The following is a 60,948-nucleotide window of genomic DNA, read 5'->3' as shown; positions in this document are numbered from 1 at the left end:
CCAACGAATATACTAAAACCTTATACTATAACGTTAGTCAGTTTTCTCTCCAAGAATTAACAATCAAGAACGTATGTTGGTGCTCTCTCAAGAAAAGAAAAACTTCAAAAAATATTGCACGAGACCCGATAGAGCTGCTCAAGATACTCTTCGTTATAGCTGTGTCGTAGTTTTAAGTCTTATGTGTAAGATTGTAAAATCTGTTCCTGATGTATAAAGGAATCTTGATTATTTGCTAATATATTATTTTACTGTGACTTCATTGCTAGAATTAGTTTTGAAGTGTGTTTGAAAAGTCTACATCATTGAGAGGCAGTGGTGTAGTGGGAAATAGTGACATTGCTTAGGCTTGAGGCTTGTAATAGTGGTGTTGAAAGCAAACGGGTGAAGAGGGTTATAACTAGGTATAATAGGTTGTAATAGTTTACTTTGCTCTTGCACCTTAGTAAAGTTAGGAAGCTAAATCCTGAGGGTCAAGTCGTGGTTTTTCCTCCCTTGATCAAGGAGGTTTTCAATATAAACATTGTGTGCCATTTTACCTTTTTCACTTAACTTGAACATTCTGTTAACTAACTGTGTCATGGGACATGGTCTCCTGACTCGTGTGGTGGACTCAGATATTCTATCAATTGGTATCAGAGCAAGTGTTCTCTATACGGCTAACACTGAGAGAAGATCTTGTGGACTGAAAGATGGCTGCCCCACCTAATCTTGAAGAGGGACAATCTGCTACTAGGCCGCCTAGATTTAATGGTCAGTTTTATGGATAGTAGAAAAGTCGTATGCACAATTTTCTCATGGCAAATGATAGCGAACTATGGGATGTTGTTTTGGATGGATCCTACGTACTTGTAAAATAGGTCAAAGAAGGAGAAGTTACTCGAGTTATACCAAAAACTCGAAAGAAGTATGACAAAGCTGACAGAAAGAAGATAGAGAAGAACTGCAAAGCGAAAAAACTGTTGGTCTGTGAAATAGGACCTGATGAATACAATTGAATTTCGGCATGTGAATCTGCCAAAGAAATTTGGGACTACTTAAGGATTGCTCACGAGGGAACTACTCAAGTGAAGGAGTCAAAAGTTGACATGTTAGCTACTCAATATGAAAACTTTATTATGAAAGTAGGGGAGACTATTCAGGAGTTGCATACCAGGTTCACCTCTTTCACTAATGAACTTCGGTGTCTAGGTGAACTCATCCATTCCAGTAAACAGGTCAGGAAAATTCTCAGGATTCTTTCCAAGTCTTGCAAAAGCAAAGTGGATGCCATCACAAAAGCAAAGGATCTAAAGATTCTTACCATGGACAAGTTAATTGGAAACCTTCAGACCCATGAATTAAATAAGAAGCAAGATTACTCCAGGAAAGACACAAATAAGGAAAAATCCTTAGATCTAAATGTACCTCAAAGTGAAGACTCTGAAGAAGATCAGGATATGGCATACCTAACTAAAAGGTTTCACAAAGACCTGATTCGGGTCAAGGAAGAGCTAAGTAAATCTCTCAAGTGGACTACATCGTCCACAATACTTGAAAATCTGACTAACCAAGGTTATAATGATGGAAAGGGTCTAGGATGCAAAATGATAGAGCCTCTTTTTAATCCACATAGCAAGTATATGTTTGTATCTAATAACTTGTTATGCATTCATTGTGGTTCAAACGATCATCTAAAAGAGAATTGTGATGCATAAAAAAAATCTAAAAAGGGTGTTTCAGAGTATCTCCTATATAAAGACAGCCAGAAGAAGGCACCTAGTTTATATAAGCCGATGATGAGGGTGATGCTGCCCCACTGGACTAGAAAAGCCTTGATCACACCACTTTCTGCATACTGGAAGCTCAACTTAAATGGGTTTCCAAATCTAATAAATAAATTTTGTGCAGGAAACCTCCGGTGGAATCAGTCAGTTCTGGTTTATGGATAGTGGTTGCTCGAAGCACATGATTGGAAAGACTGCAAATTTCCTCTCTCTCAAGGCTATTCAAGGTGGAAGTGTTTCATTTGGAAATGGAAAAAAAGGTTATATTCTTGGCATTGGAAGAATTGGGAAGTCATTGGAGCATTCAATTGAAGATGTGTACTCAGTAAATGGGTTGAAGTACAGCCTACTCAGTGTATCTCAAATTTGTGATAAAGGAAATGAAGTCAGGTTCTCGTCTGAGAAATACATTGTCACAAACTTATCATCGCAGGAGGTACTCTTAACTGCAAAATAATGTAAGAACATGTATGTAGCTGATTTTAATTCTACTCATGGAGATAATTTAACCTGTCTTAGAGTCCAAGATAAAAGAGCAAAACTGTGACATAGAAGGCTGGGACATGTTAGTTCATCTTTGCTGAACAAACTTGTAGCCAGGGACCTGGTTCGAGGACTTCCAAAGGTGAACTTTACTAAAAACAGAGTTTGTGATGCATGTGTTAAAAGAAATCAAACTAGAACCTCTTTCAAAATAAAGAAAGAGGTAAGCACCACCAGACCACTTGACCCCATTCACATGGATTTGTGTGGATCGGTCAAGATACAAAGTCGAGGAGGAAAGAAGTACATTTTTGTTATTGTTGATGATTTCTCAAGGTTCACCTAGACAATGTTCTTAAAAAGCAAAAATGAGACAGCTGATGTGGTGATAAACTTTTCAAAAATGATCCAAACCAAGCTGAACTATAAGATAGTCGGGATCATCAAATCATGGAATAGAGTTTGAAAATGCTAGGGTGGAAAGCTTTTGTGCAGAACACGGAATACATCATAATTTCTCGGCTTCAAGGACTCCACAACAAAATGAGGTAGTTGAAAGGAAGAACAGAACCCTGGTTGACATTGCAAGAACTATGTTGATTTACTCTGAGCTGCCAAAGAATTTCTGGGTTGAGGCTATGAATACGACATGTTATGTTACTAATCATTGCATGATCAGGCCAATACTTAACAAAAACTCCATATGAATTGCTAAATAACCGAAGTCCCAAGTTGAGTTATCTTAGAGCCTTTGGGTGCAAGTGCTTTGTGTTGAATAATGGAAAGGATGATTTGGGTAAGTTTGATCCCAAGAGCGATGAAGGGATATTTTTTGGGTACTCCTCTTCCTGCAAAGCTTACCGAGTGTACAACAAGAGAATAATGTGTATTGAAGAAAATGTCCATGTTATCTTTGATGAATCTGGCAAAATTGATAATCTCAAGGATAAAGATAATTTTGAGATCGAAAAGCTTTTGCATGTGCAGATAGACAGCGTTGTTGAAAGTGATAAAGCTCAGGCCGATGAGGATAGAAATGATGATGAAACAAATGAAGATGAGGAACCAAAGAAGGGACCTGGTTCAACTCAAGGAGAAGAAGAACCAGTTTAGCCTACAGATAATATGGATAACAATCAAGCTCAATCTGAAAAGACTTTGTCAGATGACGAAAGGAAGAATACTTCCACTAACCAATAGCCATGAGGTGACCCAGGTGGAAGCATCAATCTTCTCATTCTCTGGATAATCTTGTTTCACCGTTGGATTCTGGAATGCATACCAGGTCCAAGTCTAGAAATCTGGTGGTATTTCAGCATTTTTATCCTCTTTTGAGCCTAAAAATGTGAAGGAAGCTCTGAAGGATGCTGATTGGGTAAACTCTATGCAAGAAGAACTTCATCAATTTGAGAGAAGCAAGGTGTGGCACCTGGTTCCTCTTCCCTCTGATAGAACCATCATAGGAACCAGGTGGGTGTACCACAATAAAATGGATGAAAATGGTGTAATAACCAGGAAAAATCAAGGTTGGTAGTTCAAGGATACAATCAAGAAAAAGGAATTGATTACGATGCAACATTTGCTCTGATTACCCAAATGGAAGCAATCAGAATTCTGATTCCATTTGCTACATTTATGGAATTCAAATTGTTTCAAATGGATGTCAAGAGTGTATTTTTGAATGGATACCTGAAAGAAGAAGTTTATTTCAAACAACTTCCTGGTTTTGAAGATGTTGATCAACCAGATCACGTGCTCAAGCTTGACTAAGCACTCTATGGTGTGAAATCGACCCTCAAGGCCTGGTATGAGAGGTTGTCAAAATTTTTACTTGACAACAGATTTAAGAGAGGAAAGATTGATAACACAATTTTCCTGAAGGCAAGAGGAAGAGACTTGTTAATTGTTCAAATTTACATGGATGACATTATTTTCAGAGCCACTTCAAGCCCCTTGTGCAAGGACTTTGCTACCCTTATGTCAAGTGAATTTGAGATGAGCATGATGGGGGAATTTATATTCTTTTTAGGATTGCAAATAAGGCAATCATCACATGGTATCTCTATTTATCAAGAGAAGTACATCAAGGATCTCCTGAAGAAGTTTCACGTGGCAGACTCAAGGCCAATTGATACCCCTATGGGGAAAAATTCAAAACTTGATATTGATGAACCTAGTCCCGCAGTTAATGAAACCATGTATAGAGGAATTATTGGATTTCTATTATATCTGATGGCAAGTAGACCTATATTGTGTTTAGCATGGGGATGTGTGCAAGGTTTCAGGCATGTCCAAAAGAATTCCACTTAAAGGCTGCACAAAGGATTCTAAGGTACTTGAAGGGGACTGAGGACCTAGTCCTATACTATTCGGCTAGACTACTTTAACCTGGTGGGATATGCTGATGTTGATTATGTAGGGTACCTAGTTTATAGGAAAAGTATCTCAGGAATGGCTGACTTTCTAGGATCTTCGCTGATTTCTTGGGGAACCAAGAAACAAAACTCAGTTGCTTTATCCACTGCAGAGGCTGAGTATGTTGCAGCTGCCTCTTGCTGTGCTCAATTATTGTGGATCAAATAGAAGGTTGAGGATTTTAGAGTACTCACTGATACTATTATGTTGATGTGTGACAATATAAGTGCTCTTAACATGGCCAAGAACCCGATCCAACACAAGAGAATGAAGCATATTGATGTAAGATCATTTTCTAAGGGATAATGTTGAGAAAGGAAATATATGTGTGAAGTTTTACAAAACTGAGGATCAGATTGCTGACATCTTCACAAAGGCATTGAGAAGGGATCATTTTGAAAGGAATTGCCTAAAGCTTGGAATAATCAAACCCAACTAACCAACTAGGTGATTTACTCACTCCCTTCTATTGGCTAGATTCAGGACACAAGTATTCTTATTTCTACTATATACATGAGGTCTAAATTCAGTTTCATACCTGTGCAGGAATACACCCATGGTTGATCATATGAGGGAATGAAATGGCAGGATAGATCTAAACAATCGACACTCAAACTTGAGAGGGACCAGGTCCCTACTCACAATTAGCACTCTATATACTGATTTTGAACTATATTCTAGAAAATGCTAAAACTTCCATATGTCAAACACCCCTCTTCTGATTTGCTATCTTTTAAAATGGAACACTCAAGCGACGTCACCATAGGGACCAGACACTTCTCTTCAATCTCATTATAACCCCTGCTAAATTCAAACTTTTGCTCACTCTCTTTCTCTTCCTTCCAGTCCTCTCAAAACAAATAATCCCTCTTGCATATACATATTTCCCCCATCCTCTCCTTCACATGAAAGCACATCCACCTGTTTTCCAACTCTTGTGATCACTCAATCTCAAGAGTCGTCGCCATAGGATTTCATTCATTCTGTGGTCAGGACTAATCTTCACTCCCTTGAGAATGAACCGTCAGTTGATAATACTTCTTCATCTCAACCTGGTATAGTGTCCTCAAATATGTTTGAATGCCTTTTTGATGGAGATTTGCCTGTTGAACGCACCACTGGGTCAAACATATTGGCCATAGAAGAAGAATGGGTTGTCTAAAGTATGGCTGAGATGAGAGAAGATGGAATCAAACCTCTCTTCTCTACTGAGAAAGAAAAATCACCCAATGTTACAGTTGTAGGGTTAGAGCTCATCTTCGATCAAACCCCTATGCAAGAGTTACCTAAGGTACCAATTGACGAAGAAGATAAGGATGAAGATGAGATGTCCCTTCTGACCAGGTTTGCACAAAAAAATCAGCACAAAGAACAATTGGCAGACAAAGGGAGTCTAACTCATCAAAAGACTGTTGTGAGTGATCTATTGGATGAAAAAATTATGGTTCCAGAAAAAGTTATAATCCTCGAGAAATCTGAGAAGACGTCTAAGAAAGAAAATGAAGTCATTTTGTAGTTTCCAAGAAAAGCTACTCGAAGCACTCAAAAGAGGTTACTTAGTAATGCCATCGAGGCAAGCAAATCAAAGACTTTACAACAAAGAGAATTACGACATCAAGTAGGAACTACCAAGGACACTACTCTAGATGATCAAGTAATTAATATGTCTGTAGTTGCTGAGGATAGTGATACCATTTCCGATGATGTGGTTGCTGCTACAAAGAAGAGAAGGGGTGAAGTATCAGTTGTTGTGTCCAAAGGGGAGCAAAAGAAACGCACAAGAACTACCAAGGGAAAGAAGCCTGTCAGTATGGAGGCATTCTTTCCTAAAAAGGAACTGGGTCCGCCCAACACAAGGCAAAAATTGGACAATGTTTTGAGCATGGTTGAAGAGTCAAAATTCTGCGCACTCAAAAGGTGTTGAGTGGTAGAGTTTTTTTTACCCAGAAACCTGTGATTTCCCAAGCATGAGAGACCTGATTGATGAAGTTGAAATTCAAAGGTGGACATTTTTATTTGAGTGGCATATTCCCACTCTTCATGAAAATAAGGTACGCGAGTTTTATTATAATCTGGATTTTTCTGATGATGGTAGTCTCAGCACGATAGTGGGTGGCATCATATTCCACCTTTCTGAAGAAATTTTGGGAAACATTCTTGGTGTTCCAAAGGAGGGAATTGCATCTATGGACAAAGCAGTTCCCGCACTAGATTTTATCCTTGAAGCTGGTAAGCTACCAGGTTTGAGTGATGCAAGCGTTCCTAAAATTTTTTTGAAAGGCCAATATCAACTCTACTTTGAGTTTGTGAACAAGGTTCTTCTGCCCAGATTAGAAAGAAGGACGGTTGCATCTTTAGTTGACTTGTTTCTGATGGAAACACTTAGCAAACTGGAACCTATTAACCTTTCCGCCATTATGCTGGAGCATATTCATAAAACAATGAGGGCGAGAGATGGAAAGCATGGGCTAGGTTATGGGTATTTTCTCAATTTGGTCTTCAAGCATTTTGGAGTGGCTCCAGGCAAGGGTGTTAAGGGTAATATCAAGCAAGCTTTCTCCCACTCCACCCTTCTGGAGTGTGAATATGTTGAAGGTCGAATCGGAATCAAGGCCAAGTCTCCGATGTCTGATCTCCTAGAGCAGCAGGAATAATTGAAAAAAGAATTGGAAGAAATGACAGTGACCCTGGGAAGTCGAGATGCTAAGATTTCAAGTCTCAATGCCCAATTAGTGATAGCTCAGACTGAGGGACCTGGTTCAAGTGAAATTATTGAGTTAAAAGCTTAAAATGCCACTCTTACTACTGAGGTTAAAACTCTCACTCAACATTACTTCAGGTTCATGCTGACAGTACTAGAATGACTCTCCTTCTTTAGTTACTTGCTCCCAAATCCTCCTCCTAATCCCTCAGTTTATCCCCTTGTTATTGTCTCCTCTGTTGGAAGTTTATGTGTTAATCTTATGTAGTTCTTCTTCAATATAATGTAATGCTGGTCTGGTTTAATGTCACGCCCCGGGAGGGTACCCTAGACGTAACCGGCACCCGAAGGCCATCTCTGACCTCCGAGCGAACCACTTAGTAGAATCACTCATTCATTCAAGCACATTCTATTAGCAGAAAACTCAATTTAAGAAAATACTTCTTATATCATAAGGGCCGAAGGCCAAACATTTACAATCAAGACGATAATCAAAATAGGAATCCTCAAGATGACCGCTCGACCTCCTCACATCTCAGTCTATGAAGCCTCTATTCAAGTCTAAAAGGTGCCAATGACAAGCCCATGGCTACCGACAATCCAAAAACAAAAAAAAGGACAATCAAAAACTGTACAGGAAGGACCAATATCCTCCGGGAACTAGGAGGACTCACCGACTGGCTGGAGTGTAAGTGGATCTTCAATGGAGCGCCGGTTGATGATCTCTAGTACCTATCTCTGCATCATGAAATGATGCAGGCCAAATGGCATCAGTACATGGAATGTACGAGTATGTAAAATGGCCGAATACAACGAACATCAAGAAATAATCAATCAACTCGGGATCTCAATCTCAAAAGGGTGACAACTTAATCAAATGTCCTAAGTCTAAACAAGGATATGATTTAGACGGGACTAATCATACACAATCAACTCAATCCGACTCAGAGTACTATCAACACCTATTTGGGAGTTTCTCTTAACCGACAACCATCACTTATGAGCCAGTGAAAGTACAACAAACCGACGTTGTTGCCGCGTCCGCTCATACCTTGCCAGGGCATGAATGAGTCATCAAATCATGGATCCAATCCAACCAAGTCGTATAATGTCAGGACAAATCTCTTGGGGAAGCATCCGACTTTAACGGTTCCATCCCCCCTACGTATGGCGACGCAGTTATTGGGTTCGAGTATGGACTATACTCTTGCCCAATTCGGTGCTCGATACTCCTTCCAAGACTCAATGCTCATAAAACTCCATCCAATCAATTCAATCAAATCACATCGACAAGTTTCATTACAACCTTGTCAACTCATCAACTCTATCACAATCAAGTCTCAATCTCAAATGCTCAATCTCAATCATATCTTCAAGGAAGTGTTAAAATGCATCTATACACATCATCTAGATATAAAATCAATCATTACCTCCATCCATTTGAGAAAAATCTTTATGACTCATCACATCTTCAAGACTTCAAATCAACATTCTTATAATAGGCAACATGCTTAAGAAGATAGTATACTCTATCAAATCTACATAATTAATAAGACCAACAAACATATTTATCAACTCATTCCTTCATCATCTCATACTCATATAAGGGCTCATTTTAGGAACCTCTTAGCTCAACAACATTAACACATCAATAATTAAATGAAATGGGAACAATACTCATTCAAACATGTACCATACCAAGAAACTCCATTTTCATGGATATCTAACCTTATAACAAGAATAGGGCACATGGGTGGACTCAACCCATGTTTTGGTTAGCCTTACATACCTTAGTGAAGACTTGAAGAAAACCTTGAGGTTGGGTCTTTAATGGAGGACTCTAATCTTGAAGCTTCTTGGACTCCTTTGTTGGAAATGGAGAAGAAGAGTAGAGAGAAGGGAGAGGAGCTCTTAGGGCTTTTTAGAAAGAGAGTGAGGGCTGCCAAAATGAGTTCCCAAAAGGCCAAGGGCTACATATATATAATTGGGTAAGTTCCCAAATTGCCCCTCCTCAAAATGTTTTGAAAATAGGCTAAAACGCCCTTGGCGCGATAGTGGCGCGTCGCGCCCTTACAGCGCCAAGGCTAATTTCGCCTAAAACCTGTACAACTTTTAGTGGCGCGCCGCGCCAGGGACCAAACTATTGAGGCATGTTCCTGGCGTGATAGTGGCGCATCGCTCCCTTACAGCGCCAAGCCTATTGTTCCAAATTCTGGGAATTTGGCCCCAAAAACCCTGCACACTTTTAGTGGCGCGTCGCGCCAGGGACCAAACTACTGAGGCATGTTCCTGGCGCGATAGTGGCGCGTCGCTCCCTTACGGCGCCAGGGCCATCTCCCCAGCAGTGGTAACCCAGGACAAAATGAAATCCCTGTCGTGCTAGTTTGTCTTCGGATCGTCATATCTTTTGGCCTCGAACTCTAAAATCTATGTTCTTGGTGGCGTTGGAAAGAAGACTCGACGACCTTTAATTTGATAGGTCGTGGGCCACCCGGATTGAAGTCGTTCAAACGATAGGGTCATTGATAGTCGACCCTTATGTGAACTCGTCCTAAACTTAGCCACGACGGATCTTTTGGACTTAGCTCGGTCCTAGGGGTCCTCAATGACCCCACATCACTTCCAACGCTCTTAAACTCCTCAGGGACTCATCTTAACTCAAGCACGTACTTCGAAATAAATACGATGGGCCCCACACGTGCACAAAGAAGGCCCGAATCTTAGGGAAAATTTGAGGGGTGTTACATTATCTCCCCCTTGGGATCATTCATCCTCGAATGACGAGCAGCCAAGAATAGACTCGGGGTACAAATCACCATCAAAATTCAGTCATTCAATCAATCAAGTTCTCAATCAAATATCAATCAAAACTCAAAAGGTACGAATGAATTCGAGTCAAGGAAGTAGTCATTACCTCCAATGCTCTCCTCGGTAGGCACGAATAGATGTGGGTATTTAGACTTCATGGCTTCCTCCGCTTCGCACGTGGCTTCCTCAACAAATTGATTCCTCCACAGGACTTTGACTGAGGCGACCTCCTTGTTCCTTAATTTGCGGATTTGGCGATCAAGGATTTGGATTGGGACCTCCTCATAGGATAAGCCATCCTTAATTCCAACGCTTTCAATAGGGACTACCAACGAGGGATCGCCCAAGCACTTTTTCAACATTGACACATGGAACACCGGATGAATAGAAGCTAGTTCTGAGGGTAGGCCCAGCTCATAAGCGACACTCCCGATCCGCCTCAAAATTTGGTACGGGGCAATATATCGAGGACTAAGTTTCCCCTTCTTTCCAAACCTCATGACCCCCTTCATGGGTGACACTTTCAAATACACCCGATCATCCACCTCAAACTCTAAGTCTTTTCTCCTCACATCGGTGTACGATTTTTGGCGACTTTGGGCTGTCTTTAGCCTCTCTCGGATAACTCGTACCTTCTCCATAGCTTGATGGACGAGGTCAGGCCCAATCAACTCGGCTTCACCAACTTCAAACCACCCAATGAGCGATCTACACCTCCTCCCATACAAGGCTTCGTAAGGAGCCATTTGAATGCTTGCATGGTAGCTATTGTTATACGCAAACTCTGTGAGAGGCAAGTGATCATCCCAATTCCCTTTGAAGTCAAGCACACACGCCCTCAACATATCCTCTAATGTTTGAATTGTGCGCTCTGCTTGGCCGTCTGTCTGGGGGTGGAAGGCTGTACTCAAGTTCACTCTCGAACCTAATCCCTTCTGAAAGGATTTCCAAAATTGGGAAGTGAATTGGGCTCTTCTATCTGAGATGATAGACAAAGGAACCCCATGCAATCTAACGATCTCCTGTATGTACAACTTCGCATAGTCTTCTGCGGTGTCAGTAGTCTTAACCGCCAAGAAGTGAGCTGATTTCGTCATTCTATCCACAATTACCCAAATGGAATCATGTTGCTTTCGGGACTTCGGCAAGCCTGTAATAAAGTCCATGTTGATCATCTCCCACTTTCATTCTGGAATTTCTATGTTTTGGGCTAGACCACATGGTCTCTGATGCTCAACCTTCACTTGTTGACAATTCGGGCATTTGGAAACGAATTCCGCAATATCTTTCTTCATCTCGCTCCATCAGTAGATCTCCCTCAAGTCATGGTACATTTTCGTGGAACCCGGATAAATAGAGTATCTAGAACTATGCGCTTCGGCCATAATCCTCTCTCGAACCTCATCAACATCCGGCACGCACAATCTATTTTGGTACCGTAACACACCATCTCCCCCTTGGGTAAAAACCATTACCTCTTGTTTGTGAACTCCTCCCTTCAATTGGAGAAGGACGGGATCCTGGTCTTGCTTCTCCTTCACCTCTGCCACAAGTGAGGACGTAGAGCCATCCTGAATGGTAACTCCGCCTTCATTATTCTCTTCCAGATGAACTCCCAATCGGGCTAATCTGTGTACCTCCTTCGCCAATTCCCTCCTTCCTTCCTCCACGTGGCTAGTGCTACCCATGGACAACCTGCTAAGAGCATCAGCAACAATATTAGCTTTACCTGGATGGTAGAGGATGCTCATATCATAGTCCTTGAGTAGCTCAAGCCATCTCCTTTGCCTAAGGTTGAGTTCCTTCTGGCTAAAGACGTATTGCAAGCTCTTGTGATCGGTGAATACATCGATATGCACTCCATACAGGTAGTGGCGCCAGATTTTAAGTGCAAACACCACAGCTGCTAGCTCAAGGTCATGAGTTTGGTAATTCCTCTCATGAAGCTTAAGCTGTCTTGAAGCATAGGCTATCACCTTCCCCCTTTGCATCAACACACAACCCAAACCAATTCTGGAGGCATCACAATAAATCACAAAACCTTCTGTTCCATCGGGCAAAGTTAGAACAGGAGCAGTGGTTAACTTGGTCTTCAATTTCTGGAAACTCTCCTCACAAGCATTAGACCATTGGAACTTAGCCTTCTTTTGGGTCAGCTTAGTCAATGGTGATGATATGGATGAGAATCCCTCTACAAACCTTCGATAGTACCCGGCCAAGCCCAGAAAGCTTCTTATCTCTGTTGGGGATGTGGGTCTAGGCCAATTCTTCACAGCTTCTATTTTCTGAGCATCCACTTGAATACCATCTCCAGATACAATGTGGCCTAAGAAGGCCACCGATGCAAGCCAAAATTCACATTTAGAGAACTTTGCATACAATACCTCGTCCCTCAAAGTTTGTAGAACGACTCTAAGATGATAGGCGTGCTCCTCTTCATTCTTGGAGTAAACCAGTATATCATCTATGAATACAATCACAAACATATCAAGATACGGTTTGAATACTCAGTTCATGAGATCCATAAAAGCAGCAGGAGCATTAGTCAGCCCAAAAGACATGACCAAAAAATCAAAGTGGCCATAACGAGTCCGGAAAGCAGTCTTCGGAACATCGCATTCTCTCACCTTCAACTGGTGGTAGCCGGATTTCAAGTCTATCTTTGAGAAACAAGTGGCACCTTGAAGTTGGTCGAATAAGTCATCTATTCTGGGGAGAGGGTATTTGTTCTTCACAGTGACTTTATTCAACTGCCTGTAGTCGATACACATTCTAAGGGACCCATCCTTCTTCCGCACAAATAGGACCGGAGCACCCCATGGCGAGATACTCGACCTAATGAATCCCTTATCTAACAAGTCCTTCAGCTGCTCCTTCAACTCCTTCAACTCGGCCGGAGCCATTCTATATGGGGGAATTGAGATAGGCTGGGTATCAGGAAGAATATCAACCCCGAAGTCGATCTCCCTATCAGGAGGGACTCCAGGCAGATCTTCAGGAAAGACATCCGGAAACTCGTTGACAATCGGAACTGACTCAAGGGATGGAGGTTCCATGCTGTCATCTTTCACTCAGACAAGGTGATAGATACACCCTTTTGAGATTAGTTTCCTGGCCCTAAGGTATGAAATAAACTTACCCTTAGGCGCAATAGGACTACCCCTCCATACTATGACAGCCTCATTCGGGAATCTGAATGTGACAATTTGAGTTCTACAATCAATAGAGGCATAGCAGACATAAAGCCAGTCCATACCAAGGATCACGTCGAAATCAACCATGTCTAACTCAACCAAGTCAGCTAAGGTGTCCCTGTGATGAATTGACACAGTGCAATCTCTATAAACTCTCTCAGCTAAGACAGAATCACCGACAGGAGTGGCCACACAAAAGGGCTCAAGAAGACGTTCAGGGATTTTATTGAACTTACTAGCCACATAGGGAGTTACAAAAGATAAGGTGGCACCTGGATCCATCAATACATAACAATCAAAGGAAGAGACTCGAATCATACCCGTCACGACGTTTGGAGAGTTCTCCTGATCTTGGCGGCTACCCATGGCATATAGGCGGTTCGTACCTCCACTCGTACCTAGAGTAGTGCCCCTCTAATTACCCCTAGCTGGGGGTGCGGTGGCAGAAGACCGGGCTCTGTTCCCCCATGCTGGGCACTCTTTCTGAAAATGGTCTATCTGGCCGTATTTATAACAGCCCATCCCTCCCACTCTGCACTCTCCCAAGTGAAGCTTACCATACTTGACACATGGTGGTTTCCCCTGCGCACCCTGACCCATGCTAGCTTGGGGTTGAGAACTTCGTGGCCTGAAATTCTAGCGACTTTGTCCCTGCCGATCATACCTGTTCTGCGGCATCGGTGCACTGGCGGTAGATGAGGCATAGGTGGAAGGCCTCTTCTGGAAGAAAGACCTGTTGCCATTGCCCTGCCTCTGCTCATTCTCTTGCCCATATGACCTTGCCTTTTTGCTCAGGTGCTCTTCTCTGTCTTTTCTCTTCTCCTCCTCTACCTGTTGAGAATACACCATTAATCTGGAAAGGTCCATATCCGAGATCAACAATGCTGCCTTGCATTCCTTCTTCACATGCCTCCCTAATCCGGAGACGAACTTCCTCATCTTCGATCTCACATCAGGAATCATTTCTAGAGCATACCTGGACAGCTGGATGAACCTTAGGCCATACTCCTTAACCGACATACCTTCCTGCTTTAGATTAACAAATTCCTCCACCTTCGCTTCCCTCAATTCTCGGGGAAAGAAGTTGTCAAGAAAAGCCCCCTCGAATTCATCCCATCTAGTAGGTTCAGCATCTTCACCCCTACTTTGCTCCCATTGGTTATACCAAATATTTGCCACATCTTTGAGTTGATAAGACACCAACTCGACCCCCTCGATTTCTGTAGCGTGCATAGCTTTTAGAATCTTCCACATTTCATCAATGAAATTCTGGGGATCTTCATCAACCTTAGAACCCGTAAATGCCGGTGGGTTCATCCTCAGAAAGTCTCTAATTCTAGTGGCAGCAGATGGCTCCTGGGAACTAGAGCTGAGAGTCGGCGAATTTTGATTGCCGCTTCGGGCGGCCATTAGTTGAGTGAGCATGGCAATTGCCCCTCGAAATTCAGCTTCTGATGTGGGTGCAGGTGGAGTAGATGGCACTTGAGGTGCCTCCGCATATCTCGCGGGTCGGCCTCTAGCCCTTGCTGGGCGTGCCTCTGACTGTGGCATCCCTGCATTATCCACATTCCTCTGGCTAGCGGTACGTTTAGGAGGCATTATCTGTAACGTATGAACGCACGAATTAGAAAGGAAGTTTCATGGAGTTCAACTCCATCGCACGAATTCAGAGTATGAAAGAAGTGAAACAATTCCTAATGTCCTATAGCCTCCTGCTTATAAGTGTGGTGCACAACACACCCATAAGCCAGACTCTACTAGACACGGCTTCATAGACTCCCTAGGACACTTGAACTCTGTGCTCTGATACCATGTTTATCACGCCCCGGGAGGGTACCCTAGACGTAACCGGCACCCGAAGGCCATCTCTGACCTCCGAGCGAACCACTTGGTAGAATCACTCATTCATTCAAGCACATTCTATTAGCAGAAAACTCAATTTAAGAAAATACTTCTCATATCATAAGGGTCGAAGGCCAAACATTTACAATCAAGACGATAATCAAAATAGGAATCCTCAAGATGACCGCTCGACCTCCTCACATCTCAGTCTATGAAGCCTCTATTCAAGTCTAAAAGGTGCCAATGACAAGCCCATGGCTACCGACAATCCAAAAACAAAAAAAAAAAGACAATCAAAAACTGTACAGGAAGGACCAATATCCTCCGGGAACTAGGAGGACTCACCGACTGGCTGGAGTGTAAGTGGATCTTCAACGGAGCGCCGGTTGATGATCTCTAGTACCTGTCTCTGCATCATGAAACGATGCAGGCCAAATGGCATCAGTACATGGAATGTACGAGTATGTAAAATGGCCGAATACAACGAACATCAAGAAATAATCAATCAACTCGGGATCTCAATCTCAAAAGGGTGACAACTTAATCAAATGTCCTAAGTCTAAACAAGGATATGATTTAGACGGGACCAATCATACACAATCAACTCAATCCGACTCAGAGTACTATCAACACCTATTTGGGAGTTTCTCTTAACCGACAACCATCACTTATGAGCCAGTGAAAGTACAACAAACCGACGTTGTTGCCGCGTCCGCTCATACCTTGCCAGGGCATGAATGAGTCATCAAATCATGGATCCAATCCAACCAAGTCCTATAATGTCAGGACAAATCTCTTGGGGAAGCATCCGACTTTAACGGTTCTATCCCTCCTACGTATGGCGACGCAGTTATTGGGTTCGAGTATGGACTATACTCTTGCCCAATTCGGTGCTCGATACTCCTTCCAAGACTCAATGCTCATAAAACTCCATCCAATCAATTCAATCAAATCACATCGACAAGTTTCATTACAACCTTGTCAACTCATCAACTCTATCACAATCAAGTCTCAATCTCAAATGCTCAATCTCAATCATATCTTCAAGGAAGTGTTAAAATGCATATATACACATCATCTAGATATAAAATCAATCATTACCTCCATCCATTTGAGAAAAATCTTTATGACTCATCACATCTTCAAGACTTCAAATCAACATTCTTATAATAGGCAACATGCTTAAGAAGATAGTATACTCTATCAAATCTACATAATTAATAAGACCAACAAACATATTTATCAACTCATTCCTTCATCATCTCATACTCATATAAGGGCTCATTTTAGGAACCTCTTAGCTCAACAACATTAACACATCAATAATTAAATGAAATGGGAACAATACTCATTCAAACATGTACCATACAAAGAAACTCTATTTTCATGGATATCTAACCTTATAACAAGAATAGGGCACATGGGTGGACTCAACCCATGTTTTGGTTAGCCTTACATACCTTAGTGAAGACTTGAAGAAAACCTTGAGGTTGGGTCTTTAATGGAGGACTCTAATCTTGAAGCTTCTTGGACTCCTTTGTTGGAAATGGAGAAGAAGAGTAGAGAGAAGGGAGAGGAGCTCTTAGGGCTTTTTAGAGAGAGAGTGAGGGCTGCCAAAATGAGTTCCCAAAAGGCCAAGGGCTACATATATATAATTGGGTAAGTTCCCAAATTGCCCCTCCTCAAAATGTTCTGAAAATAGGCTAAAACGCCCTTGGCACGATAGTGGCGCGTCGCGCCCTTACAGCGCCAAGGCCAATTTCGCCTAAAACCTGCACAACTTTTAGTGGCGCGCCGCGCCAGAGACCAAACTACTGAGGCATGTTCCTGGCGCGATAGTGGCGCATCGCGCCCTTACAGCGCCAAGCCTATTGTTCCAAATTTTGGGAATTTGGCCCCAAAAACCCTGCACACTTTTAGTGGCGCGTCGCACCAGGGACCAAACTACTGAGGCATGTTCCTGGTGCGATAGTGGCGCGTCGCTCCCTTACGGCGCCAGGGCCATCTCCCCAGCAGTGGTAACCCAGGACAAAATGAAATCCCTGTCGTGCTAGTTTGTCTTCGGATCGTCATATCTTTTGGCCTCGAACTCTAAAATCTACGTTCTTGGTGGTGTTGGAAAGAAGACTCGACGACCTTTAATTTGATAGGTCGTGGGCCACCCGGATTGAAGTCGTTCAAACGATAGGGTCATTGATAGTCGACCCTTATGTGAACTCGTCCTAAACTTAGCCACGACGGATCTTTTGGACTTAGCTCGGTCCTAGGGGTCCTCAATGACCCACATCACTTCCAACGCTCTTAAACTCCTCAGGGACTCATTTTAACTCAAGCACGTACTTCGAAATAAATACAATGGGCCCCACACGTGCACAAAGAAGGCCCGAATCTTAGGGAAAATTTGAGGGGTGTTACATTTAATATGAACTTGTTGATGGTTTGTTCTACTGCCTGATTCTTGTCTTTCTACTGATCCTACTCATGTTCAGTGTTGCCCTAGTGGCCATGGATTTACATGCTTGTAGACTGTACTAGTTTGGTTTACTATGTTCCTTTTTTATGATTCCAAAAGAGGGAAGGTGTGTGACTGACTTAGGATGGGAAGTTTCTGTGTTTTTCTGCTAGACCAATCTAAGTAGAATAGAGGGAAACAAACGCAAGGGAAGATATTGTTGATAGGGGGAACATTTGTTGGCTTGCATAGTTTGTCATCATCAAAAAGAGGGAAAATATTATTTAATTTTGATGATCAACAAACTATATGACATGATACACGGACTTGGTCGACTTGGTCCCATGAGCAAGTCAAGTTGCATACTAGCCAGTTGTAAAGCTGCCATTTTCTACTGTGGTTGGTAGAACCAGCTAAGATAGCATACTTAAAGCAAACAAATGCATCTTAGGTAGTGGATCTCCAACGAATATACTAAAACCTTGTACTATAAAGTTAGTCAGTTTTCTCTCCAAGAATTAACAATCAAGAACGTATGTTGGTGCTCTCTCAAGAAAAGAAAAACTTCAAAAAAAGTTTCACGGGACCTAATAGAGCTGCTCAAGATACTCTTCGTTTTAGCTTTATCGTAGTTTTGAGTCTTATGTGTAATATTATAAAATCAGTTGATGTATAAAGGAATCTTGATTATTTGCTGATGTATTATTTTACTGTGACTTTATTACTAGAGTTAGTTTTGAAGTGTGTTTGAAAAGTCTACATCATTGAGAGGCAATGGTGTAGTGGACAATAGTGACATTGCTTGGGCTTGAGGCTTGTAATAGTGATGTTGCAAGCAAAGGGGTGAAGAGGGTTAGTAACTAGGTACAATAGGTTGTAATAGTTTACTTTGTTCTTGCACCTTGGTAAAGTTTGGTAGCTAAATCCTAAGGGTCAGGTCTTGGTTTTTCCTTCCTCGCAAGGAGATTTTCACGTAAACATTGTGTGTCATTTTACCTTTTGCACTTAATTTGAGCATTCTGTTAACTGATTGTGTCACGGGACCTGGTTCCCCTAACTCATGTGGTGGACTCAAATATTCTATCAGTGAGTATGACTTAAATGATAGTTCCAAAATCAATTATTTGTGCACTTTGCTTCTTCTTGAATGTCCATGAAAGAGAGTAGTGCCACAAGACATCACTAAATATTACAACAATAATTTTGATGACTTATTTAGAAAAAAAATAAAGTAAGAAGCTGCTATTGAAAACGTAAAACGTTACAACCCTACAAAGACAAATATGATTTTTTTTGACCTATCAGTATTTCTTATAGCTAGATAGCTTGTTGAAGCAATAACTTATAGCTATAACTTCATTTAAAACAGGAGAATGTACACCAGTAATGTCCATATACCCAGAGTGAAAACACACATCTAGTACCATATGTGATACAAATTAAAAAATCAATATGTCAGCCTTAGACTATTGGTTAGTATATTCTTTCGATTATCTCATTCGATGTTTGTTTTATCGTTCCGATTAATATTCGTGTCACTTACTCATTAAAAAGGAAATTACTTTCTCAAGAATTTTACCATTTTCAGAGCTCGTATTCGAGATCTATATATATAATTAAGGGGGGAGAAATCATATTCATCCCCCACAACCTTTGGTGAGGGATTATTGGTTCATTCTCTTTTTTTGTGCATCGATGTAATGGATAATTTTTCATAACAAAAGGGATAATAAAAAAGATAGAATTGGGGTGAAGGTCTATGATGTGATACTAAAGTATGACTGGAGACGTTCGTGTAGTTTGTGATTGGACGTACTTAAAACCAGCATCAGAATGCATATGCACATTTATATTTTGTAGGCTGCCTATTTTGTATACATTGATCGAACATATATATGATTCATTGAAATAAATATTACCCCCTCTTTTTCATTTTATGTGTCATTCTTTTTTTTCCAGTTTGTCCCAAAAAGAATATCATCTTTCTATAATGAAAAATAATTTAACTTTAAAATTCCCCTTTTACTCTTAATAAAATGAATCTCAGCAACATAAATATCTACAGATTATTTTAGACAACAAATTTTAAAAATCTTTCTTTTTTTCCGTAAACACCGGACCAAGTAAAAAAATGCCACATAAAATAAGATGGAGGGAGTACTCACTTATTCCTATAAACAATTAACTGATTCATATTAATTACATGATGAGTAAGTTATGGACTGAGATTTTAACAGGACATGCATTTACAATTGTACTTAATTAAGTTGTAAATATGACTATGAAATTTCCACAAAGTGTAGCCATATTCCCAAACCTGGATGAAGAAGAAAGTTGCAATAAGTGTAAAAATAATTCTAACTATATTGATTTCTCTAAATAAAAGACTTTATATCAAATGACCCCAGTTACAATATAAAGAGTTTTTTGGTTTTCACCTGATGTCTGGAGTCTGCATTGAAGTTCCGACTAAATTCGGATTGCGCATTGCAGGGCGCTAAGGCCCATCCGAGGTGGTATCCCCAACAAGATTTTCTTCATACCCAAAGCTCAAACCCGAGGCCTCTTGTTAAAAATGGAGCAATTCCACCACTAAATCACAACCGATATTGGTTATTGTTGGTTTTTCAATAAAGAACGTAAGAAAATAACAGACAAAGACTTTGAGAGAAAAATACTGCAATGAGGCCAAAGAGAATTATTTTATTTTACTTTCTTGAACTCTACATTTATAAAAACAAAAACAGTAAAAAGATAATGGCAAACTAGCCTAGAATATCTTTGCAAAATATCTTAATAAACTAATTATTATTAAATAGAAAAAACTAGCTAACCAACTATTAACTTGGATTTATTCAAAAACTAAGCAGTAAAATAAAATTATTGCAGTTTAAAAGCATAAGTCTAACAGTCCTCCTTACTTGAGAAGTTACAGATTCTAGACTTGGCTTGAATTGACCTCATGAACAAATCTGTCAATTCATCTTTTGTCTTGCAAGACTTGTGTGTATCTTCTGTTGGATTAAATGAGAAGCTTTTATCTCTCATTTCAACTTGTAAAATCTCTTGCTTAGTAGAATTAAAGATCCGACATTATTTGTCCCCAAATAATAATTTAATTTTTTTTCCATTAACTGACCAACACTCAATAAACTTTTATCAATATTAGGCACATAAAGAACATTTTCAATTATTTTTGTAACTGAACTTGAATTGATTGCAACACACCCTTTCCCTTTTGCATGAATATGGTCACCATTTCCAATTCTGACTTTCTTATTTTTCATAGACACAAACTCTTTAAAAAGATTTCTGTCATATGTCATTTGGTTTGTACAACCACTATCAATCATCCAAAAAACAGATTTTTTGGTTGAAAAGTACGTTGCCACAAATAAGTAGTCTTCTTCTTCTTCAGTGGTGACTTGGGCAACTGCTTCATCTTTTTGAAATTTAATTTTGCAAATTACAGTTTCATGACCAAGTTGTTTGCAGATCTTGCACTGTGCATCTGTTCTCTTCCAACACTTATATGGAGGATGTCCATTTCTGCCACAGTGTTGACAAGGTGGGTAATTTTTTAAGAATTTGTCCTTGCTTTGAGTTTTGTGGTTGGCTGCTAGTGCTTCTTCAGCCATGCCATCTTGTCTCATAAGCCTCTTTTGTTCCTGTGCCTGCAAAGAATTTAACAATTCTGCTAAGGTAATTCTGGACAGATCTTGTGTATTTTCCAAAGTAGTTATACATGCTTCATATCTTTCAGGCACCATTACAAGAATTTTTTCAACAATTCTTGAATCTTTAAATTATGTGCCTAGCAATCTTACCTTGTTAACAATACCAAACAATCTGTCAAAGTATTCCTTGACCATTTCTGACTCTTTCATTCTCTGCAATTCGAATTCCCTTATTAAATTTAATACCTTCATTCACCGTATTCTTTCATCTCCAGCATATTCTTTCTTCAGATAGTCCCAAATTTATTTTGGTGATGCGAGAGTCATAATTCTCGTAAAAATAGTTGTTGAAATAACAACAAATAAAGTTGCTTTTGCCTTGGACTTAATGATTTTTTTTTCTTGTGACTCTTGATTTGGGCCACGATTGGATTATTAGGCAGCGACTTAACTTCATAATCCTCTTCCACGGCTTCCCAAAGATCAAGAGCCTCCAAGTAGACTTCCATTCTCGCAGCCCATAGTTGATAGTTCTCATCATCAAAAATAGGAGGAGCCATTCGTGAAAAACTATTTTCGGAATCCATTTTTCCACTCATAGGTCCCTCAAGAAAAAAACTCTAGATATCAATTGTTGTTTTTTCAATAAAGAACTTAAGAAAATAATAGAGAAAGACTTTGAGAGAAAAATTCTGCAATGAGGCCAAAGATAATTATTTTATTTTACTTTCTTGAACTCTATATTTATAAGAACAAAAACAGTAAAAAGATAATGGTAAACTAGCCTAGAATATCTCTCCAAAATGTCTTAATAAACTAATTACTAGTAAATAGAAAAAACTAGCTAACCAACTATTAACTTGAATTTATTCAAAAACTAAGCAATAAAATAAAATTACTGGCAGTTCAAAAGCATAATTCTTATAATATAAAGAATTGAGGAATAATGCTTGCTTGCTTGATTGTCTACCATCTTATTTCAATATTTATATTTCTACTCAGGGTATTGTGTTTGGTACATAAATATTTCTATTTTAAAAAAATATTTGGTTGAACAAAATCTTTTTTTAGGAAAATAAATCTAGTAAAAAGAAGAAAAATCACTTACCTAATAAAAATAGATAAAATAGGTGGTACTCCGACTAATTGTCTCCTCCCTATCCTCCAAAACACCCCACCTCCACACCCACAGACATAGCCCCGACTCCAACCACCCCTACATACCCCACCCCTATAGTGTTTGCCTAAATTTATAAATATATTTAGGATAATATTTTCTGCTTATTTATATTATCAAACACAAGAAAATAAGTAGAAAAATTACTTATTTTTAAGAAAATATTTTAATGAAAAATATGTTCCTTCGTACGACACACACCCTTAGTTTCTAAATATTAGTGATGTATATTACTTTAATGTAGTTTTAAGCAGTTTGTAAATGTATAATTTTATAATTCTCAAACATTGACCAACTGAAATTGAATGAAAATATAAGATGTTTGGCTCTCATGTTCTGTATATCCCCTAATTTATTAAGGGACAGAGGATGTATTTTTGTTTAATGCAATCTTTTTTCTATTGATCTTAGAAATTAATTATCACGTAATTTCTTTTTATTGGTTCAAGTATTGATGGATTAAATTACTGATATGTGTTTTTATAAGAAATAATAAATATTTATAAAATTAATCGAGATATGCATATAAGCTGATCAAACAATAATTATATATATTTTTTATCCAATTACTTTGTTCAACATTTTTGTGGTGTTATTGCGTTCTAGATTAGAGTAAAAGCTGCCAAACATGTATTATTTGTTTTTTTTTTAATTTTTTTTTTGTATGAAATTAGCTATATTAATTTAATCTCAAGAGGAAGAAAAAACTTGGACTTGGTGTGAGTCAACTTCCATATTCCTAGGAGATACTGGATATTCCTATAATATGTATTTTTTAAAAAGAGATTGTACCACCAAAGTCTTATTTTTGCAATTGAATAAAACCCTCCTCAAATTCATGCTACATGGATTATATTTTGTAATGTTGCTTTGTATTAAATTGATTATTACAGGTTTCACAAGTCACAATCAATTACAATTCACACATCGTTTATTATATGATTATCGTAGGTGAAATCATAGCTATAAAAATATTCAATTAAAAAAGATGACATATTTTATGTGATTAACTTAGCTATCTAAAAGACGAATGAAAACACACAATATTTTTTCTCCAAAATTAATTGGAACACTTCATCAGGAGTTGACATGCACAATTGAACAACGTCGTTTAGTTCAAATATCTAAATGGAATATCCTAACCAGTTTAAGTGTCCGCTTTTTAAAAAAAAGAAGCCAAATACAAAGTAACATTCCTTTAGTATAGTTAGAAGACTTTACTTCATAGGACGTGTCTGCAACTATTTCTGTTCTGCTTAGTCAAAAGCGTAAATAATATAAGTACTAATTTTAATAATACAAGTGAATCCATCACAAATGAAATGACTAATCAGCTTCTTGATCAAGACTTCATTTAAACAAGCAATTGAAAATTATAAAGTAGAAAAATAGAATTCATGAAGTATGCAATGATCACAAGAATATGCCAAGATTTCCTAATTATAGACATTTACTATTCTCTAATTTTTGTTAGTGCTAATGCATGTTTGCTAATCTTCTATTAAAAATTAATTTCAATTTTGCAACAAATGATAGGAGATAGTCAATGTTTTGATCATGTCAAAGGGCTTTTTGATACTTCTATTTAATCACGTTTCCTTCTTTATTTAGTTTGATACAAGGAAAGAAACTCATTTTCATCTTGGTCCAAAAGTATATCACTGATGCCTACTTTTAACTACATAAGAAGTCCAAAATACATCAAGAGAGCACAAAGTTGGAAAGAGTTAGTATTCTTTTGTTCCTTTTTTGTGCCTTTATTGGGGCGTTTGCAAGAATGTATATTTATGCAAGTAGACGTGAATTCATAATCTAGAGTCAATCAGTATAGAATGAGTGTTTTTTGAATATGAATGCATAGTTCGAGTTGAACCATAAAAAAATCGTCCCATGTTCATGGGCATTTTCAAGGATGTATGATGTGTGTGTAAATGTAATTCCATGATCTAGAGTCAGTTAGGACATAATTACGTGTTTTTTAAATATGAATACATAATTCGAGTTGAAACATGAAAATTCATCCCATGTTATTGGGCGTTTTCAAGGATGTATGATGTGTGTGTAGATGTGAATCTCTGATCTAGAGTCAATCAATATAGAATGAGTGTTTTTTGAATATGAATACATAGTTCGAGATGAGCCATAAAACTCATCCAATGTTCTTGGTCATTTCAAGAATGTATGATGTGTGTGTAATGTGAATCCATGATCTAGAGTCAGTCGTAACATAATGAACATTATCTTCTCATATATATGTACATATACACATTTTCAGTAATTTTTTGAATATGAATACATAGTTCGAGTTGAACCATAGAAACTGGTCCTATGTTCTTTGGTATTTTAAAGATGTATGATGTGTGTGTAGACGTGAATTCATGATCTATAATCAACCAATACGAAACGAGTATAATCTTCTCATCTATATGTACAAATGCACATTTTGATTTTCTATTTTGAATATGGATACATAGTTCGAGTTGAATGCAATGAGTTCATTTGAACCATAAAACTCGCCTCTGTTAATGCACGAGTTGAACTTACATTTTTGTTATTGCTGCAGAACTTTCATTACTGAAGAGGAGTGGCAGAGTATGGAGGAGAGTGATATATCAAAAATGGAAGGGCAAGGAACAATGCAGTCTCCGATTTCTTCAGTTGTTGCAATAGCCATAACTGGGAACAAGAATAGCAGATATGTGGTGAAATGGGCATTGGAGAAGTTTATTCCAGAGGGAGAGAAGCATTTCATGTTGCTACATGTCCGCCCTGAGATCACCGCGGTTCCAACTCCTAGTAAGTTTTTGATCTAGGACATATTATGTTGAAAGTAGTTCTGCTACATGTCTGGATTGTTGCTGTGAAAGAATCTGAGTATTCAATCCAAAACCTTAAGGGAACGGGCAAGTAATCAATGCCTGTATAAATTACTTCGGATACTCTGGCATACCTAATGTAAAAACTTCATTATTAAACACCCTCTAACGCATTTAACCTGATTCTGGAGTTCACGTGTTCAGAAGTTGGATCTTGAAAGTGTAGTTTGTTACATGCCTTGTAATTAGTCTAAACTTGCAAGTTGTTACATATTTTTGTACTAGTGGGGAACTTGATTCCTATTGCACAAGTAAGAGAGGATGTAGCGGATGCCTTCAGGAAGGAAGTTGAATTGCAAGCAAGTGAGAAGCTTCTTCCTTACAAGACAATGTGTAGTCGGAGACAGGTTCGAGTTATATCCTACGTGCCTGAAATACTTAAGGAATTACATCTTGGTTAAGAATGTTCATTTTGTCTAACTAAATGCAGGTCCAAGTAGGAGTTGTTCAACTTGAATCAAAAGATGTTATAAATGCAATTGCAGGGGTAGTATCTAAATGTTCTATCAACAAGCTTGTTATTGGAACCTCAAACCCTGGCCTATTTTCAAGGTACCAATTATGTTTCCCTTCAAAATTTGAAAAAGAATAAATTGATTTCATGACAGAAAACTTGTCTCCTCCTATGTCATACCTGCTTTTTCCCTCGTCTGATGACTGAGAAATCCGTCTAGGACCAACTTTAGGACCAACTATAGCCTTTGGAACTCGGGAATAATGGGCTCGCCCCTCTACCATTCTCCACTTAAGTACCAGACTTAATTCACAAGTCGCTCCACCTTTGCCACTTGAACTCACCATGGAGGATGAAAGAAGCCACCGACTTGCATAAAATTTCGGTTTGAGGATTACCAGAAGTTTATACCAAGCCTGTGTACTAAAAACCTCAAAAGATTTGATATTTTGGACCTCCACATAGCAATAACTCAAAATCAATGTCTTGATTGAACTTTTTTGGTTGTCCATTCGGATATTATGACATTTCTTTGTTGCAATTAGCATACTATTGTCACGATGATGTGATAACTTACTGAATGATTCACAGGGGAAGAAACTTATCAGCAAGTATCTCAGAAACAGCTCCAACCTTTTGCACAGTTTATGCTGTGTCAAAGGGAAAACTGTCATCAGTGCGCTCCTCGAGTACAGAAAACAACAGATTCGTTATAGATGATAGCAGTGATACAAGTAGTTCATCCAACAATTCTACAGGCCACAGCTTTAGCTCACAAGCAGGTATAACTTTCTTATTCACATATTTCTTCATTTTCCTAGACATTAACAAAGGATACAACGAGCTACATTCACACAAGGCGATCAAATGATGAACCGAGAAGCAATTGAAGATGATTACTATATATGTCATAAACAAGAATCTTAAACGAAAGAATTCATACCTACAAGTATATGCAGGACCGAATATTCCCCTTGTTTCATTGCCACAATAGTAATATCTTGTTCTTTAACTCTCAGAGAAGACGGACCACTGCTCAACTTCACCTGCTTCATACTCTCATTTGTACTCTCCTTCACATCAACCGCAACGTTATCAAGCTAAATCACCAGTACACCAGGCCCTCCAGACGCTTCTCCCTAAAAGAACAAATTTCAGCGAAAAAATCCAATCTAGAAGTTCATCTATCGACATTGGAGAAGCATTTCAAGCCCTTTCAATTAAAAGCAATACTACTTTGCATAAAAGAGCAAATTTTGATGAAGTCATCCATCCTAGAGCTCTGTCTGTTTCTATTGGAGAAGCTGAGGATGAAAAAAATTGCTATTTCAGTAGCTCGGGAATTACTGATATCTACAATCGTGCTTCAAGTTTCAAAAAAGCAAAAGTAGACAATCAACAATGGTCGATAAGCCAGTCTTCCACCTCAGACGTTCCAATAGATTCTTCATCTGGAAGTCAGGTGATCATATTTTTCTTTCATTTAACATGCAGAGCCATACATTCACTTTGCTTATATGAGGAGCTTCTTGGTTCCGCAGTTTTATGCATAGTCCTAAAAGTTAGTAGAAAGCTTACACCAAACCTCATGTTTACAGAAGGAACTAAGAGAAGTTTATTCAGGAACAAATAGTGATACTTTGAGTAGATGTTAACTAATTTTTTAATTTTGTGACTGTAGAAGTAACATGAAATTCAACTTAATTCACAGCCAAGGGGACACTGATTTCAAGTTTGAAACTTAAGCATGATTTGATGTTTTTACCTTCATTTTATTTTTTCATGCTAAAACATCTTCTCCATAAGAATGCAAAGACTCAAAATTCTACGTACCATATAATGCTGTGGGAGTTGCATAAAAATTGCCTTAATTTCATGAATTGCTACTAAAGTCTGTGCATATATGCAGGTTAACATCAATTATGATCTAGAAAAACTGAGAATTGAGCTCAGACATATTCAAGGAATGTATGCAATAGCCCAAACTGAGGCGATAGATGCTTCTCGGAAGGTAATTTTTATTTAAAACTGAATTTGTGGAAAATAGTACCCCCAAAATGCTATTACTCTTTTTATTAGAAGCACGAAATCAATAAGCATTCTTACCTCTGTCATGCACATATTGGATAATTGACGAAGAAGGCAACTGCTTTCTACCTAGTCATACTTATCTTTCCAAATATGTCAACATCATCAGGAAAAATAGCAATATAGTCATGGCCGATGGTAGTTAGTACTGAACACACCAATCAGTAAAAAGAGGAAGCATCAGACTTGCACAAACATAAAAATTGCCTTGTTTCTAGTTGCATTGTCCTAAAAACTAATTGTAAATTAGTGATAGATTTAAGCAATATGCGATTACATAAAATTGTTATGATCTCATGTGGCAACTTATGATATGAGTTCCTGTTCTCATTGCTTTCAAGTTTACTTACACTATCTTTTCTCTCAGCTGAATGAGTTTCAGAAGCTTCGAGTAGAGGAAGCAAATAAACTTAAGCAGATAAACCTTAAAGAGGAGGAAGCGAAAGAATTGGCAGAACAAGAAAAATTAAAATGTGAAGCAGCAAAGAAGGAGGCTGACTATGCAATGGAATGTGTCGAAAGAGAAGCTGAGCAAAGAAGAGCAGCAGAGAGAATTGCTAGCCGGGAGGCTAGAACAAAAGAAAAGCTAGAGAAATCATTGGTACTACCTTTGCATCAGTACCAGGAATTCACGTGGGAAGAGATTGTGACGGCTAGCTCATCATTCTCTGAGGATCTTAAGATAGGAATGGGATCATATGGAATGGTCTACAAGTGCTCTTTGCATCATACACCTGCAGCAGTGAAAGTTCTTCATTCCGCTGAGGCTCATAGAACTAAGCAATTTCAACAAGAGGTATGCAAAATCTCCAGGAATAACTAAAATAAGTTTTGAGTAATGTACATGGCATATTAGCTTCAGTCAACTGTAGTTGTGATTCCACTGCTACCGCTAGGATTTGGCTTTGAATAAAACTAACCACATCCTTTTTTCTGGTTATTTCCACAGCTTGAAGTATTGAGCAAAATACATCATCCTCATTTGTTATTTCTCCTCGGTGCATGCTCTGAACGCGGTTGCCTAGTATACGAGTACATGGAGAATGGAAGTTTGGAGGATAGGTTGACAAGGAAAAACAACACACCTCCACTTACATGGTTTGACAGGGTTCGCATAGCTTGGGAAGTTGCTTCCGCTCTTGTTTTCCTTCATAACACGAAGCCAAAACCGATCATACACCGTGATTTAAAGCCAGCTAACATACTCCTTGATCATAACTTGGTGAGCAAAATTGGAGATGTTGGTCTTTCAACAATGGTTCAATCAGACTCTTCCTCACCAATGACCACATATAAAGACACGAGCCCAGTTGGCACACTTTGCTATATAGATCCTGAGTATCAAAGGACAGGATTAGTCTCTACAAAATCTGATGTTTATGCTTTTGGGATGGTCATATTGCAGTTGCTTACTGCAAAACGAGCCATAGCTTTAGCCCACATGGTAGAAATGGCTACCGAAGAGGATAAACTGGTGGAGTTGCTGGATCAAGAAGCAGGTGAATGGCCTCTTGAAGAGACAAAGGAATTAACTGTACTTGCTCTAAAATGCACTGAACTTCGACGTAGAGACAGACCTGACCTGAAAGATGAAGTTCTCCCTATTTTGGAGAGATTGAAAGAGGTTGCTGATAGAGCTCGACATTTGAAATATAATCAAACTCCACCTCCTAGCCACTTCAAATGCCCTCTACTCAAGGTACAATTATGATAAATTTGCTGCAGGTTTTATTGCGTCAATCACTTCATTTACCTGATGCTATTATGCATAGTATACAAAGACGACTACTTGCTCTTTGCTTCATTTACTAAAGGAAATTCTGCTACAGGAAGTGATTAAGGACCCCTGTGTTGCGGCTGATGGATACACTTATGACCGGAAGGCAATAGAGTCATGGCTCGCAGACAATGATAATTCACCAGTTACAAATTTACCATTACCACATAAGCACCTGCTTCCAAATTATACACTTCTCTCTGCTATCAAAGAGTGGAAGTCAGGGAAACATTGACACAACTTTCAGCTATATTCTTCAGCTTCTTCGAGACAGGAATCTCTATGCTTGTACATGCAATTACTAGGGTTAGTTGATAGATTAGTCTCCCTAGATTCATTCATTTTGCATTGTTCATATGATAGACATAGAAATGTATATGATCGGATACTCATTTTCATGATTTTTTTTTTCAAGTTTATTCATGTAGGTTGTACTTCAACAAACGCTGTTAAACAGTAGGAAAAAATTTTCATCTATATACTGTAACACTTGATTTGAAGAATTCAAATGAGAAAAAAAAAGATCAAAACATTTAGACATTGCCAGGTGATTAGTTGGCTTCAACTTGAGTGCCCTTTCTTGGAGAAATCCAGCTTTCTCATTATAATATAACTAATCGAGCGGTTAAGCTTTCAAGAAGTGGAGCCTCATAACTCATTAGTATAATCCAGGAGAGAATTTCATTAGTATAACTGAAAGGGGTCGGAAAAAAAAAACTGAAAGGGGCATTGTGAAATAAAAAATCAAAGAAGGTAATACTAGGAGGGCAAAGTTCTCAAAAGAAAGGTAGAATATTATTGCTTGATTACAGATGAAGCCAGACAACATTTAAGTTAACAAGCAACTTGAGCTATGCAATAGGTATAAAATGACTTGTACGATCAAAGTGTTACTCTCAGTCAGAAACCACCTAGCTGCCAAGGAGCCAACTTTAGTGCTACATTTTGAGTGATTACGAATAATATGGACCGACTGAAGTGATAAACACATTCCCTATATATCTACTGGCCTATATACTCAGTTTAATTTGCTTCCTATTCAGAATGGATTGTCAAAAAATTGATCAACTGACGGTAGTGGCAACTTCTCATATGTCCTACCTTTTACCGTAAACTCAACTTTGCAAGGCATGTAAGGAATCAAATCTGGTAGCTGATTATTCCCTTCACTTGTCATAAGAGAAAGCACAGCAAACGTAAATTCAAGAGAAGTAAGTCCAGGCGAACTACAAATCATTTCTCGAATTGCACATGAAGTTGGTTCACGTCGATCAATGCAATACTTTAGGCTCCAAGAGTAGTAGTCATTTCCCAATACAAATATGTTAATATGATGCGAATCACTGAATCAAGAGCCAACAAGATGTAAATTCCCACGGATGCATCCACAGTAATACTGTTCAGCCATTTAGGCAATTGATAAGAGTGGATAATTTCCCTATCAATATCAAAATAACAAAAGCTATTTATCCCTCTAAAGATCCAAAAGATAGCTCCATTGAAGAAAACTCCCTTACCATGTCCTAAATAGCTTTAAAATGTTTTTGGAAACTGGGCTCGAGATCGCCTCCAGGAGTTGGTATCTGAAGAGTATATTTCGATAGGGAGACAATGCCAAAGACTTTCTTTATGAATCAGGAAATGGAACCCAACATTTATAACTTTGTAATGAGGCGATATTGAATGATCAAAAGCCAAACTCATGTTTAGTGACTCCACATTTGGACTCGGAAGAGTATGGAATTCCTTTGTAGTTGGATTACACACAATGTACTTATCATAGAGCCTTTTACGACAAAGAAGTAAACCACCACAGCAATTCAAAATTACAACATCTTTGATAAAATCAAAGAATATAATAGAAGCCTTAGATTTTGTTTTATCAGGAAGGTAATAACAAGGGTAATCGAGAAAAGGCGACTGCAGAATGAATGCAGTTGGGAAAGATTCAGGCTTCCAGAGAGAAGAAAAACGGGGATCGGAGACGAGAGACATCCACCGTTTGGAAACAAGCTTGAACCTGAAGAGAGGTCTAGCAGGGAGTAGTAGTAAAATCTTGGTTAAAAGATCATCACTACCTTCAATTTTTTCAGCACTATAAGACATGTTGAATGTTTGTATAAAGATTACAGCAGAGTCCATATTGTATTTCCAGCAGAGTCATTAATGTGCACAAAACACAATTCATTTGTTCATTCCTTTTTCAAGTTGCAACAAAACAATATAGAGGAACTTTTTTTCAAAACATCAAAATAGCTAAATTCAACCAATTTTCTTCTCTAAAAATCACTTTTCGCAAGGTATCGATCAAATTATAGATAAATTCAAACAAATTTAGTTCACAAACTCAGTATATTGCCATGTAGGATGTCGTGTAGGACGAATGTGTCTATTTGTTCAAGTTTTGAATAGTTAAAGTGTCTACTTGTGCACTAGTAAAGTTAGAGGTCATAACTGCCAGCTGAATCCAAGTTAAGAGACAGTACTATGCTAAAATAATAATTAGCAGCGAGGTGTACCTTGATATGTTCAACAGTCCACCAACCCATTCTAACCCATTCTAGAAGCTGCACACCATTGTTGAAGCCATCAACCACCATCTTTGAATCCTCCATTGTTGAATGAAAAATTCAGCCACCAACCACATTTTTAAGGCTATAAATAGAGTTTTATGTTTCACTTGTAAATGAACACACAAAATACAATCCAGAAAGAGATTGTGAGAAGAAGAGAGTGTTTGGTGAGGTTTTTTTGTAGAGAGAAATTCTTGGTGTAAATTCTCTATAATTCTATTCTTGTGAAATAAAGTTATTTTTTTCTCCTAAATATTCTTTATAGTGATCACAGAATCACAACAAGTGGTACAGGATTTTTGGTTCTATATTCGTCGAAAGATATCGAAACATGAAAATTTCAAGCCAGAGCTGCATTTCTTTGAAAACGTGATCGTCGGTGTGTTGCGATCACTTCATAGATTCCTTGCGTCGCTACGAATTCAGCGCAACTTTCTAGAGCAAAACGGAGCTAAAATGAAGATGCCTTATTTAATGATTCAGCTCCCGATGGAAATTTGACCATGTCTATAGTCAAAGATGCCTTATTTAATGAAGAAGCCAGAAGAAAGGACATCGATCATGGTGAGTCGCATTCCCTTATTATCAAAAGAGGGAGACAACAAGGAAGAAGTTAAGATAAAAGGAGAGGCAGAAGCAAGAGTTGGGGAAAATCCACAGATGGTAGGAAGCTATCATATGAGTGCTACCACTATGGAATAAAGGGCCATTTAAAGAAGAACTACAAAAAATTACAGAAGGGGCAGGGGTAGTTGAAGGAGAAGGATGAAGATGCATTAGTCACTACCCATGGAGAGGTAGCCATTTGTTCCATCAAGAAGAAACATGCCTTTACGTCTCAAGTCAAGAAGACAACAAATGGGAGATAGATATTGCAGTATCATACCACGCCACATCCCCAAAAGATTTCTTCACAACATACAAATCAGGAGACTTTGGAGTAGTGAAGATGGGGAACACTTATTCTTGTGAGATAGTTGGAATTGGTGATATCAAAATACAAACAAATGTCAGAAGTATAATGATATCGAAGGATGTCCGTCATGTGCCAAATCTTTGGCTAAACCTAATATCAGGTATAGCTCTTAACAAATAAGGTTATGAAAGTCATTTTGGAAAAGGCACATGAAAATTGCTGAAAGGAGTTATGGTTCTCGCTCGAAGACATATTTGTAACACCCCGGAAAATTTTTCGCAAAAACTCAAACATTTCTTTACGTGTGTGTAGACTCGAACCGAAGGACTTGTAGTTTTACACATGAGTTAGGATTAATTCCTAAGTATTCGAAGTGTTTAGATGTGTTTAGGGGTCATAAGGGATCTCTAACACCAAGTCGAGTCCAAAGAACTCCAATCGATTAAGTTTTCGGACGAGTTAGTATAAGGATAAACTTCAAACGACCATATCTCATAGAATATAATGAACTGGGTGGACCACGACCTACTAAATTAAATGTCTTTGAGTCTTATTTCCAACGCCACCAAGATTGCAATTTTTGGAGTTTGGAGTCAAACATTATGGCCATTTTACTATAGACTAGTACTGCAGGAATTTCAGGCCTGGGCAAAATTCAGGCTTGGCGCTCCAGTGGCGCCCCACGCCACTATAGCGCCAGAAAACAGCCTCAGTAGTTTGGGGCTTGGCGCAACGCGCCACTAGTAGATGTGCAGGGTTTTAATCCTATTTTGGCTTGGCGCTGCAGTGGCGCGACGCGCCACTATAGCGCCAGCAAGACTTTTGCCCAAATTTCCAGATTTTTGGAAGAGGGGCAACTTGGACTTTTTCCAAATTATATATACACCATCCTTGAGCATTTTAGACCATTATTTTCAGCTTCTCTCTCTCTCTAAAAAGCCCTAGAAATTTTTCCTCTCTTCTTCTTCTTCTTCTCCAAATCCTTCTCCAACAAAGGGTGCCTTCAAGAGTTTCAAGGATTCAAGTCTCCCATTGAAGACCCAACAACTAGGTATCTTCAAAGTCTTCACAAGGTATGTAAGGCTAACCTAAAATATAGATTTATTTCTTCCATATGCCCATAGATGTGTTGGATAGGAGTTGTGAAAGAGTTGAACCTCCTAAGAAGGTTTTCTTGAAAGTTTTCCTAAACTATAGGATGTTTTTAATGACTATTAGTTGATTGATGTTTTTAATGACTTGAGTTACTAAATAGTTATCTTTTATATTATCGATTTCAAATGTATCTTTGTATATAGATTTATAGATGTTGACGATATTCTTGAGTTGAGTTTTGTTGAGAGTATGAATTCATGTTTCATTCACATGAACCCAAGATGAGATTTCTTTGGTCATAATTTGTCTTGAGTTGAGGTGGATGGTTTTGTGTATATATGTATTGATTGGAATGAAAAGAATGAATTGGATAGTTAAGAATGTCCTTTTTGCTTCCATAAATTGAACATAGGACTAAAATAAGGACCTTGGAGTAGATGTTTGACGATTGATGTGATGATGATATTTGACAATGATGTGATGATAATGTTTGATGATGATGTGATGATGATGATGTTTGATGACGATGTGAATAATGGTATTTGACGATGTTGTGTGATGAAGTGGATTGGAGTCTAATGTGATTTTGTGGTATGTGATGTGCATAATTTGAGTTGATTGGAGTCTTACGAATATTTTGAAAATAAATAATCTTTTGAGAAAGAGTTTTAAATAAATGTTTTTTTGAACATTTTTGCATAAATTATTTATACACTATTTTGAGTTTTAAAGGATGATTATTTTCATCTACGATTTAAAAAGAGTTTAAGCATGATTTGAGTTTGAGAAGTCTTTTAAATATTTTTGAACATGAGTATTTGGAGTATAAATGAGTTGAGCATTATTTTCCTTAAAAATGTAAATTTTGAGATTTATATAGATTTTTAAAGAGAAGAGTTTGATGATTGGAGATGAGTCGATTTGAAAGAGGGTCCAATGAGGCCAGATTTGATTGAGTTTTGAAGAGAGTCCAATGAGACTAAATGAGTTGATTTGAAAGAGTCTGATGAGGCTAAATGAGTATTTTAAATATTTTACTCACTTAATAACTATGCGTGTATTGAGTCTTGGGAGGAGTATTGAGCACCGAATTGGGTAAGAGTATAGTCCATACTCGAATCCCATAAACTACGCCGCCAACGTAGGAAGGGATTGTACCGTGTCAGATGTTTTCCTATTTTATTGTCCTGAAATGATAGGACTTGATTGATTGACGGATCCATGATTTGTTTGAGCTGTTCATACCTTGGCAAGTATGAATGGACGGAGCAACGGCGTGACTCATTGTGCATCACCTATATATAGGTGGTGGGATTGTTGTCGGTTAGAGAAACTCCCAAATTGAGTGGTTTGTGCATGATATAATTGGTTCGATTGAGATTGGTTGATGATATAGTTGGATTGTAAAACATTTCATAATTTAATTTGCATATTTATTGAGTTGAGTCCTTTGAGTTGATTGTTGAGTTGATTATTGAGTTGATTGTTGAGTTGATTCTATATGACCGGATTAAGTGATGTGCGATGGATTAGATTATATGATATGTGATTGGATAGTGTACGATGGAAGGGTATATTATTGGATTGGATATACGATATGATTAGATTGAATCAGATTATACATGACTGGATGGGATCGAATTGTGAATGATTTAATTGAATTATATTGTACATGATTGGATTGGATTGTATGGTATAGGATTGATCTTTGTCAAAAAAATTGTATTCTTACCTTGGACTTATGACACTTTGATTGAGTCTTTCTTATCTTTCTGAGTTGAGGTATTTGAACCAACGTTACTCTCCCTTGAGGTATGTTTCATTCTGCCATATTACATACTCGTACATTCCATGTACTGACGTCCATTTGGACCTGCATCATTTCATGATGCAGAGACAGGTTTAGGAGATCGTTAATAGGAGCATCATCGAGGATCTATACACACTCAGCGTATTGGTGAGTCCTTCCCTACATTCGGAGGACACCGCTTATATCATTCTTGCATCGAGTTAGCCCTTTTATTTTGGTTTGAGGTAGCCATGAACATGTCATTGGCACCAAATAGATAGTAGTGATAGAGGCTTCATAGACTAGATAGTGATGGGTCAATTGAGTATTTTCCGTTCTTGAATTATTTTTGTCGAACTATTTTAAATGACAAAGATCGGAGTTTGATTTGTTGGCTCATGGCCCTTTTTTTTCTTGAGTTAGATCGTTGATTTGGATTGCTCGCCAAATTATTTCTTTATTTTTAAATCTTCCGCTGATTGAATGAATGAACGGATGTGTGATCAGGCTATGTGGTTCGCTTGGGAGCCAGAAATGGTTTTTGAGTGCCGGTTACGTCTAGGGTACCCTCCCGGGGCGTGACAATATTTGTGGAAACTTATATAAAACTCATGTGAAGGTATGGTCAGACAACCTTAATGTTATGGAAAAAAAGGTATCTCAAAACCTGTGGCACCAGAGACTCGGTCACATGAGTGAAAATGGGATATCAATTCTAACGAAAAAACAGCTTATCAAAATGGACAAGAATGTTGTTTTAGACCCTTGTAATCATTGCTTATTCGGAAAGAAACACAGAGTATCATTTACATTTTCTTCAACTAGAGGATCAAAGTTAGTCAGTTTGGTACACTCTGATATTTGTGGTCCCATGGAGGAGAAATAACTTGGCGGTGTGGGTGTACTTCTTAAAGACAAAGGACCAGGCTTTTGACTATTTTAAGATATTTCATGCCACGATAGAGAATGAAATGGGAAAGAAATTAAAATGCCTTCACTCAAATAATGGAGACGAGTATACTTCCAAGGAGTTCGATTCCTATTGCAAGAGACAAGGGATTCAACAAGAGAAGACAGTCCAACGCACCCCACAATTACACAATAGATTAGCCGAGAGAATTAATCGGACAATCATGGAAAATTAGTATGGAAAAGCTACCTAAGCCATTCTAGGGAGAAGCTGTTCATGCCACCTGCTACCTAATCAACCGGTCACCATCATCCCCGTTGAATTTTGAGATTCTAGAGAAAATATGGCCTGGTAAGAATCTCTCATATTCTCACTTAAGGGTATTCAGTTGTTTAGCATATGCACATGTATCCAAGGAGATCAGGAAGAAGCTTGATAGTAGAACTATACCATGTATCTTCATAAGGCTATGGAGATGAAGAATTTGGATATAGATTATGGGATCCAATATAGAAGACGGTGATCAGACGTAGGAATGTTGTATTCCACGAAAACCAGACAATAGAAGACATTGAAAAGCCCACAATATCTCATGAAAGAAATTCCAAAGCCCAAAAAGTTAGTCTAGGTCCACTACCATTGTAGTTTGCCACAAATAGCATAGGGGAGAATAAAACAGTACCAGAAGTAGAAAAAGAGGATGTTCAGCAGGGGAACGATGATGGTACACCTCCTGAAGCCAATAATCAACAATTTTGTTGATCTAAATGAGGTCGGATTCCATCAACTCGATACTCAGAATTGGAGTATATTCTGCTTACTGAAGATGGAGAACCAGAGAGTTTCTATGAAACTATATCTCAAAAGGATAAATAAAAATGGCTGCAAGCAATGACCGAAGAGATGAAATCTTTACGGAAAAATAACACTTATGAGATTGTGAAACTTCCACAAGGAAAGAAGGCACTGAAGAGCACATCGGTATTCAACTCAAGAAAGATGGTAGCGGAAAGGTGGTGAAGCACAAAGCCCGGTTAGTAGTCAAAAGATTCCTACAGAAAAAAGGAATTGACTTTGATGAAATATATTCACCAGTTGTAAAATTGACTAAAATCCGTATCATTTTTGGTTGGTAGCCAATTTGAATTTGGAGCTTGAACAAATGGATGTCAAGACAATATTTCTTCATGGTAATCTAAATGAAAAAATCTATATGGACCAGCCAGAAGGTTTTGAGGTTTAGGAAAAGAAAACCTCATCTATAAGCTTACGAAAAGCTTATATAGCCTGAAGCAAGCACTGAGGCAGTGGTAAAATAAGTTTGACTCATTCATGATAAGTCAAGGATATAAAAGGATTGCTACAGATTAGTGTGTTTATATTCAGATATTTTTGGATGGGAATTTTGTTGTACTTCTACTTTATGTGGACGACATGTTGATCGTCGGACAAGATGCAACAAAAATCAGTGAGTTGAAGAAAGAACTCTCTAAGTCCTTCGAAATGAAAGACTTAGGTCCAGCTCAACAAATTTTGGGTTTGCAAATAACTTGAGATAAGAGAAACAAGAAGTTATGGATATCTCAAGAAAATTATATTGAACGGGTGATCAAACGGTTCAATATGAGTAATGCCTAATCGGTAGGTGTCCCTTTGAAAAATCACTTTAAATTGAGCAAGAGTCCGTGCCTCTCATCCAAGAAAGAGATTGAGGAGATGTCTACAATTCCATATTCTTCAGCAGTTGGAAGTCTGATGTATGCCATGGTTTGCACGAGGTCAGATATCGCACATGTGTTAGGTATGGTGAGTCGTTTTCTTTCTAACCCTGGAAAAAAACATTGGAAGGCAGTTAAGTGGATTCTCAAGTATCTTAAGGGTACTTCAAAATTAATTCTGTCCTTTGGGAGAGCTGATCCAGTGTTGGAATGCTATACAGATTTAGATATGGCCGAAGATCCTGATGGTAGAAAATCAACTTCAGGATATCTTTATACTTTTGCAGGGGGAACTGTGTCATGACAGTCAAAATTACAAAAGTGTGTTGCACTATCCACAACTAAAGAAGAGTATATTGCTGTAGTGGAAGTTGGTAAAGAACTGTTGTGGTTAAAGGGGTTTCTCCAAGAACTAGGGATGAATCAAACAGAGTATAAGATACATTGTGATAGTCAAAGTGCCACTAATTTAAGCAAAAATTCAATATATCATTCTCAGACAAAACATATCGACATTCGCTATCACTGGATACGCGAGGTGATGGATCAACAACTGTTGAAACTAGTGAAGATCCATACGAAGGAGAATCTAGCAGACATATTGACAAAGGTGGTCACTCAAGAAAAGTTAGATCTGTGCAGAGACATAGTTGAAATAACTTTCAGATAGTAGCTGTGTTGGAATGCAGCTGAAGGGGAGAATTGATATGTTCAGTAGTCCACCAACCCATTCTAGAAGTTGCACACAATTATTGAAGCCATTAACCACCATCTTTGAAGCCTCCATTGTTGAATGGAAAATTCAATGACCGACCACATTTTTAAGGTTATAAATAGAGCCTCATGTTTCACTTGTAAATGAACACACAAAATACAATCCAGGAAGAGATTGTGAGAAGAAGAGATTGTTTGGTGAGGTTTAGAGAGAAATTCTTGGTGTAAATTTTCTATAATTCTATTCTTATGAAATAGAGTTATTTTTCCTCCTAAATATTCTTCATAGTGATCAGAGAATAACAACATGCCTTTAATCAATTGAGGTCAGTAACTAACTCATTTAATTCTCACTAATTTTAAAAGGGCTTCTTAAGTAAATGTACCACCGGCAAAAAATAATTCAACTAAAATGACAGCATGTATATGTAATGTATCAATATTGTATAACAATGTCTATATATATAGGATGTATAATTATGCATCAGAGATGTATATACATCTTTATACATTGAAGTAGTTCATATTCCTCAACAAGTTGATATTGTTTTTTTTAATCCCACCTACTCAAATCTCCTCTAAACTGTCCCAAATTTTAGATATGAGCTCCTCTCGATATTTTGGGTCTTTTAATATTTATTCACTCCAAATGCTTCGCATTTAATAGACGTCAGTTGTGAGCTCATCTTCCAGTTCTCTCTGGGAAGCTTTACAGAAACAAGAAGCAACCATTGCCAATAGAATTCAGTCTGAAAACCAAGAACCCCCCAAAAAGTACGCATAATATATCTATATGTCATTTAACTTGGGTCTCACCTAACATCTATGACCTCCAATTTTGAGTGTGCAAACTAGACACTTAAATTTGTACAAAGTTGAACAAGTAGGCACACACGTTCTACGCAATTTAGTAAATGTAGGACACCACGTAGGATGCCGCTTAGGACACAAATTGTCATATAGAACAGAAATTGCCATGTAGGACGCCAAGAAGGATGCGTGTGTCTACTTGTTTTAACTCTATACAAGTTTGACTGTGTACTTGTGCACATCCAAAGTTGGAGGGCATAAATGCCAGATGATGCCAAGTTAAATGACACGTTTATGTATTATGACTACTTTTTTCGTTGAAGTCTTTTTTGGGGTTCTTGGTTTTCATACTGAATTCTGGTGGCAATGTCTGCTTCTTGTTCCTGTAAAGCTTCCCAGAGAGAGCTGGAAGATTAACTCACAATTTACATCTATTGAACGTGAAGTGTTTGGAGTGAAGAATATATCAAAAAAATTGAAACATCGAGAGGAACTCATATTTAAAATTTGGGATTGTTCAGAGAAGACTTGAGTCGGTGGAATTGAAAAAATTATGTCATGTGAATTGGGTCATTTTGTGCTAGTAAAATTCTTTGTTTGAGTATCTAATACAAGTAAAACTTTTTCCGTATAATATAATTAGGGAAAATTACGTAGATAAGCAAACATATACTAGTTAATTAGCTAATATGGCTATAATTTGAATTAATTATGAATCGTGGCAAACATCTACCTGTAATTATAGTTTAAATTTTGTATAATTCGCGCGATTATACAGTTGAGTTTGTATAATTCACGCGATTTATACAAACGCTGTGAGCGAATTGAATTGTATAGCGAAATATACAAACACTACAAATTGTATAGCGAATTATACAAACATTATGCATGAATTGTATAGTGAAATATACTAACGTTATACAAAAAATGTGAATTGTATAGTGAATTATACAAATGTTGCGCGAATTATACAAATAATGTTATAACTATAGCTATGAATTCTAATTATCAAATTATAGCTATGGAGCATAATTAAGTACTTTTGAGTGGCTGTATGCGAAAATTCCCCATATAATTATATATAGGGAAAGGGGGCATAAAATGAATTGTACTTTGTGCACATTAAAGAATTTTACTGACCCAAGTTTCCATTAATGTGCACAAAACACAACTTTTTTGAATTAGAAGTGTCTGAATAAAATATCTTCACAAATAAATCAATTCACATTATGGCAAGTACACAAAGGCTACTAAATTCTCTGTAAAATCATAAGCCTAATTAATATTCCACTATATGAAATGCGAGAACAGTAGCATGCAATTTAAGGGAAACTAAAGATCTCTTATTCGAATTTTAATGATTTCAAAACGTTATAGTATAGTATATACAATTATAATGCAAAAATGTTAAATACATGACCCACACAGAGTTTCTAGGACTCTGATGTAGCTCGGTGTACTAAAGCTCCTAGTATGCGCAGAATTTGGAAAAGGGTCTGATCACAAAGGCCTATTATATGCAACCTTATCTTGCATTTTTGTCAGAGGTTGTCCTCCTAATCACATGACAACAACTTTACTAGTTACTTTAAACCCACAAATAATTGTTTGAAAAAAAGAAGTACAATTGGCTTATCAGATTAGAAAATTGGATTAAAAGAACTCATCAAGAACAACTAATATATAAATGTATTTGAGTTAATTTTATATGATTCGATCTATAATTGTGATTTTTTTTATTTGTTTACTTCGTAAAACGTTAAAATATTTGTGCACACCGTTGAGTTCTAAAATGCCTCATAAACTTTATTTCAATATTTAAAACCTAAATATTTATTGTTTCCAAACAGAAATTAAATGAATCAAAAAATATTCAACCCTCTTAATCATGGCCTTTTGTGCACACAATCGATTTGATATAGTCCTATAATAAAAGTCACAATTTTTTTAAAAAACAAAACAAAAAAAACTAGTCTTAACAGATACAACCTTATAAAAACAAAAAAATAATATTATTTACCATACCACTAATAAAAATAGAAATCTCTAATGGAATTTGTTGAAAACTGAATTGTCGAAATTTCATATTTTTGACGAAAACATCAGTAAAAAATTCATATAATTATTTTAGTAGTGTTGATGAAAACTAAAATAGTGTATATAATATATATATAAACCATTTGAACTTCTTCAAATCCACATTGAAGTCTACTTTACCATGATTGATCTAAAAGAATCTAATCAAATGAAATATTTGAAGAAAAAAATAGAATGATTGGTACCATGATGATGAAACATAAATTATTGGAGACATTAAAACTTACCACTGACTGTGAGGGAAGGAAGGGGTGTAGAGGGATGTAAAATCCCTTTCATTATTAATCAAAAGTCTCAATTTTAGTTATGAGGATGAAGAACTTCTTGTAGGTCCACTTCATTCCCCTTAGTGAATTTAGCCAACATAAATAAGTATTTATCAGGCAACTGAATTTTGAATATTGTGTTGGAAAAATGCAAATTAAAATAAAAATATTTATGGTCTAAATAATGAAATAAAATGGAAAAATATTGACACCAAGAATTTTACGTGAAAATCCTTTTAAATAAGGAAAAAATCACGGACCAAGAGGAACAACTGATATCACTATAGTTAAAAAAAAATTACACTGGATACTACCAAGTACAATACTCAAAAATGACTACCACACACTCAAAAGGAATAACACTCTTTTGATCTCCACCTTACTAAAAATATCGCTCACACTCTATTTTTCTTCACAGACTATTTTATTATAATCTATGGAATACCTTACTTTTCTCTCTAATATTTTTTCTCTCCTCTTGGTTGTTTTAAATAAGGAGCTGAAGAACTCCTTTTATAGGTGAAATTTGCATTTCACTTGTGTCACTTTTCCACCGAAATATTGCCTTTTTTGACAAAACCTTTGCAAATTGTTGAAGAATAGACTGTCATTTTTGACTAAGAAGGTTGCCAACAACCTATTATGACTTTTATAAAAAGGTGGAGACTCGAACCCACAAATCTCCCCCTCCAGTCCCATTCACTAGAAGAAGTATGTTCATCTTCTCAGAGAGAGTTCCAGCCAATAAGTTCTTTGCACAATTAAAACTTGTCCCTTGTTACCACTTTGATCAGCATATCTGCAGGATTCTTATTTGAATTTTTTCAACCTGTGTAGATTCATCTTCTATTTTTTTAAATTCAGTGATATCTCACGTCTATGTGTTTCGTCCTTGCATGGTACATGGATTTCTTGCTCAAGTATATTGCACTTTGACTGTCACAATAGACGACATACTCTTTCTGATGCAAGCCAAGCTCTTCAAGAAATTGTTTGAGCCATATCATCTCCTTGCCAGCTTCATTAGCACTAATAGACTCAGCTTAAATTGTAGATAGTGCAATACACTTCTGTAACTTCGACTGCCATGATATAGCTCCCTCTGACAGCTTAAGCTTTAGGTCTTCAACACATAGACCCAAAGATTTCTTGAACATTCATCAATAAAAGTGAAAAAGTAGAGTGCACCATCCAGAGTCCTTATCTTTATTGGATCGCATAAATCAGAGTGCACCAATTCAAGCAACTCTGGCTTTTTTAAAGGAGGATTAGACTTAAAAAAACTTTCTTTTGTTTTTCAGCCAAGCAGTGCTCACACTTTTCTAATTTTGCACTTCGAAAATCTGACAACAAGTGCTTCTTAGCTAGAATATTAAGTCAATTTTCACTGATGTGGCTAAGACTTTTGTGCCATAGTGTTGAAGAGTTATCGCTCTTAACTACATCACCATATTGGCAAAAGTAGAAGTTGTAGTCTAATATAAACCACGACGTTTTTTACTATGAGCCACAAACAAGAAACCCTTAATGAGTTTCCACATTCTACCGCCATTGGTACTAACATATCCTTCATCATCTAGAACACCAATAGAAATTAGGTGCAGACGAACATCAGGTGCATGCTTTACATTATTCAAAACTAGAAAAAATCCTTCCTTGATGTCACATGAGATGCGGCATCAGTGTTCACAACCTAGCTTGACTCATCATAAAAAATATTTATCATGTCTGTATCAAGAACGATAACAAGATCTTCGGTGGGGACGGTGGCTAGACAATTTGCAATGCCATCTTCTTTATTTTCCTCTTTGTCTTTATTCTCCCTCTTCAATTCCCAAAAGAACTTCTTTGTGTGTCCTTTCATGTCACAATGATAACACTCAATATCCTTAAGTCTGCTTCTCGATTTGCTTTTGCTATGTTCCCTATTTTGAGAACCACGATTTTTATTTCTCCCCCTAAAAGCATTTACCAGGACATTTGATGAAGAAGAAGAACCTTGAATTTTTTTTCTCATTTCTTCGTTCAAGACACTAATCTTGGCAGAATCAATAGAGATCACACTATCTGGAGCAGAATTTGACAATGAAGTTCAAAATGTTTTCCAAAAGTCTGGTAGGAAACCAAGTAAAAGCAAACCTTGAATTTCTTCATCAAATTTAATGCCCATCTCAGATGTTACTGGAGAAGCTCGGGCACAAACAAGAGAAGGTTGCTCTTTTTTGTGACAGTTAGAGCGCTTTGCATCTTGCAAAGAATCCAATATTTCATTCAAGGACAAAGCACATACGAGTTTATTATCACTTTGTTTGTGAGAAGGTAGAAGAAGGCAGTGTGGATATTCAGAAAATTCAAAATAATGACAACCTAGCAAATATGTTTATGAAGTCGATCAACAGTAACAAGTTTATATGGTGTCGATCTTCTGTTGACCTAGCAAAAACGTAACATTGCAGTAATTGGGTAGAAAGGATGATATGGAGACTTAATTGATTCTCAATTAAATCTTCAAGTGGGAGAATGCAAGAAGTCAAAAAGGAAAAAATAAAAAGAAAGAAAAACAAATATGTAGCAACTTTTGAAAAGCAACTTTTAAAAGTTGACAGAAATTATGCGTTGCCTCTTTTGACAAAAAGAACTTTAACAGAAAAAATGCGTAGAAAATTAACGCGTAATTTTTTTTACGCGTTTTCATCCTCCTATAAATAGAGGATCTCGTGCCCTCATTTAATTTATTCAGAAAAAGAGAGAGTAAGAATACAAAAAGAGTTATATACCAAGATAAATATTGTAGTCTTGAGTGTCCTCTTTAGTAGTTGTTTCTTTTATAAGAGAGAAATGTTTATTGTTATTTTCTCCTTATATTTGAGAGCAGTGTACTCCCATATTATCATAGTAAAATCCTTCTACCTTGTGGTTTTTTCCTTCTATCTATTTGAGGGTTTCCACTTAAAATTCTCGTGTCCAATTTATTTTCATTATTTATTTTTATATCAAACTTTAGTTGTGGTGCTTCCTCCCCCAACAGTGGTATCAGAGCCCTCAGTTATTCTGTCTGTTTTATGCGAATGTACTATTTGTGAATAGTAAAAGTATTATTCACGTGAATAGTAAATTTCGATGATGGTACAGTTTGTCACGATTGTTCGCAAAAATATTCAGAAATAATCTAGAAGGGTGTGAAGCAAATAACAATATCGAGTACAACAAAGTTTGACGTTGAAAAATTCAATGGGACCAATATCTCATCGTGAAGAATAAAAATAAGAGTGATATTTAGAAAAGACATTTGCTAAGCTGCAATTGAAGGCAGACTTTACTGATGACAGCAAGTGGAACGACATAAACAGTAATGTAGTTGCTGATCTACATTTGACACTAGCTGATCAAGTGTTGTCTAGTGTTGCTGAAAAATAGCCGGGGAAGGAAATATGAGATACTCTTACGGGATTGTACGAGGCTAAGTTTTTGCATAATAAAATCTTCTTAAAAACGCCAATAGAGATGTGGACAGGAAAACCAGTTGATTATTCTCGCTTATATAAATTCGGAAGTCCTGCTTATGTTACGTATAACACCCAAGAAAAATTGAAGTTGGATCCAAAATCTAGGAAATGCATTTTCTTAAGGTATGCTGATGGAGTCAATGTGTATTGCTTGTGGGATCCCATTGCTCGCAAGGTGGTAATCAGTAGGGATGTTGTATTTGTTGAAAACAAAATACAAGTAAAAGAAGGTAGTACTTCAAAAGAAAAATCAGAGACTACTACAGTTGAAGTTGAAAAAATAAAAAAAGTTCCAGTTCCTTCTGAAGCAGCACCAGAGCACGAAGAATAAGAGCAAGTTGAGATCGAAGCTCTATAAGTTCGACAGTCAACTAGGGAGAGAAGAGAACCATCTTAGCACTCAGATTATTCTATGGAGGGCAATGTTGTACTGTCTATTAACAGAGGATAGAGAGCCTTCAACTTTTCACGAGGCTATGAAAGGCCAAGAATCATCTCTGTGGATGGCAGCAATGCAAGAAGAAATTGAAGCTCTTTATAAAAATAAAACATGGGATCTTGTTCAATTACCACAAGGAAAGAAGACCATTGAAAATAAATGGGTCTACAAGATCAAACACAATGGTAATGATCAAGTAGAGAAGTATCGTGCAAGATTAGTGGTGAAAGGATTCGCTCAGAAAGAAGGTATAGACTTCAATGAGATTTTTTCTCTGGTGGTTCAACTCACAACAATTCGAGTGGTCCTGGCGATGTGTGCTACATTTGACTTGTACTTGGAGCAGTTTGATGTCAAAACTGCATTTCTTCATGGAGAACTTGAAGAAGAAATTTATATGCTCCAACCAGAAGGTTTTGAAGAACAGGGAAAAGAGAACTTGGTTTGCAGGTTGAAAAAATCTCTATATGGTCTCAAACAGGCACCGAGGTGTTGGTATAAGAGATTTGATTCCTTTATTATAAGCCTTGGTATCACGCCCCGGGAGGGTACCCTAGATGTAATCGGCACTCAGAAACCATTTCTGGCTCCCAAGCGAACCACATAGCCTGATCACACATCCGTCCGTTATTTCAATCAGCGGAAAGTTTTAAAATAAAGAATAATTTAGCGGACAACTCAAAACATCAATCTAACTCAAAGAATAAAGGCCATGGGCCAATAATTCAACTAAAATATTTGTCATTAAAAATAGTTTGACAAGAATAATTTAAGGAAAGAAATACTCAATCGACCCTTCACTATCTAGTCTATGAAGCCTCTATCATTACTATCTAATTGGTGCCAATGACATGTTCATGGCTACCTCAACTCAAAATAAAAAGTCTAACTCGACGCAAGATTTCATAAGCGATGTCCTCCGAAAGTAGGGGAGGACTCACCAATACGCTGAGTGCGAATAGATCCTCAATGATGCTCTTATTGACGATCTCTTAAAACTGTCTCTGCATCATGAAACGATGCAGGTCCAAATGAACATCAGTACGTGGAATGTACGAGTATGTAATATGGCAGAATGAAACATACCTTAAGGAAGAGTAACGCTGGTTCAAATATCTCAACTCAAGAAGGTAAGAGGGACTCAAATAAAGTGTCGTAAATCTAAAGTAAGGATATAGTTTAGAAAGAGACCAATCATACACCATACAATCCAATCCAATTATGTATAATACAGTTCAACCAAATCATTTACAATTCGATCCCTTTCAATCATATACAATCCGATTATATACACTCAACTCAACAATCAACTCAATAATCAAATCCAATCTAGTCACATACCATTCTATTCAATCCAATCACAATTCATCTATTCTAATCCGACCATATACAATCTACTCAAAGAACTCAACTCAGTAAATATGCAAATTAAATTATGCAACGTTTTACAATTCAACTCAAAGGACTCAACTCAATAAATATGTAACAACTCACTCGAGTGTCCTAAGTCTAACAAGAAATAGTTTAGACAAGACTAACTCATAAGCATATAGCAACTCACTCAACTCAACTGACTCAGAGCACTATCAAGACCTAAATGAGAGTTTCTCTTATCCGACAACCATCACTTATGAGCCAGTGATAATACAATAATCAGACGTCGTTGCCACGTCCATCCATACCTTGCCAGGGCATGAACGCCTCCCTAATCATGGATACCATCGATTAGTCAAGTCCTATCATTTCAAGACAATAAAAATGGGAAACATCCGACTTTAACGGTTTGATCCCATGGGAAGCATCCGACTTTAACGGTTCCATCCCTACCTACGTTGGCGGCGTAGTTTTTTGGGGTTCGAGTATGGACTGTACTCTCACCCGCCTCGGTGCTCGATACTCCTCCCATGACTCCATGCTCATAAAACTCCTCCAATCATCTCAAACAAGCCCTCACGGCTAGTTTCATGTGGAACATTGCCACCTCATCAACTCTGTTCTCATTTTAACTCAATTAACTCATAATGACAAGTCTCATTGGACCTTCTTTCAAATCGACTCATCTCAAATCATCAAACTCTTCTCTTTAAAAAATTTATACAATCTCAACTCAATGAATGCCGAAAATATTATGTACATAAAAATGTAATTTCAACTCCTCAACTCAAACTCAAAATAGATACTTTAATGTAAAAATACTCAACTCATTTAAAGGCTCCTCCTCAAAAGATTATTTATTTTTAAAATATTCCTAAGACTCCAATCAACTCAAATTATGCACATCATATACCACAAAATCATATTAGACTCCAATCCACTTCATCACACAACATACTCATCAACATAACCTCTTCATTCACATCATCGTCAAATATCATCATTCACATCGTCATCAACCATTATCATCACATCATTGTCAAACATCCACTCTGAAATCCTTATTATAGTCCTATGTTCATTTTATAGAAGCAAATGGACATTCTTAACTAACCAATTCATTCTTTTCATTCCAATCAATACATATATACACAAAAACATCCACCTCAACCTCAAGACATTTATGACAAGAAATCTCATCTTGGGTTCATGTGAATGAAACATGAATCCATACTCTCAACAAGACTCAACTCAAGAATATCGTCAACATCTATAAATCTATATACAAAGGTACATTTGAAATCAATAATATAAAAGATAACTATTTAGTAACTCAAGTCATTAAAAACATCAATCAACTAATAGTACTTAAAAACATTCTATAGTTTAGGAAAACTTTCGAGAAAACCTTCTTAGAGGGTTCAACTCTTCCACAACTCCTATACAACACATCTATGGGCATATGGAAGAACTTAATCCATATTTTAGGTTAGTCTTACAAACCTTGTTTGAAGACTTTGAAGGAACTTGATGTTAGGTCTTCAATGGAAGGCTTAAATTCTTGAAGCTCTGGAAGGCACCCTTTGTTGGAGATGGATTTGGGGAAGAAGAAGAAGAAGAAGAAGAGAGAAAATATTAGGGCTTTTAGAGAGAGAGAGGGACTGAAAATATGGTCTCAAAACGTCCAAGGATAGGTATATATAATTAGGGAAAAAGTCCAAGTTGCCCCTCTTCAAAAATCTGAAAAATTGAGCAAAAACCTTGCTGGCGCTATAGTGGCGCGTCGCGCCACTGCAGCGCCAAGCCAAAATAGGCTTAAAACCCTGCACATCTAATAGTGGCGCGTCGCGCCAAGCCCCAAACTACTGAGGCTATTTTCTGGCGTTATAGTTGCGTGGGGCGCCACTGGAGCGCCAAGCCTGAATTTCGCCCAGGCCTGAATATTTCTGCAGTACTAGTCCGTAGTAAAATGGCCATAACTTTTGACTTCGAACTCCAAAAATTACAATCTTGGTGGAGTTGGAAATAAGACTCAAAGACCTTTAATTTGGTAGGTCGTGGTCCACCCAGTTCTTTATATCCTAGGATATATGGTCGTTTGAAGTTGACCCTTATACTAATTCGTCCGAAAACTTAGTCGATTGGAGTTCTTTGGACTCGACTTGGTGTTAGAGATCCCTTATGACCCCTAAACACATCTAACACACTTAAAATACTTAGGAATTAATCCTAAATCATGTGTACAATTAAAAGTCCTCCGGTCCGAGTCTACCCACACGTGAAGAAATGTTCGAGTCTTTGCGAAAAATTTTCGGGGTGTCACACTTGGATACAACAGACATAGTTCAGATCTTTGTGTTTATTACAAGAGATTTGGTGATGGCGATTTTATTATTTTCCTGTTGTATGTTGATGACATATTGGTAGCAGGCCCCAACAAAGATCGTCTCACAAATTTAAAGGCACAGTTGGCTAGGGAGTTTGAAATGAAGTACTTGGGACCAGCAAACAAGATTTTAGGAATGCAAATTCACCAAGACAAAATTAATAGGAAGATTTGGCTTTCTCAAAAGAACTACTTGAAGAAAATCTTGTGACGCTTTAAGATGTAAGACTGTAAGTCAATTTCTACCCCACTTCCTATTAATTTCAAGTTATCCTTAAGAATGAGTCCTATCAATGAAGCAGAGAGGATGGAGATGTCTCGAGTATCGTAAGCATCAGCAGTGGAAAGTTTAATATTTGTCATGGTATGTACAAGACCTGACATTGCACAAATAGTGGGAGTGGTTAGTCGATACATGGCTAATCCTGGTAGAGAGCATTGGAATACTGTTAAGAGTATCCTAAGATATATCAAGGGTACCTCAGATGTTGCAATGTGTTATGGAGGATCAGAATTTACTGTTAAAGGTTATGTTGATTCAGATTATGCAGGTGATCTTGATAAAAGCAAGTCCACCACAAGTTATGTGTTTACTCTTGTTGGAGGAGCTGTAAGCTGGGTTTCAAAACTACAATCTATCGTGGCTACATCTACAATGGAAGAAGAATATGTTGCAACTACATAAGCTAGCAAAGAGGCACTCTGGATGCAGATGTTACTAGAGGAGCTCAGGCACAAACAAGAGAAGGTTGCTCTTTTTTGTGACAGTCAGAGTGCTTTGCATCTTGCAAAGAATCTGACATTTCATTCAAGGACAAAGCACATATGAGTTCAGTATCACTTTGTTCGTGAAAAGGTAGAAGAAGGCAGTGTGGATATTCAAAAAATTCACATTAATGACAACCTAGCAGATATATTTATGAAGCCGATCAACAGTAACAAGTTTATATGGTGTCGATCTTCTGTTGGCCTAGCAGAAACGTAATATTGCAGTAATTGGGTAGAAAGGATGATATGAATACTTAATTGATTCTCAATTAAATCTTCAAGTGAGAGAATGCAAGAAGTCAAAAAGGAAAAAGTAAAAAGAAAGAAAAACAAATATGCAACAACTTTTAAAAGTTGACAGAAATTATGCGTTGCCTCTTTTGACAAAAAGATTTTTGACAGAAAAAATGCGTAGAAAATTAATGCATAATTTTTTTTACACGTTTTCATCCTCCTATAAATAGAGGGCTCCGTTCCCTCATTTAATTTATTCAGAAAAAGAGAGAGTAAGAATACAAAGAAAGTTATACACCAAGATAAATATTGTAGTCTTGAGTGTCCTCTTTAGTAGTTGTTCCTTTTATAAGAAAGAAGTGTTTATTGTTGTTTTCTCCTTATATTTGAGAGCAGTGTATTCCAATATTATCATAGTAAAATCCTTCTACCTCGTGGTTTTTCCCTTCTAACTGTTCGAGGGTTCCACGTAGAATTCTCATGTATAATTTATTTTCATTATTTATTATCATATCAAACTTTAGTTGTGGTGCTTCCTCCCCCAAGCAATGTTTGCAACCCTACTACGAAACATTACACAACACTTTCAAAATCACTTCTAAAAACTGAAAATTCCAATATTCATGGTAAAAGCTTGGCTTTTGATCCTGCCAAGTCTCCTCATTACAAAGTAGTTTGTGTTCGTCATTCCGTGTCGTCTCCTCAGCATTATCAGATTGAAATTTACTCATCTGAAACAGGTTTGTGAATTTCATAAATGGTCACTAAACTATAAAAGTTACAAAAATATATTTTGTCACAATAAAGTAAATAAACTCTACCTTTTTGTTGCAAACCCCTAAAAAAATTACTTGCTCCTAGAATGTATGACATATTGTTACTAACTAAGTGTTTTGAAGAAGTAGTTCTTTAGTAGTTTCTTGGTTACGTAAAACTCCCTTTATTTAAATAAGGCTAAAACTAGAAGAACAAAAAACGATGTCTTCTTAATTATGTTAAACACCTCTTATTTGAAATAAAATGAAAATATAAAAATACATCTTAGTATGAAATAGAGATAATAATGTATAAAGTTTTAGCGAATATGACAAAAAGTAGTTCTGTTATTTTATTGTCATAGCGGATAAAGTTTAATGATCACACGTGAAATTAACTTGAAACAGGTCCATGGATATTTTCAGGTAATCCATACATTGCTGATAATTTCTCCAATGGGGTTTATTGGAGTGGATCAATTCACTGGATAAGCACTGTTGAAAACTTTACTTCTTTATGTTACAATCTTGATCTTGAGAGCTTAGGGGTAATGCCAATGCCACCTTTGCCAGATTATCAAGGAACAACCATAACATATTTTGGTGAATCTTGTGACCATTTGCACCTTATAATTTTTTTTCTTACACATTCCGATTTGATGTATACGAGATGAATAGGGACTATTCTGAATGGTTTGTTAAGTACAAGGTTGATCTTGGACATCCTGACGAGTTGTATAATTATAATTTCACGATATTATTTATGGTTCGAGGTAGACGAGAAGAGGATGCATTTTTGGTTCTAGCAATTCCTAATGATGATAAGGCCATGAGGTACAATCTTATAAACAAGACTTTTGAAAAATTCTGTGATTATGAAGGTGCAGATGAACAAGTCTATTTCCCTAGTACAGCTGGTGCTTTTGAGTATATTGAGTCTTTGTTTGTGTTTGAATCATTTGTATAGCTCTTGTATCAGTTAACTCATAAAAATGTTTGTTTTCATGTTATATTTGGATTTTGATCAGTATATTGAGTCTATATGTTGCCTATAGTTTCGGAGCTTTAATTTCACGCACGGTTGCTGAACTTTACCTCGTATGGTAAAGTCACAAAATTAAATTAAAGATGAGCTTTATCCGTTGTATCAATAAAAATATATAACTACTTTTGTTTATTCTATTTATAATGATATTCTACATGATTTAGAATCTCAGTAGCTTATCTTTACGTTTGCCTTAATGAACCAAGTTGTCTAACGTGTTTCAACTAAAGAGGTAAAGACAGTAAAGTAAGAACACAATAGTTAAGGAGAAACACCCGACTCAAAAGGTGTAAAAAAACACGACCTGTTCCACAATAGGAATTTACTCCCAACTTCACTAAATGAAAACAAGCCTTACCACAAAATTAAGAGATTACACAAACTACGAAACCTAAGGAATAACAAGTTAAACCCTATACTAGCACAAACCTCTCCAAATATGTGTTCCCAAAAAAGTCTTCGAGTTTCCCACAACTTAAAGACTATATTTCTATTTCAGTTATAACTTCAGTGAACTAACAATATATCAAATTACAAACACAAAGAAAAGCTTCCTAGAATATAAACTCTGTCGTAGGACCGGGTTGTTCAATGAGTTACTTCAAGGTTCAGCAGCACCTCAGTAAAGTCAATATGCCAATTGCCTTTTTGCTATTTGAGTGCGTAAGTTTTCAGAGACTCTTCACTTCTATTTAAACACTACTGTGCAGAATTTCATTTCACCCAAACTCCTTGTTGAAAACAAACTCTTCTATCAAAACAACCTCTGTTGCTTTTGAGGTCTACTTTGAGTTGAACTCCTCCTTTCATCATTCTTTCTTTATCAGTATTGTTGTTGGACTCAAACTCCTCAGCTTTGACTTACTTAGTTTCACCTTGAATCAGAGTTATCCATTCCTGGATATCTGAACTTCTATCTTTATTAATTTCATACGCTAGACCTAAACATATAGTCATCCATTTCATTGTTCCTTTGGAACATGCTGATTGCATGTTTCATCTTTTGTCTTTCATTCATCAAAACTCTATGAATCCTAACACATAACAAATTTTTTTAAAGGCAAGGAGGAAGAATGTACATGAGAGAAAACCATAATTCTAGTACAGCTTTCATTGAATACATACATACATTGATATCCAAAAAGAGTTACAAGTTGTTAACATAACTGTCCTCTTAAAAATGACATCGAATTAATTAATTATCAATTACTATCATACATCATATATAAAAATATTACAAACTTGTAACCCAAGATCACCCACCAACAAGTTAGAAACCTAATTGATGTTTCGAAATTCTTGATCTTCCAACTCAAACTCCAAATGCCTTTTCCCCTTTTCATCAAGCATTTTATTCACCTTTCCATGAAAAGTACTCTAAATTTCAAAATTCTTCAGCTCCTCAACTAATCTTGCATGGCTAGCCAAAAAAGGCAGGAAAAAAAAGCACTCTCGTTTTGAACCGTCTGATCAATACTTGGTTGACACTGAGAAGAATAAGGAAGATGAGGAATATAATTTTGAGGAATTTGTTGAGGAGTCGACAAATTTTCAAATTCAGAAGCAGTAGAACTATAATATTAATCATGTGGTGGTGGTGGCAGCTAATGATTTCAAGGAATGGCCGTTCAATTCCTATTTGGTTGATTTTTAATTAAAATGTCAGGATAAGATTGAGTGTGCAAAGGATACTGGTGTACATAACATTAATTGTACTTTATCTCAGGACGATCTCTTTTAGTGTATGAGTGAAGAAAATATGTGTTTGTCACATGATGTGTCAGAATTGCACAAATGAATCTTGTTTTTCACTGGATGTTATCTAATACTCGAAAACTCTGTGGCACAATTCACAATTATCACCTTTTAGGCACGATGTGAATTTTATATTCTGGATAAAAAATTGATAAATAGCTATATTTTTTAGGATCGCGGCGACATGTTTTTTCTCCTTTGTGTAAAGGGGCAAGAAGTTCAGTCATGACTACAGAGATTTGACACCTTTTTATTTGTAAGTGTACATACGAAATTCATCCAATTTGTATAAAGCTTGATAGATGAATTCGTGAAAATTTATTGTAACTTCTATGTGTCCCCAAGAATGTTGAGGAAATAGCTTGACGAATAGTAGCTAAAATGACGATCATTCATGTAAGCCATTTGTTATAGTACAGTGAAAATACACTTGAAGAAATGTAGGATGAAAATACAATTAAAATGTACTTGTTAATGTATGATTTTACACAAACAAAAAATCATCATTTAGAAAGAAATAAAAAGCACTTTAGAACAATTGAAATAGAACATTGAATTTTTTTCTTGCGACAAAAAAAAAACAATTTCTAGTGGAGTAGAAATGACTGTGGAATTGGTGGATGAACAATCGAGTTATTTATAGCTTGAAGAACCAAATGTAACTTACTCTAAGAATATATCTTTCTTTAACTATTATTTTCTGAATTTAAGTGATGCACTTCTCTTTTTTGTCCCAAAAAAGAATGTTGCTTCTTTATATGTAGAAATAATTTAATTTTAAAATTTTATTTTTTATTATTAATCAGATGATTTATAGTAATACAAATGACATATGACTTGATTTAGACTATCACTATTGCTAAAAGTCAATTTTCGATGAACATCCCGACACAAATTACCTCATTGTTAAAGGATTTCTAGCGAAAAGTTTTTTAAAAATGTTTCGATGAAAAAAATTTGGACAGATATTGTTGGAAAATTTACTTTTTTCTAGTGGTGCACCTGTTTTTCTTTTAAAAAAAATGTCACAAATTTATGTGCATTTTTCGCTTTCCAGAGTCAACCTAATCTTTAAAAATAAAGTGAATTAAATCAACTTAATATTTTCAATTTTAACCTCGGAGACTCAAGGTTGACGTTTTGACCGGAGACTTTATATGCTAATGTGGGTATCAATACACTCGTATTGCTTATATTTTTCTTTAAAAAGAGTGCCACGTGCTTGAAAACTATAGGCGTGTATTTGAGAAAAAGAAAATAAAAACCTAGTTGGATATTTGTAAAATCTCTGAGAAGTGTGAAAAGTTTCTCTTAAATGTTTCCATTATATATTTAGGAAACCTATAAAAAAATCGACTTATGATTTGGCATTAAAAAAATAAATCGATCATTATTAATTTGATTTGGTATTAATAGAGAAAAAGTCAAACCAAATTCAAACCAAACCGACATAATACATATATAATTTTATTTTTTTATATACAAAAAATTATTTATTATAATATGCTTTTTAAGTATCTTTTAAAGTAGTTAATAACTTTCAATATTTACATATATCATTTCATATTTGAGCTTGTAATATGATTAAAAAAATTGACATGTGTTGTATCTTTTCGTGAGTTTTTAATATGTTTTTCTAAGACAATGTCTTGAAGATGACAGTGTACATCTTATTTTTTCGATTTTATTTATTTAAGTGTCTTTGAGATATCATTAAACAATATAATCACACGAGCAAGTGAACAACCTCCAATTGAGAACTTCAAATGCGAAGCGAAATGATACCGGCTGAAGGTCCATCGCGAAGGGAATATCTTGTCGAGGCAATCCTTTCTAAGCCCGTTTCTGCAGAACTCTGTTCGCCCATTAAAGCGGTACGTGGGCTGGGTTCAGAACGTCGGTGGCCAATTTCCCGTCGCGTCAGTCTTTTTCCAGTGCGCGACATTAAATCACACGATCAATGGAACAACTTCTTCAGTTTGATCTATTTTTCAATCATGGTATAATTGTAATTTTTTTTTGAAAAGGTCGAGAAAATCGAAAGAACCGACTAAAACCGAAATCCAAAAAATCGACATTAGATTGGTTTGATTTGGTTTATAAGTTTATAGGCTTGGGACTACTTGGTATCTCTCTATATAAGCATTGTAACTGGGAATTCAAGAGCATTCTACTAAAGTTTTCTACTAAAATAAACCTCAAGAGCATTCTAATGAACTAAGTTTGTGTTTGTTGAAAAAGATGGCAGATCATGTTTCAGTGAATGTGTATGAAGGTGAATCGAAATGTTTTGATGATGATGGTCGTTTGAAAAGAAGAGGGACTGTTTGGACGGCAAGTGCTCACATAATTACAGCTGTGATTGGTTCTGGAGTTCTATCATTGGCTTGGGCCACTGCTCAACTTGGATGGATTGCTGGTCCAACTGTATTGCTTCTCTTCTCCTTTGTTACTTACTACACTTCTTCTTTACTCTCCGATTGTTACCGTACAGGAGACCAACTTACTGGAACAAGAAACTATACTTATATGGATGTTGTCCGAGCCAATTTTGGTGGGGTTCACGTTAAGATTTGTGGGGTTATTCAATATGTTAATCTTGTTGGAGTTGCAATTGGCTACACCATTGCATCTTCTATTAGCATGGTTGCTGTCAAAAGGTCTAATTGTTTCCATAACCACGGTCATCATGCTGCTTGCTATGTTTCAAGCACACCCTACATGATCATGTTTGGAGTCGTGGAAATTATCTTGTCACAAATCCCAGATTTTGATCAGATTTCGTGGCTTTCTATTGCCGCTGCTGTTATGTCCTTCACTTACTCTACCATTGGTCTTGGTTTAGGAGTTGCTAAAGTTGCTGAAACAGGAAAAATACAAGGAAGTCTAACTGGGGTTAGCACTGGAACTGAAATCCACAAGATATGGAAAAGCTTTCAAGCTCTTGGAGCTATAGCTTTTGCTTATTCTTACTCCCGGGTCCTTATTGAGATTCAGGATACACTCAAATCACCACCAGCAGAAGCAAAGACGATGAAGAAGGCATCACTAATAAGTGTGGCAGTAACAACTGTTTTCTACATGCTTTGTGGCTGCTTTGGCTATGCAGCATTTGGAGACCAATCTCCTGGAAACCTACTCACTGGATTTGGATTCTACAACCCATATTGGCTGCTGGACATAGCCAACGTGGCCATCGTTGTCCACCTAGTGGGTGATTACCAAGTTTTCTGCCAACCCCTTTTCGCCTTTGTTGAAAAAAAAGCAGCTGAATGGTACCCAGACAGCAAAATCATCACGAAAGAGATTGATACCCCAATCCTCGGCTGTAAGCCCTTCAAGCTCAACTTTTTCCGTCTGATTTGGAGGACCATTTTCGTGATCTTCACCACAGTCATATCTATGCTGATGTCATTCTTTAAGGACGTCGTTGGCATTCTTGGAGCCTTTGGATTTTGGCCACTTACAGTCTACTTCCCAGTAAAAATGTACATTGTGCAAAAGAATATCCCCAAATGGAGTGGAAGGTGGATTTGCCTTCAACTACTTAGTGGAGCTTGCCTTGTTATCTCAATTGCTGCAGCTGTTGGTTCTTTTGCTGGAATTGTTTCGGATTTACAAGTTTACTGGCCTTTCAAATAAAACAAGGCCTGAAGAGGTGCTGACCAACTAGTTGTGGGTAATATGTAGGTTTTAATTTGGTTTTTAGTTCCATAACAAGAAAAAAAGGCAGGTTCTTGTATGTATGTATGTTTTGGGGGGGGGGGGGGGGGGATCAGTCTTTTTCAATTATATAACTCTTATTTTACTGCAAAAGTTTCTTTGCATATCAATATTGTTGTTGTTGTCTTTTTTCTTTGCTTCCCCCCTTTGTTTGGTGTATTGCAAAAGCTAAGGTAAAAGATATGAACCAACTGGTTTTATAAACTCCCCAAATGCAATGTCTCTCAGAAGTTCAGAGTTGAATTTCATATAAAACTAATTCAGTAGGTAAACAAGAAGTTTAAGGACTTTAAAACCAGTAAAATCTTACGCCTTATGAGAAGTAGCTAGGCCTCCTTCAGACATTGCTCTTTTTCAAAAGCTATCTTATGGCTGCAGAGGAAAGGTCTCCTATCCTGCTTAGGCTAGTAGGTTTCGCCACATCTTTAAATCCTTATCTTCAGTAATGTGTCTCAAAGTCCTGATTTACAGATATCAGATTAGCTAATTAAGATAACAAATCCGAAGCTTTTACACAGATTAGTAAGAGAGTATTCGTGTTTCTCCATAGCAGTGACGATTTGATTCAATTGATCCTCTACAGAAAATATAACTAGTATAACAAATATAATCTCGTATTCCTCTTCCTTTCAGCATATATGCGGTAAGCAAATATTTACCAACGCATAGAATGCAGCATCACTTCAAACCATCCTCCCTCCGGACCATAATATCCGTATTTTTTTGATAATGCAATCAAAGTAGGTAGCATGAATCACAGAAGCACGGATATGCACCTTCCACTGTTAATAGCAAATAGAAACATAACGAATTCTCTATTTAATCAAAAGCCAATGCATTCCGTATTCCTCTAAGATTCAATCGAAGAGGATTCGACATACTAACCACATATCGAAGCACCACAACTAAAGTTTGATATGACAATTCATATCAACATAAATTGGACACGGGAATTTTACGTGAAAACCCCTCTAACTGATAGAGGAAAAAAACCACGGGGTAGAAGAATATCACTATAAAAATATGGAGTACACTGCTCTCAAATACAAGGAGAAAACAACAATTAAACTTCTCTCTTGTAAAAGGAACTGTTGAGTTTAATTGATAGGTTGAATGGGAAATTGAGGGAAAAAGAAGTGGAGAGGAAATGATATGTTCTCTCTTATTTTATTAAATAAGCTTTGGTCCCACATAGGTGGTGGAAATGAAAAGTCTCCTATTTAAAAATAGAAGCACTCCTTCATGTTGCTAAAGGGTCAAGAAGAGGGTCTCCCCTCGCGCCGTCGTCGTCGTCGCTCGCTCGGCTTCGGCTTCGGATTTGAATATTAATTAATTAATATTATTTATTTAATTAATTAATTAAGTGGAAAAAATCCTGACCCGCGACCCGTTTCTTCCCGGATTAATTTAAAATTTCCCTCCGTTTTTTCCAACGGATTTTTGAATGGTTGCAACCTTGTCCGAAAAGTTGCAAACCTTCTCAACAGGCAAACCTTTTCCCAACAGGTGCCTTTTCTGAAAAGGTATAAACAGTCTATATATATCTGTAAATCTTCAGAATGTTCCATACGAAATTCTGAACATACCATCTTCTTCTTCTTCTTTCTGCACTTTCTAAAATCGTGTGATATACATCCTTCAAGTGGTTCGCTGTCATCAAAGATTTGCAGTACCTCTACTTTGGTGAGTAAATCGTTCTATCCTAGGAGGAAAAATTCCAAAACCTCGGGTACTTTGAGGGGAATAATTTCCTTTAGGACACACTGTGCATTCAGTGGGCTCGATTCTGTTTCTGCATTAATTTTTCCAGATTCTGTGTTTTATTACCTTTACTTGTTGTTACTGGTTTTAATATTTACAATACAGTTTACTAACAATCTTAAGGAAATTATATTATTATTGTTTTCTAACCAAACTGTATTCTGTCTTTGGAGACTAAAACCTGTGTGGTTTTCTACTCCGTATGAAATAAATATTCTGATTTGAAGAGTATAAAAACTTCATTGGAATATTAAAGTTCATACTTGTACAACGATTTGAAAAGTATAAAAACTTCGTCGTTGTTTTTGTAAAAGGTTTGATATTCTGAAATATTAAGACAGTTTGTCTATTTTGACAGTGAAAAGAAATGGCAAGTGATACTGCTACTACTTCTACGACTGTTGCTGCAACAAGCCGCACTTCTGTGCCACCGGCAGAAAAACCAGGAAAATTTTCTGGAGCCAACTTCAAAGGATGGCAGCAAAGGGTGTTCTTTTGGCTTACCACTCTTGGTATGCAGAAGTTCACTAACGAAGATCCTCCTGTGCCTGCTGTTGATATGCCGGCCAATGAAAAATTTATGATTACTGAGCCATGGACACAG

The 60,948-nt window shown here is 37.1% G+C and overlaps 3 protein-coding genes and 1 pseudogene across 3 annotated transcripts; 3 read left to right on the top strand and 1 right to left on the bottom strand.

The window, feature by feature from the left end:
* The first annotated feature begins 24,179 nt into the window (after nt 1-24,179).
* Nucleotides 24,180-29,945, top strand: LOC129877452 (U-box domain-containing protein 35-like). Its single transcript, XM_055952957.1, has 10 exons — nt 24,180-24,241; nt 25,079-25,311; nt 25,617-25,738; nt 25,822-25,943; nt 26,437-26,627; nt 26,865-27,307; nt 27,755-27,856; nt 28,301-28,729; nt 28,883-29,632; nt 29,763-29,945. The coding sequence occupies exons 1-10, from the start codon at nt 24,180-24,182 to the stop codon at nt 29,943-29,945; spliced, it is 2,637 nt and encodes an 878-aa protein (XP_055808932.1).
* A 1,049-nt stretch (nt 29,946-30,994) lies between these two features.
* LOC129873362 (F-box protein At5g07610-like) lies at nt 30,995-31,852 on the bottom strand. The gene is made up of 2 exons (XM_055948448.1): nt 31,359-31,852; nt 30,995-31,241 (listed from the first exon to the last, which is right to left on the bottom strand). Exons 1-2 carry the CDS (start codon nt 31,850-31,852, stop codon nt 30,995-30,997), a joined length of 741 nt encoding a protein of 246 aa, XP_055804423.1.
* A 6,857-nt stretch (nt 31,853-38,709) lies between these two features.
* LOC129873356 (F-box protein At5g07610-like) lies at nt 38,710-53,090 on the top strand (annotated as a pseudogene).
* A 3,548-nt stretch (nt 53,091-56,638) lies between these two features.
* Nucleotides 56,639-58,502, top strand: LOC129873346 (amino acid permease 3-like). The gene is made up of 2 exons (XM_055948427.1): nt 56,639-56,734; nt 57,102-58,502. The coding sequence occupies exons 1-2, from the start codon at nt 56,639-56,641 to the stop codon at nt 58,500-58,502; spliced, it is 1,497 nt and encodes a 498-aa protein (XP_055804402.1).
* Nucleotides 58,503-60,948: the final 2,446 nt, after the last annotated feature.

Source organism: Solanum dulcamara, chromosome 2 (assembly GCF_947179165.1).
Source record: "Solanum dulcamara chromosome 2, daSolDulc1.2, whole genome shotgun sequence".
Classification (NCBI taxonomy): Eukaryota; Viridiplantae; Streptophyta; class Magnoliopsida; order Solanales; family Solanaceae; genus Solanum; species Solanum dulcamara.
Note: the sequence above shows the minus strand (reverse complement) of the source record. Positions and strands in the feature narration are given on the sequence as shown.

Bases quoted from the DNA above. Each gene is read 5' to 3' on its own strand.
- LOC129877452 (XM_055952957.1), top strand. From the start codon at position 24,180: ATGCCTACTTTTAACTACATAAGAAGTCCAAAATACATCAAGAGAGCA. The intron at 24,242-25,078 runs GTTAGTATTCTT...TTATTGCTGCAG, and splicing joins AGAGCACAAAGTTGGAAAGA to AACTTTCATTACTGAAGAGG. The intron at 27,857-28,300 runs GTAATTTTTATT...CTTTTCTCTCAG, and splicing joins CGATAGATGCTTCTCGGAAG to CTGAATGAGTTTCAGAAGCT.
- LOC129873362 (XM_055948448.1), bottom strand. From the start codon at position 31,852: ATGGACTCTGCTGTAATCTTTATACAAACATTCAACATGTCTTATAGT. The intron at 31,242-31,358 runs GTTCCATTTCCT...AACATTTTAAAG, and splicing joins TACAAAGTTATAAATGTTGG to CTATTTAGGACATGGTAAGG.
- LOC129873346 (XM_055948427.1), top strand. From the start codon at position 56,639: ATGATACCGGCTGAAGGTCCATCGCGAAGGGAATATCTTGTCGAGGCA. The intron at 56,735-57,101 runs GTACGTGGGCTG...TTGTTGAAAAAG, and splicing joins TCTGTTCGCCCATTAAAGCG to ATGGCAGATCATGTTTCAGT.